Source organism: Jaculus jaculus, chromosome 1 (genome assembly GCF_020740685.1).
Source record: "Jaculus jaculus isolate mJacJac1 chromosome 1, mJacJac1.mat.Y.cur, whole genome shotgun sequence".
Classification (NCBI taxonomy): Eukaryota; Metazoa; Chordata; class Mammalia; order Rodentia; family Dipodidae; genus Jaculus; species Jaculus jaculus.
The window spans coordinates 212,183,160-212,255,248 of NC_059102.1; the positions used below are offsets into that span (position 1 = coordinate 212,183,160).

General features: G+C 40.5%; 1 protein-coding gene across 1 annotated transcript; it reads left to right on the forward strand.

The window, feature by feature from the left end:
* The first annotated feature begins 28,433 nt into the window (after window positions 1-28,433).
* On the forward strand, window positions 28,434-44,967 carry Triml2 (tripartite motif family like 2). Its single transcript, XM_004673270.2, is given in 6 exon segments — window positions 28,434-28,501; window positions 35,256-35,394; window positions 40,899-41,016; window positions 44,418-44,602; window positions 44,604-44,735; window positions 44,737-44,967. Coding segments are annotated over 6 exon segments (873 nt in total).
* The last annotated feature ends 27,122 nt before the right edge of the window (window positions 44,968-72,089 follow it).

Genomic DNA, 72,089 nt, shown 5'->3' on the forward strand with positions numbered 1-72,089 from the left:
AAAATAGACCATATATTAGGATAGAAAGCAAATCTTAACAAATTCAGGAAAATTGAAATAATTCCTTGCATTCTATCTGACCACAATGGAATTAAACTACAAATCAATAGCAAGAAAGGCTATAGGGCATACACAAAATCATGGAAACTAAACAATACACTACTAAATGATGAATGGGTCAATGAAGAAATCAAGAAGTAAATCAGAAAATTTATAGAGACTAATGATAATAAGAATACAACATGCCAAAATCTCTGGGACACTATGAAGGCAGTTCTAAGAGGTAAATTTATAGCCTTAAGTGCCTATATTATGAAACTAGAAAGGTCACAAGTAAACGACCTAATGCTTCACCTTAAAGCCTTGGAAAAAGAAAAAAAGGCAAACCAAAAACCAGTAGGCAGGAAGAAATAATAAAGATTAGGGCAGAAATTAATGAAATAGAAACAAAAAAAAAAAAAACCAAAGAAATATTGAAACAAAGTGTTGGTTCTTTGTAAGGATAAACAAGATTGATAAACCCTTAGCAAATCTGACCAAAAGAAAGAGAGAAGAGACACAAATTAATAAAATCAGAGATGAAAAGGGCAACATCACAACAGATTCCAGAGAAATTCAAAAAATCATAGGGACATACTATAAAAGCATATACTCCACAAAGTTATGAAAATCTGAAAGAAATGGATGATTTACTTGATTTATATGACCTACCTAAATTAAATCAAAATGAGAAAAATCACTTAAATAGACCTATAACAAACATGGAGATCCAAACAGTTATCAATAATCTCCCAACTAAAAAAAGCCCAGGCCCAGATGGATTCACTGTTGAATTTTACCAGACCTTTAAGGAAAAGCTAACACCATTGTTTCTTAAGATTTTCCAGGAAATGGAAAAAGAAGGAATTCTACCAAACTCCTTCTATGAGGCCAGCATCACCTTGATACCAAAACCAGGCAGATAGAACAAAAAAAGAAAATTACAGACCAATCTCCCTCATGAACATAGATGCAAATTTCTCAACAAAATATTGGCCAACAGAATACAAGAGTATATCAAAAAGATCATTCACCCTGACCAAGTAGGCTTTATCCCAGAGATGCAGGGATTGTTCAATATATGCAAATCTATAAATGTAATGCATTATATAAATTGGTTGAAGGACAAAAATCACATGATCATCTCATTGGATGCAGAGAAAGCATTTGACAAAATCCAATATCCCTTCATGATAAAATCCTATAGAGACTGGGAATAGAAGGAACATATCTCAATATAATAAAAGTTATTTATGACAAGCCTACAGCCAACATATTACTAAATAGGGAAAAACTGGAAGCTTTTCCACTACAGTCAGGAACAAGACAAGGGTGTCCACTGTTCCCACTTTTATTTAATATAGTTTTGTGAGTCTTAGCCATAGCCATAAGGCCAGAGACACCCATAAAATGGATACAAATTAGAAAGGAAGAAATCAAGTTATCATTATTTGCAGATGACATAATTCTATACATAAAGGACCCTAAAAACTCTACTAGCAAACTGTTAGAGCTGATTAAAACCTACAGCCATGTAGCAGGATACAAAATAAATACACAGAAATCAGTAGCCTTCATATATGCTAACAACAAACAAACAGAGGATGAAATCAGAGAATCACTCCCATTCACAATTGAATCAAAAAAAATAAAGTACCTTGGAATAAACCTAACCAAGGATGTAAAGAATCTCTACAATGAGAATTTTAAAACACTCAAGCGAGAAATTGCAGAAGACACTAGAAAGTGGAGAAACATCCCTTGTTCCTTCATTGGAAGAGTCAATATTGTGAAAATGGCAATATTACCAAAAGCAATCTACACATTTAATGCAATCTCTATCCAAATTCCCAAAGCATTCTTCATGGAAATAGAAAAAACAATCCAAAAATTCATTTGGAATCACAAAAAACCTTGAATATCTGAAATAATACTGTGCAACAAAAATGAGGCTGGTGGTATCACCATACCTGATTTTAACCTATACTACAAAGCCATAGTAACAAAAACAGCATGATACTGGCACAAAAACAGACATTTAGCTCAGTGAAACAGAATAGAGGAGCCATATGTAAGCCCAAGTAGCTATAGCCAGCTGATATTCGATAAAAATGCCAAAAATACTGATTGGAGAAAAGACAGCCTCTTCAGCAAATGGTGTTTTGAAAACTGGATACATATCTGCAGAAGGATGAAAGTAGATTCTTCTCTCGCGCCATACACAAGAATTAAGTCCAAATGGATTAAAGACCTTTACATCAGACCTGAATCTCTGAAACTGCTAGAGGAAAAAGTAGGGGAAACCCTTCAACATATTGGTCTTGGCAAAGACTTTCTGAATACAACCCCAATTGCTCAGGCAGTAAAACCACAGATTAATCACTGGGACCTCATGAAATTACAAAGATTTTGCACTGCAAAGGACACAGTGAAAAAAGCAAAGATGCAACCTACAGAATGGGAAAAAATCTTCGCCAGCTATATATCTGATAGAGGATTAATATCTAGGATATACAAAGAACTCAAAAAGTTAAATACTAAGGAATCAAACAAGCCAGTACTATATTAAGTAAAAGTGGGGACAGTGGACACCCTTGTCTTGTTCCTGAATTTAGTGGAGAAGTTTCAAGTTTTTCTCCATTTAGTATTATGTTCCTTGTTTGTTTGTTATAAAAAAGCTTTTATTATGTTGAGATATTTTTCTTAATACTTTAAGCATGAAAGGATGTTGGATTTTCTCAAATGCCTTTTCTGCATCTATTGAGGTGATCATGTGATTTTTGTACTTCAGACCATTTATATGATGTATTACATTTATCAATTTGCACTTGCTGTACCATCTCTGCATCCCTGGGATAAAGACAACTTGGTCCAGGTGAATAATCTTTTTGATATATTCTTGTATTCTGTTTGCCAATATTTTGTTCAGAATTTTCGCATCTATGTTCATAAGGGAGATTGGTCTATAATTTTTTTCTTTGTTCTGTCTTTGTCTGGTTCTGGTATGAGGGTGGTGTTGGCTTCACAGAGGGAGTTCAGTAGAATTCTCCTTCGTTTTCTATTTTATGGAAAAGTTTGAGAAGCTGTGGTGTTAGTTTTTCTATGTATTTCTGGTAAAATTCACCAGTGAATCCATCTGGACATATTTTTAGTTTGGAGACTTTGTATAACTGCTTGGATCTCTATACCTGTTATATGTCTATTTAAATGGTTTATCTCACTTTGATTTAATTTTGACAGGTCATATGAATCAAGGAAATCATCCATTTTTTTCAGATTTTCAAACTTAGAGCATATATATTCTTAAAATATATCCTTATAATTTTCTGAATTTCTTTAGTATCTGTTGTAATGGTACCTTTTTCATAACTAATTTTATTAACTTTTGTCTCTTCTCTCTTTATTCTGGTCAAATTTGCTAGGGATTTATTTATCTTGTTTATCCTTTGAAAGAACCAACTCTTTGTTTCATTGACTCTTTGCTGGGCAGTGGCTGTTTTCCCGGGCTGCCCTTTAGGACACCAACTCTCTGGAGCTTTCCTCGTGCAGCAGGAGAACTCATTGATAAGGAAAGTACTGTCAATGTTCTCAAACAAACATATTTTGCAAACAGAAGACACCATGTTCAGAAAGAATCAAGGAAATGCAGAACAGATTAAATACACATCTATTTACAACTTGTATCTATTTTCAAAAGTTAAGTCACAAAACTATAGATAGTTGGAACTCTAGTGACTATGGAAATGACACTGCATATGAAAGTAAAGCATCTTTCAGGACAGGTTGTTGAACCCTTACAGTATATTAACAAGATCATGTTCTGTTGGAGTACAGCAATGGCAAAAGTGGCCCAGAGCCACATGTATATGTGTATGTATTCATGTATGCATATATAAATAGGAGAACTGGCCACTCTACCCTGTGGTCTGCCAGCTAGGACTGTGAAAACTGCACTTGACAATGAGCCATCTCTCCCCCAGATGGCCAACTAATGATGTCAAGTCCTTCCTGCCATTGAGTAGTTTGTGGGCCTTAAGGAGAAGCAGCAGGCTTCTCTGGCTACGGGTCAGCACTGACACCTCCACAGTGAGACTGCTTCATTCTCTCACCGTCATTGCAAAACACAGGTAAATGCTTAGGTTTCATGAAGTTTAGTTTTATAACTACTGCTGCCAAGCCAAACGTATTCTGCATGTCATAGTATGTGATAAGAGTGAATGTAAGGCTGAGATAACTGTAAATCACTTTTGTAAAGGGCTGGTCACATATAAATCTGGTTGATGAATGCATTTGGAATGATTTTACCTGATCACTTTGTCAGACATTTAGATGTTGTGTGCACCACAAGAGCATTTTCTCAGCAAAAATTAATAACTGGTTCTATATTTTTTTAATGTAGAGAAAATAAAGTTGATTTTTTTCAAATACAAAAAAATATAGCATATGTATGTAGGAAAGTTTTGAAAAAAAATAGAAAAAAAGAACAAAGATGTGGTGGGCTCACATCTTTAATACCAGAACTTGGAAAGCTGAGGTATGAGTATCACTGTGAGTTAATTGCCACCTTGGGATTACATAGTGAATTCCAGTTCAGCCTGGGCTAGAATGAGACACTATCTCGAAGAAAGAAAACAAAAAACAAAAAACAAACAAAAACCCTACTGGCCAGAAAATAATGACATATAGATGCACTTCTTATGCTGCTTGAATGGGTTCCAGTATATTTTCATCCCAATGCATAGAACCTGTTTGTGAAAACATTTTCTGTTCACTGTGTCTCATTGATTTGGAGAATGTGGTTAATGACGTCACACAAGTCTTGGTGGGCCATCCTGATAGATCTGAGGCTAAGTGTGGTGTCTCACTATTGTAAACCTAGCACTTGGGAGGTAGAAGCAGGAGGAACAGGAGTGATTTGGCGGGGGAGTCAGAATGAGATAGATGAGGGTCTCAAAACAAACAAACTAAACTAAATAAGCAAAAGGAAAGGAGAAGGGCTAGAGAAATTACTCAGTGGTTAAGGCACTTGTGTGTAAAGCCTAACCACGTAGATTAGATTCCTCAGTACCCACATGTGGTGGTTTGATTCAGGTGTTCCACATAAACTTAGGTGTTTTGATTGCTAGGTTCCCAGCTAATAGAGATTTGGGAATTAACACCTCTTGGAAGCAGTGTATTGCTGGGGATGGGCTCATGGGTATTATAGCCAGTTTCCACTTGCCAGTGTTTGGCACACTCTCCTGTTGCTATTGTCCACGTTATGTTGGCCAGGGGATGATGTCCACCCAATGTTCATGTCATCATTTCCCCCTGCCATCATGGAGTTTCCCCTTGAATCTGTAGGTCAAAATAAACCCTTTTTTTTTCCCAAAAGCTGTTCTTGGTCAGGTTATTTCTGCCAGCAATGTGAACCTGACTGCAACATCATGTAAAGCCACATGCAACAAGCTGTGCGTGTGGCTGGAGTTCCTTTGCAGTGGATAAAGGCCCTGGCATGCCCATTCTTTCTCTTCCCTCTCTCTCCTTGAAAATAAATAAATAAAACTTTTAATGAGAGAGAAAGAGCAAGGAGGTGCCACGCCAACTCAAGTGGAGTCTGCGTGACTTATTCACCAGGCCGAGGCGAAAGCTTCAAGGAAGAAAGCCTCCTGGAAGGACGTGCATTCTCCAGGCTTGTAGTGCCTTTTGCTGCTCTCTAATAGCTGTTTTCTTCATCACTACTGTTCTGTTCCTGACACATGATAGCAGCATGATGTTCTTTCACAACTTAGTAAAAATTAGATATGGAACAAGTTTCCATAAAATTGAGTCACCTGATGGTGTGACGCTTCCTCCAAGGACCCCGCTGTTGTTTCAAGCCATAGTCAGAATTTCGAGGACTAGAACCAAGTGATAAACTTACCTTATACAGGAGTGTATAGGAATGGGGATACGCTAGTAAACAATGGTGACAAGCATGTTTCTTGGTATTCTTTAACTTTTGTGGACAGACTTGCTAGGTCGAAGCCACCTTGGTGCTTGCTTACAAAAGCACAAAGAGAAAACATTAGGAAACAACTGGGATCCAATTATAAGAATGCAGGCTTTAATACACCTACATTTTTATGGCATGGTTCAAGGAAGAAAATATATTAGAGTTACGAAGTTGCCCTGTTAGAACTTTTGTTAAAAATACTTGATGCTTGAAGCAAGCTAAAACCCAAATGTCATTTGCAACCACTGACTGTCTAATACTGATTTTGGTGAGAGATTAACTATTAAATTTGTGATTGTAATCTTTACTCAATGTATTTATGCCTCTCCTGGAACAGGCTATTCATAAAAATTGCACCGCTTAAATAAACAAAGGCTAAGCTTATACAGCCAAAATTGTATATATCCTGATGCTCTACTTCATTAAAATACACTCAGATACATTCACCTTGTGTGTGTGTCTGTTTGTCACTTCACTGACTCCTTGCCCACCTACCAAGGCCCTGTTCTCCCTCAGACTGGTGGTCCCAGCTTTGCCAGTCCATGGCAAGGAGGTAAAAGAGGGAAAAGACAATTCTCCATATCCATAAAAACACAACAAATCCTCCACATTGACAGATTTGATGGTCTTGTCATGAGGGGAACAGAAATTTACCTCTGAACCATATTATTAGGAGGTAACTGTGGGAGAGAAAATAATAAAAAAAAAAAAAAAAAAAAAAAAAAAAAAAGATCCGTGTGTTGGAAAGGTAGCTTAGTGGTTAAATGCACTCATTCACAAAGCCTGCTGGCCCCAGATTCAATTCCCAGTACCCAAACAAAGCTAAACACACAAAGTGATACATGCATCTGGAGTTCATTTTCAGCAGTCAGAGGCCCTGGTATACCCATTCTCTCTCTTTCTCTCTCTCTCCAAATACCTAAAACTGTTTTTAAAGGAGCTGAAAAGATGGCTAAGAAGTTAAGGTGCTTGTCTGTGAAGCCTAAGGACCCAGATTCAATTCCCCAGTGCCCACATAAGCCAGATGCAAAAGGTGCCACATGCATCTGCAGTTTGCAGGGGCTAGAGGACCTGGCATGCTCATTCTATCTCCCTCTCTCTCAGAAAAATAACATTAATTAATCAATAAATAAAATATTTAGAGGACTGGATCAATGGTTCAGTGGTTAAGGCACTTGCCTACAAAGGTTAGATTCCCTACAACCCACATAAACCAGATACATATGGTGGCACATGCATCTAGAGTTTGTTTGAAATGGCAGAAGGCCCTGCCACTTATTCTTTCTCTTCTACACGCTCTAATAAATAAATAATAAAATACATACTTTAAAAACATATTTTTAAAAGAAATATGAATATGTAAATTAGCTTTAAGTGGAAAAAGTACAATATCTCCTTCTCTAATTAGAATTTGCAATTTTCCCAAGTGTCTGTCATGGACACCATTTATTCTCAGTAACCTCAATTCAAACTTGTTATAAACAAGGACAGCATTTTACTAGGTATTTAGGAGCTATTTTACTTTATGGAGTATCAGGGAGATTGCTTGCTAGTTCACTTGTCAATTTTGCCATTAGAACTCTGCAACTTCTCTTCCTTTCTTGCTCCCACAATATACACTGGAATTCTTACCATTAACCATATATCCAGTTCACAAACCTTTAAGACAGAAAACTTCCTCTGAAACTCTACTAGGAGCAAATAAACCTTGATGAGAAATGATGGAATGCTTTGAGTTACATCTCCCCTCTGAAAGTCATGTTGAAATTTAAATGTGATTATGGTAGTTTTAAGAGATCAGAGGGGCTGGAGAGATGACATAGCAATTAAGGCACTTGTTGGCAAAGCCAAAGGACCTAGGCTTAATTCCCCAGTACCCATGTAAAGCCAGAGGCACAAGCTGGTACATGCATCCGAAGTTCATATGCAGTGACTAGAGGCCCTGCTGTACTCATTCCCTCTCTTCTTCTCTCTTCCTCACTCTCTTTCATAAAGTAAATGATCTTTTTATATTTTTTTTGTTTACTTTTATTTATTTGAGAGCAATAGACACAGAGAGGAAGAGACAGAGAGAGAGAGAGAGAGAAAGAGAGAGAGAGTGAATGGGCGTGTCAGGGCCTCCAGCCACTGCAAACAAACTCCAGACAAGTGCATTTCCTTGTGCATTTGGCTAACATGAGTCCTGGGGAATCGAGCCTCAAACCAGGGTCCTTAGGCTTCACAGGCAAAGGCTTAGACTACTAAGCCATCTCTCCAGCCCATAAATAATCTTTTATTTTTTTTTAAAGAGATCAGAACCCGGCATGTTAATTCAGGCCTATAATCCCTGATTCTAGGACAGCTGAGGGCCAGTCTGGGTTACATACTATCAGTCAGCCAAGGCTACATAGCATGACCCTGCTTCAAACTAAAGAAACCGTGAACCATCAGAAAAGCAAAAACAAAAACAAAACAAAAAAAAAAAAAAAAACACGGCCTTTACGAGAAGGTCACATGTTAGGATACCTCCTTCAGCAATGGCTGGGATAGCACAAAATCCCTCCCCAGATGTTCCATGCTTTTGAACTTCATAGCCTCTAGAACTGTCAAATGACTTGCCACTGTTTACTGTCTCTTCAGTCTGAGGCACTCTGTTTTAGCAGCGTTGTATAATGAATTCTTCCATATTCACTCCTGGTGCAGGCAAGGAGCCCATGAAACTTAAAAGGCTGAGGAATCTCAGGAAGTCACAAGAGTCACAGCTCCAACCCCCCCACCCAAAACACATAAGAGACCCTACCCCACTGGGGTCCAACTCTCATGAGGTGCTGCCTATGCTGTGCCTTTAGGAGCCTTGTCAGTAGACTCATTGGTTCACTCAGCTTTGGTCTATTACTGGCACTATATCTGAAGGGAATAGTTGTTTGTTCATATCTCCTTAAGAAATGTCATGCAACAGCAGCAGAAAATTGTAAGGTAAGAAGAAGACTAGGGCTGGAGAGATGGCTTAGCGGTTAAGCGCTTGCCTGTGAAGCCTAAGGACCCCGGTTCAAAGGCTCGGTTCCCCAGGTCCCACGTTAGCCAGATGCACAAGGGGCACACGCATCTGGAGTTCGTTTGCGGAGGTTGGAAGCCCTGGCGCGCCCATTCTCTCTCTCTCCCTCTATCTGTCTTTCTCTCTGTGTCTGTCGCTCTCAAATAAATAAATTAAAAATTAAAAAAAAGAAAAGACTAGCAGAATAGTAGGTAACATGCAAACATGGCCACTGCCTTCATGTAGTTTATAGTTACAATGTTGCAGTTACCTTTGCATTGCTGGTACAAAGCTCCTGACCAAAACCAGTTTTGGGGAGGAAGGGGTTTATGTTGGCTTACAGACTCAAGGGGAATCTTCAGGATGGTAGGGGAAACCAGAAGTAGGATAACCATGAGTTCAAAGCCACCCTGAGACTACATAGTGAATTCCAGGTCAGGCTGAGATAGAGTGAGACCCTACCTTGAAAAACAAACAAACAAAAAAAAAAAAGAGTTGGGGGTGAAGGGATGGAGCTGGAGAGCTGCCTTAGCAGTTAAGGTGCTTGCCTGTGAAGCCTATGGACCCACATGAAGCCAGATGCACAACATGGCACATATGTCTAGAGTTTGTTTGAAGTGGCCCTGGCATGCCCATTCTCTCTTTATCTGCCTCTTTCTCTGTGTATAATAAATAAATAAATAGGGATACATAAAATTAGCAATGTTCATTTAATTTTTTTTCTTTTATTCATTTGAAAACAGAAAGACATACAGACAGACATAGACAGAGAGAAGATTGGGAGTTGAGCTCGCCAGGGCTTGCCACCTACCACTGCACATGAACTCCAGATTCAAGCACCACTTTGTGTATATGGCTTTACTTGGGTGTTGGGGGCATTGAATGGGGCTGGCAGGCTTTGTAAACAAGTGTCTTTCCTGTAACCTCTGCGCTATCTCCCAGTTGTCTTCTTTTAATTTTAATTTTAATTTTTGTTTTTGTTATTTATTTACTTAAGGGAGAAACTCAGATAGAGAAATAATGGGAAAGCCAGGGCCTCCAGCTGCTGCAACGTATGTTTCATCTTGTGCATCTGGTGTGTCCTAGGGAATTTAAACCTGGGTCCTTTGGCTTTGTAGGCAAGCACATTAACTATTAAGCCATCTTTCCAGCCCTAAAATATTTGTATTTATTTATGTGCAAGCAGAGAGAAAAATAGAGAAAGAGAATGGGCATGCCAGGGCCTCTAGCAAACAAATTTTAGATGCATATATCACTTTGTGTATCTGGCTTTACATGGATACTAAGGAATTGAGCCCGGGTTCTTAGGCTTAGCAAGCAATTGCCTTAACCACTGAACAATCTCTTCAGCACACCTCCCCAACATACACAACCCAGTTGTCTTGCAGCAAGTGTAAGCATGCCCTGCTTACCCACTCACTTTAAGTTTGCAACAAGTTTTTCATTCCTTCATATGACCTAGAAATTTACTTCCCTTAATGAAGGGGGGCAGCAGGTAGGTGAGCATGTCTTGGTAAGGTAGCTACATTACTGAAATAGAAAATGGTGGGGTAAATTAAAGATGGATTTCACAGAGCTCTCTGGTCTGTGAGTTTTAGGTTAAATACCACCTTAATAAAATCTAAGAGTGACACAGGCCACCTGGCCCATAGAGTGAGTTCACAGCCACCCTGGGCAACTTAAAAAAGTAAAAAAGAGGGCTGTAATAAAATTCAGTGGTGGAATGCTTACTTAGCACCTGTTTGTGCTTGGGTCCAGTTCCCAGTGTATAATAAATCAATAGATGATAAATAAAGAAAAGTTGAGTATATGCCTCAATTTCAATTGTATGAGTACTGTTGATATATGTACTAATACTGAACAAAAGACATGAAAACAGTATATTGTGCTGTTAATGGTTCCCCATGTCCCAGTACTCTGACTACACCACCTCTATCATACCTCTCCCTGTTGCATCAAGAAATGGTCTGTTTTTATATCTATTTTTTTCCCCAAAGTAGGGTTCACTTTAGCCCAGACTGACCTGGAACTCACTCTGTAGTCCCAGGCTGGCCTAAAATTTACAGCGCTCCTCCAACCTCTGCCTCATGAGTGTAAGGATTAATGGTGTGTGCCATCACACCTTTTGAGTAATGCTCTTGATATTGCCAAAAGAAATTATTGCAGTGAGTACAGGCAGAAAAGGCTACTCTTTTGTTTGTGTATTGTTTTATTTTTTATTGTTTAAACAGTCTCATATGTCACTGGCTGGCCTTTGTAGCTAAGGATGACCTTGAGCTCTAGAATGCTGAAGTTACTGGCATGTGCCACCATACCTGTTTATTCAGAGTTAGGGGTCAAACCCATAGCTTTATGCATGTTAGACAGGCACTCTAACAACTGAGCTACACACCCAGCCCAATTCTTTTATTTGCAGAGAAGTGTGATTTTGCTACATTCTCACTCGCATGTGTGTTGTGCACAACCTCTCATGCTGTGTTCACACACCTGTCGAATATAATAATGCTTGCTTTTGCAGATGATGCTTTGTATGCAGAGGCTTCTGAAAGATCTGGTGATTAAGATGATGCTTTGTGGGGCTGGAGAGATGGCTTAGCGGTTAAGCGCTTGCCTGTGAAGCCTAAGGACCCCGGTTTGAGGCTCGGTTCCCCAGGTCCCACGTTAGCCAGATGCACAAGGGGGCGCACGCGTCTGGAGTTCGTTTGCAGAGGCTGGAAGCCCTGGCGCGCCCATTCTCTCTCTCTCCCTCTATCTGTCTTTCTCTCTGTGTCTGTCACTCTCAAATAAATAAATAAATAAAAATTTACAAAAAAAAAAAAAGATGATGCTTTGTATGTAGACGCTTCTGAAAGGTATGGTGATTAAGGTGTCTAGTTGGAGTGAGAATCCACTAAATCTAACTTCGTCATTTAGACAGGGAGCCTTCTGCAATGTGAAACCTTTAACAAAGCCCCAAACTTCATGAACTCCTTTTAAACTTATTCTAGCCTGGTGTGGTTGCACACACCTTTAGTCCCAGCACTAAGAAGGCTGAGGTAGGATGACTGCTGTAATTTTAAGGTCAACTGGGCCAAGGTGAGTTCCAGGTCAGGATGAACTATGTACCTGTATACAGCAGATGCACATGGTGGTGCATGCATCTGGAATTCGTGTGCAGTGGCTAGAGGCCCTGGTGCACCCATGTTCTCTCTCTCTCTCTCTCTTTCTCTCTCTCTCTCTCTTTCCTTCTGTCTCTAATAATTAAATAAAACAGAAAAAAAAAGGTGGGGGATGGAGAGATTGCTCCGCACTTAAGGCACTTGCCTGCAAAGACTAAAGACCTCAGTTTAATTCCCCAGCACCCAGATTAAGTCAAATGCACAAGGTGGCACATGTGTCTGTAGTTCATTTTCAGTGGCTTATGGTTCAGGCATTCCCATTTTTTTCCTCTGTCCTTGCAATTAAATAAGTATATTTTAAAAAACATAACAGTGTAAGGTTAGAGAGATAGCTTGGTAGTTGGGGCACTTGTTTGCAAATCCTAAGGACCCAGTTTTGATTTTGTAGTATCCATGTAAACCAGATGAATTACGTGGTGCATGTGTCCGGAGTTCATGTGCAGTGGCTAGAGGCCCTGGTCACCCATACTTTCTCTGTATCTTCCTTTCTCTCACTCTCAAATAAATAAAAAAAATAGAAGTCTAGCACACGAGATTACACTGTTTTAGGATTACATGATAATATTTAATCTTCTAAAATTAACAATTTATACTTTACTTCAAAACTAAGCTAGGCTCTAAGAATCTTTAAGTCAGCACCTCTGTTCTATAAAATTTAACTTATATTACTGTATACATGTGTGTGTGTGCGTGTATTGTAAATGAATACCCATCCAGCTTTATAGAAGTGGTGGCTGGGAAATTGAAGCCAGTTCAGTAGGTTTTATGAGCAACCAGCTTTAACTACTGAGTCATCTCTCTAGCAGAGAGTTTTCTTATACCATTCCTGTATTGAGCTGGCTTCAGGGCAGACATCTGTTATAGGGAAGTTGAGGGATATGGGCTCTGTGCACCCCATGAGAAGACAGAAGGGAGAACAAAGGAGCTTGTTACTCTTGTCAACAGCTATGACATCAAAATACCAAGTATAAAGGGAAGATGAGCATTCAGAGGTGAGAGATAAAGGGCTTGGGGCAAGAGGAGGCAGAGGGGCATTTTGGGATCAGGGGAAGAGTAGAAACACAGGAGACTTTAAGTTTGAGAGTGTCTATTGGGGTGGCAGTGTACTTATCCCTGGATGAGATAGGGTAAGTGCTAAGGAAAGAGGGGGACCAAAGAAGAGCTCTGATTCTGGCAAAGGCAAGTGGGAGGAGCTGGGATCAGGGTAGGTGAAGTTAATCAGGAACAGGCAGAGGTTGTCAGTGTCAGACAGGGGAGCCTATTAGTCCAAATTATTGTTATATTGTAGTTATATTTTTCTCATTGGGTGATTAAGACCATGTAAGCTTCCAGAATTAACTGTATATTTTGTAGGTCAATAATGGCCCTGTAAGAAATATTTTTAGGAACCTGTGAGGAGTTCTATGACTCTCAGTATTGTCAGCTGCTAGGATAACTCAAGGCTGTGCTGACCAAGTGGCCTTCTCTCTTTTGGGAAGACTGGAGGACTGATGTTCCTCCAATGTGACTCTCCAGTAGTAGATACACTGACTTGGAATGCATTTCTGGGTCTCCACATCTTTTCTTATCAAGAAGACAGGTAACTTACCAGAGGCTAGAAGATGAAGTGTCCCATCATCTCCTGTGACAGCCTTTTGACCTGGGAGCAGAAACCAAAATATCAGTTATCCTTCTAACTCCAATGTTTCCAGTTGATTTTGGCTTCTACATATGGTTATTACTCATTCAGAGAGACTATACATATCTGATTAGCAAAAGAGATTAGTTAAAAAGGGTGCAGAACATATCTGGTTAGCAAAGTATATCTGGTTAGAGAATGACAGAATAGTTTAAAATCATTCTTATATATTTACGTTTAGGGCTGGAGAGATGGCTTAGCAGCTAAGCACTTGCCTGTGAAGCCTAAAGGCCCCAGTTTGAGGCTCGATTCCCCAGGACCCACATTAGCCCGATGCACAAGACAAGGGGGCGCATGCATCTGAAGTACATTTGCAATGGATGGAGGCCCTAGCATGCCCATTCTCTCCCTCTCCCTCTCTCTCTCTCTCTCTCTCTCTCTCTCTCTCCCTCTGCCTCTTTGTCTGCTCTCATATAAATAAATAAAACAAAAAAATTAAGTTTAGTTGTCAGGTGACAGTGTAAGCTATACTTGCGACATAGAAAGCATACACATTCTATCCTTTAAGTATCTGTCAGTTATAAGTATAGACAGAACATTTTAGTATCCCTAAAAACAATATTTTATCAGTTTTTATATCAATAACCTTAAGAAAATTGATTTAATCTAGAACTTATATACCAGAAAAAAGATAAGACAGTATAAAAACTTAGTATCTGTATTTGAAAACAACTTCGGCTAGTCTGTATACAAATGCAAGTACCAATTACTCCCCAAACTGGAAGCAGAACAGAAATTTAAGATTATTTTTTTAGGGCAGGAAATATGTCTTAAGAATCAATATTTCTATAAGCGATGAACTTACAATGCTAGAAATGAGAATTAATTAAGTGAAACCTTGACTGAGATTGATTATACATAGCTTAAGAATTTAATAGGTTGGTATTGTATATATGTAAGTAGAAGAATAGATTAACGGAGGTGAAAAGGCCCAAAGTGAGGTCAGGGGAAGATATTGAGTAAAAGAAAGGAGGAGGCAGGACTAATCAAAATCTAAGAGGATGCAAATAAATAATATGGAATCCTCCAGTTTCAGACAATAGAACACTCAGGAGCCATAGATCGTTATTAGAAAATTTTCAATGCCAGGGATGGGATACTGCCAGTGAGTTGTTGGCCAGGGAGGTCCCTGATGCCGAGGCCCTTTCCCACCAGGAATAGATGGTAAGACCCTATTGCTGAAGACTCCACATACTTGGGCTGCAAGACCACTGAGAAATCCTGCTGGAACTGAGCTGACAATCTCCTCCATGTAGAAGAGCTGACAGAAAGCTGGAAGAAGCCATTCTACATGTAGTTCAATGGGAAGAGATACCACCAGTGAAGATACTCAACAGTGGACACTGCAAGCCTTATAATTGGCCAGCCAGACCAAATGAGCCAATGGATGCAATAGTGGCATGTCTATCATGGTGGAAACCAACTGTCCTCCAATCGGACTGGAGGCCTGCTCCATGGGGGAAACACATCCCTGATACTGAAAATTTAAAACAGGGGTAGTCATGAGCCCTAGGGATGTAAAATCTGCCTTTGTCTAGAAAAATGCACATATTATGCTTATCACACTGCCCAGTAAACACTTCTCTTAATATTTGTATCCTTATATTAACACTACTTTCACTTTGGGTAGAGAATCTTCTCTTTTCAGATGGCAGTGACTTTGGGATGACTCAGAAGGTATCATAGTGCTGGAAAAAAGTGACTGGAGTACTGAGTAACATCTTGATCACACCTTCCAAGGCTCAGGGTCTAAAGCGGAAGAGTGGCAGAAAGAAAGTAAAAGCCAAAGGAAGGGTAGGAATCCTTCAACATGCTCTCTCCAGACATAAAATGGCCTGGATATCCATGACCTCATAGTGCCTTACACTACCTACACAAGACCATTATAAGAGGAGGAAAAGACCATGACATCAAAATAAAAGACAGTCTGATTGAGATGGGGAGGGGATATGATGGAGAATGGAATTTCAAAGGGAAAAGTGGGAGAGGGAGGGTATTATCATGGAAAAGGTTAATAAAAATCGAGAAAAAAATAAAATTAAAAAAACCTGTCTGTGATCTCAGAAACCATTAAAAAAAAGAATAAAATCATTGTTGAGTTAAGCAAGCCTGATTTTTACATGCATTAGAGGCAATATGACAGACACAAAGAATTTCTAAATATGTACCTTTTACCATTGAACAATTTTAAGACTTAACTAAAGAAATATTTATGACTTTTAAATAAAGCTTAGACAAACTATATTAACATTATTTGTATACAGTGGATTTTTCTAAGACATGGGGAGCTTTTCAGTATTTTTGAGAACAAAATCAAAATAAGTCACTTTTTATAAGACTTATATTATAACCTCAGTGATAATTATCTAGCAAAATCAGCATGAACAAGACAAGAACCATTTTAAAATTATAGAATTTTAACCAGGCAAGGTTATGCATGGACTTTTTATAAACCAAATTACAATATACTGATATCTGGAGAAGTCTGATGTAGAGTTTACATATTTAGGGCACATGAGGCTACAGAGAGTAAACTATTAACAAAATATCTGCTAACAGAATTGAAAATAAATAAGAAATCTATATTACGTAATAACATTTTTGGCTTAAATATGAATACATGAAAGATTTTATAATTTTTTAAGCTTATCAGAATTGAGGTACACACACATTAGATAGATAGATAGATAGATAGATAGATGATAGATAGAAGATGTAGCACTTTTAAAAGCTAAATAAGATGTCCATTCAATCTATGTCAGTTTTTAAAATTAATCTAGCTATATTTGACATACCCAAGAATAGAGGAACTGGATTAAACTGACATACCTAGTGAAAAAAGGAGACAAGTCTCATGAAAAAGAGAGGGAATGAGCATGCCAGGGACACTTGCCACTGCAAACAATTTACTATGTGCATCTGGCTTTGCAAATAAGCACCTTTAACTGCTGAGCCAAAAAGAAATATTTTAAATATTTTAACATATACAAAATTTTATAACACAATCTTTAACTATTTGAACCTTAACCAACTCTATAATTCTGTCTGTAGTACTTTGGTAAACTTATTCAGTAATGACATAAATTAAATCTAAAGTATTAAGACTGATTGTTGGAGGAATTGAGGAATTACATCTTAAATCACAACATAACTTTATTTAGAATTTTATTTATGTCATTTTCTTTTATTGTTCACCATGAGGTAAATAGTTTACAAGTGTGTGACACATAAATACTGTTTAATGTTTCAAATGTGGTCTATTTATCTTATAAAATAGGGGGAAAAAAGAGAAAATAATTCCTCTGTGTGGTTTTTTTTTTTTTTTTTTTTTTTTTTTGAGGCAGGGTTTTAGATATAATAACCTTAGGAGAGAATTGAATATTAATGTGTCAATTTTAACCTTAAGATTTAATTAAAAGGTTGACAAATAGAGGAACCTAGTTAACTTGGTTGGGTATTCTAAATTCAGTCTTTCATCATCATTATTATGATCAGATTAACATCAGTGAGTTATAGTTAAGTTTTTAACCTCAATACCTCAGCAACCTGCTACCTGCCAGGGCCATACTTTGTTAGTCTGATGTAAGCCTTAGGCTAATAGTCATTTTATATCCCAAGACGTCTGTAATCTGATTAAGTACTTTGTATTTAACCTTCTGTTTAAGGTTACTCATATCTTCATCTGCATACTTTTACTTTACAATCTATGTAGCCACTCTGTAATAGTGTTTTTCATTAAACATTTAACATTCAACATTTAAAGTTTCCTTTCCAGTTCCTCCCTCTGCATGCAAATAAATTTTTAAAGCATTTTTATTGAGGGTTTGAACACATAAGTATAATGTAATTGGATCATATTTGCATCCTATTTATTTTTGTTGTTTTGTTGTGGCTTTTTTTTTTCCAAGGTAGGGTCTTGCTCTAGCCTAGTCTGACCTGGAATTCAATCTATAGTTTCAGGGTGACGTAGAACTCACAGTGATCTGCCTCCCACGTACTGAGATTAAAGGTGTGCACCACTATGCCCAGCAGACAGTTTAGAAGTATTTATTGAGCATTTATATGTGAGATTAGACATGGGGTATCTCAAGAGTTTAATTCCTTATGGGTAGAGAATGCCACATAAATAAGCCTGTTCACTTAGATACCAAGAAAATAAAAATCATGGGAAGTATTTCAAGTTGAAGGTGTGAAGAGTTTTTTGTAGAAGCCTCGATGAGCCTAAACAATGGTACCAAACTGCCTGTATTTGATGAAAAGAAAACTAATAAATCAAATTTAAAAAAAAAAAAAATCCAGAGCTTGGAGATAGAACATAGGCCTGGAGTGGTGGCACACTCCTTTCATCCTAGCATTCAAGAGGCTGAAGTAAGAAAATTGTGTAAATTCTAGGCAAGGCTGGAGCTACAGAGTTCCAGTTTAGCCTTGGCTACAGTGAGACCCTACCTTGAAAACTCCGCCCCCCTAAGGAAAAAAAAAACACATAGAGTCCAAAACTGAATGTTGAGAACCGAACCAGTCTGGTAGGATTTAGCTGTGAGATTCTGACCACCCTGCCTGGAGAACAGGTTGGAGGAGGAAGAACAGTAGCCTAAGTTATGTTATCAGCTGGCTGGAACTCAAGGATTGGGTGAATTTCTTTATATTGGCTCTAAAACATGTTCAGCTAGCAAACAAGGGAAACAGCCAGACAGAGAAGACAAAGGAGTGGAAGAATTATTTGCTTGCAATCTGAATGATTTAAAAGGGTCACTTTTCGTTGTTTTATTTTTATTTTTATTTATTTATTTTTTCTGAGACAGGTTCTTATGTAGGGAGGGCCAGCCTAGAACTCTATATGTATGTAGCACAGCCTGACATGGAATGAGCTCCTTTTTTATCTTATTTATTTATTTTTGGTAGTTTTTGAGGTACAGTCTCACTCTAGCCCAGACTGAACTGGAACTCTATAGCTCCAGGCTGGCAATGAATGTACACAATTCTCCTACCCTCAGCATCCTGAGTGCTGGGATTGAAGGTGTCTGCCACCACCACACCCAGCTGAAATTTAAATGAAGCAAAAAAAAAAAAAAAGAAAAGAAAGAAAGAAATAGTTCTTAATCATTAAAGTAAAAGTCATATGCATAGTAAATGTGAGTATTTAAAAGTGTTTCTTACCCAGCCAGTGGGTGATAACACAAAAATCAAAATGGCACATTTCTCATCATATAACTTTTTTTTTTTTTTGGTTTTTTGAGGTAGGGTTTTTGTCCAGCCTAAACTAACCTGGAACTCACTCTGTAGTCCCAAAGTAGCCTCAAACTCACAGCAATCCTCCTAACTCTGCCTCATAAGTGGGATCAAAGGCATATACCTATACCACCACCTCGTGTTACCTTTCTCATACATTGTTTGAAGTGCCATCTTGGTTAACAAAGTACACTAAATTTTTAAATATATTTACAAGCAATCTTATAATCATCAAGGGAATATGTCCTGAAGACCAGCATTCTCAATATTTTGGTTTAAGGGCTCCTTTTCACTGCTTGCATCTTTATGACCAGGTCTCATGTACTCAGGCTGGCTTCAGACATCTTTGACTACACAGAAAAAGGATTGTAGGACCCCCAAAACAGGGACCCCATGCTCTGCCCGGATATGGTGACACCCCAAATCACTCACGAGAAGTGGTCTTGATGCAAACTGCAAGAGGATTTTATTCCAAGCGCGCTGGGGCCCACAGTCATACACCACACAGGGGTAGAGGACTGCAGAGCCCCGAATGCAGGAACGGGACAGTTTTCATAGGATTTCTAACAAAGCCTGTGCATTAGACCAATCATTTTTTAACATCAGGAGCCCGCGGGGTGCGAGCCAGTCAGTTTGTGCCACTCCATAGTTTCTAAGACAATTAGTTTAAATTGCTCAAGCCCCCCGTGGACCAATCAGTTTCCTATGACCATGGTGGTCAGCATTTGCGCGGGTCCTTGGGTGGGGGTAGCAAAGTGTGGTCTAAGGCCGGCTGCTACAGCTTACGGTGCAGGCTACTAAGGCTTACGGTGTGGGCTATTAAGGCTTATGGTGCAGGCTATTTACAGAAACCAAATAAGCAGTTTACTTCATTATTCATTTCCCATCCTTGAGGGCTATCTCACACCCTTTTTACCTAGTTTTATATTAGGAGCAGGCTCTGATATAATGAGAAGAGGGATTCTTTGCTTACTTCCAACAGAGAGTAAAGCCTGGAATTTGAGGTATGCAGGGGCCTGCTTAAGCTCCCTTTGGAGCATGATTGTATTTCTGGGCTTCTGGATTCTTGGGACTTTCATTTCCCACTTCTTCCCTTGTTAATAGTTCTAATCCTAGAACTTGGAAGGAATAAATGTAAGCTTCCTCTTTGATCGGAAGGCCCTTGTATTGTTGTCTAAGTACCATGATCTGGACCGCGCTCACTCGTTCTCTAACAAAAGTAAAAATCTTATTAATGATGCAAGGCCCAACTGAAAGCATCAGGAGCAAAACCATTATGGGTCCCATCAGGGTGGAAAGCAGAGTAGTCATCCAGGGGGACTTGTTGAACCATCCCTCAAACCATCCTTGGTCAGTTTCCCTCTCCCTTCAACATTTTTCTAGTCTTTCCCTGAGTTTGCTCATGGAGTCTCTGATAGCTCCTGAGTGATCTACATAAAAGCAACATTCTTCTTTTAAGGCTGCACATAATCCACCTTCTTTTAGGAACAGTAGGTCTAATCCCCTCCGGTTTTGTAGGACTTCAGATAAGGAGGTCAGGGACTCCTCTAGATTACTAACAGATTTCTCTAAAGCTTGGAGATCCTCAGTTATGACAGCATGTAGTTCACCAAGCCCTCTTTCTAATTGTTGTGGTCCTGTGACCAGGGCTGTGGTTCCCATCCCCACACCGGCGGCTATCCCTAAGCCAAGCATGACTGCTAGGGTAAGGGTCACAGGCTCTCTTTTGGATCGGGTAGGATGATAGTCATATTCATCGATGACTACTTCCTCAGGATGGTAGTAAACCCAGGGGACAAGCTGGACCATTATACAGAAATTTTTGGATGGGTTAAAAACTGAGGTAGAAACACAGGGAGTTAGCCCAGTATCACATGCCCACCACCTGTTATACCCTGGCACCAGATATTGGTTGTCTGAGGTCTGACTATAGGTCAGAGTAACATTACAAAGATGTTGGTGAGATGGGGGCGGGGGGAGCTTTCCTATACATGCTCCCCTTCCTGAGACCTCTGGGATAGTCAACTTGTTTTTAGTTCCCCATGAACACTGGCTATGATGTTCTTTAGTCACATTAAACTCTCCCATAGTTGCCATCCCCTCATAGTAGGGTTGTCCTGAGGATAAACAAAGCCAGCAGGCAGAGGTAGCGTTGGGGTTGGTGGCATTTATGGTGAGGAAGCCCCCTTGGATAAGGTTAAAGAGCCTCTGTCCTGTCCTGTATGGGACTTCCAAGAGTGGGCTAGTCAAAGTGGTTCTAGCGGTCGTTATGCGACGGGTCTTGGCTGCCACTGTGGGTGGGAGCTCGGGCAGTGCCACGTTAGGGGGTCCCTGTTCTACTAGAACTTTATTAGGTCCCACTGTTCTTGGGGTGGGAGGCTCTAGAGTCGTATAGTGAAGTTTAGGCCCTTATCCCATCCTGTCATATAAAACCTGAGTCCCCAAGTTTTTCCTTTTATCCAGTCTCGGGACTCTTTACCTTGGGGAGTGAAAGAGATGCTGAGAGAAACTGATTTTTTCCCATCTAATCCCACCTGCACAGTGAACAGGTCCCAGGAGGAAACTGGGTGCCAGTAGGTATTGCCTGTAGTCTCACAACCCCAGTATTTACAGTAGAACTGTTTTATCCCTCCACAACCTCGTTTAGAAGTTCAGAGGCAGACATAAAATGGAGTATGCTGCATCCTATGTTGGGCTGGCCCAGAGCTGCACCCCGGGTTGTCTGCCATGTGTTGGCCTCAGGAGATGACCCCTTGTGTGAGTGCCCACTTAGCCACATGAGAGTGGACTTCTCTAGGGACCTCCTCGGGGTGAGCTCTGGGATATCCCAAAATTCTACCCCAGCTACCAGTGCACATACGTCTGGGGTCAGGACAGGCCACCAAGTCCAGGGGGGCGCTTCCCTAGTTGCAGTCCATATTATATCCCCCATCTGAGAAAGCACTTGCCAAGTCAACTTTTGGGGGGCATGGGGATTGGAGGCATCACCTAGCTGGAGAAGGAGAAGCCACACAGCGAAGCCTAAGTTTAAGGGGATTGTCTGTCCTCTCAGCTTGCCATTTGGGGCCCAGCAGCGGAGCGGGCTTGATGTGAGTTGCATGGATCCAGGCGGGTATTCCTTCAACTTTCACGGCCATTGGAGTGGTCAGTAGGACGAGGTAGGGGCCCTTCCACCAAGTCTCAAGGTTTCCTGCGTGGTGGCATCTGACATAGACCGAATCTCCCACCTGGAAGCAATGTGGGACCTGCAAATCTCCTTCTCCTGAGTAAGCCTCCCGGAGTCGCTTCCACACTCAAGTAAGCCTCCCGGAGTAAGCTGAGTAAGCCTCCCGGAGTCGCTTCCATGCTGGAGCACCTTGAGCCTAGAGAACAGAGTCTGGGAAAGCGGCACATCAGGACTATATCTAGAGGTTATTTCTACCAGTGGAGGAGGCCCCCCATTTAGCAGTTCATAGGGGGTCAGTCCAAATTGTCTGGGTGTGTTTCTGACCCTAAAGAGCACAAGGGGTAGGAGAGCTATCCAATCATTAGCACCAGTCTCTGCGATCAGTTTGGTGAGGGTCTCTTTAATGGTTCTATTCATCCTCTCTACCTGTCCTGAACTTTGGGGTCTGTATGCACAATGTAATTTCCAAATCAATTCCCAATATTTTGGCCAGTCCTTGACTTACTTGGGCAACAAAGGCTAGACCATTGTCTGATCCTATTACCTTGGGTATCCCAAATCTTGGGAAAATTTCTTCCAGTATTTTCTTAGCCACCATGGTTGAGGTTTCTTTCTTGGTAGGATAAGCCTCTACCCATCCTGAAAAAGTGTCTATGAAAACTAGTAAATACTTATTACCATACTTAGCTGGCTTTACCTCAGTGAAGTCCACTTCCCAATGAGCACCTGGGCTGTCTCCTCTTAGCCTCTTCCCAGGAGGCATTCTTGAGGGATTAGCATTCACCATCTGGCAAGGTACACAATGCTTGACTACTGAGCCAGCTATTTCTGGCAACCTCAGAATATGGTAAGGAGACATCTGCAGTAGCTTTTGTAGATGTTTGGCCCCCAGATGGGTTAGGCGGTGTATTTGTTGAACGTATTCTAGTCCCTTCGCTTGAGGTAGAATCTCTTTGCCCTCTGAGGTAAAACAGGCCCCCTCTGGAGTTTTGGAGAACAGGCCTAAATTCTGACTTCTCGCCAATCATCTGGGATATACCGTTGCTCGCTTTTTTGGTTCTTTGGCTTTTCTATTATGAGCAGAAGGCTGACCCCCTGGGCTTCCTGTTTGGCCATTTGGTCAGCCATCTGGTTCCCTTTAGGAATAAAATCTTTGGCTTTTCAGTGGCCAGGGCAATGTATAATGGCCAATCTTTTGGGTAGATGTAGAGCTTCTAGCAAACTTAGAATTTCTTCTTTGTTTTTAATTTCTTTCCCTGCTGAAGTAAGCAGCCCTCTCTGTTTATAGATGGCCCCATGTACGTGTGCAGTAGCAAAAGCGTATCTGCTGTCCGTGTAGATATTCATAGACTTTCCTTCAGCTAGTCGTAAGGCCTGTGTGAGGGCCATGAGTTCAGCCTTTTGTGCTGAGGTTCCTTCTGGCAGACTGCTGGCTCAGACTGTTCATGTTCCGTCTACTATCACCGCCCCAGCCATCCTCTTCCCTTCTACAATGTAACTGCTCCCATCTGTGAACCAGGTTAATGTTCCTCCGGTCAGTGGGACATCTGTAAGATCCTTTCAGATCTCAGTTTCCTCAACCAGCAGTTGATGACAGTCATGAGTCACTGGATCATCAGTTTCTTCAGGCAGGAGAGTAGCGGGGTTGAGGATGGCAGGTGGGACAAACGTTATCCTGTTGGTGAGGAGCAGGCTCTGGTAGTGACTCATACAGGTGTTAGTCATCCATTGGTCTGGGGGCTGCCGGACAAAGCTCTCCAGGGCATGGGGGGGCAATGACAGTTATCCTCTGCCCTAGAGTTAGCTTATCAGCATCTTTGATCAACGTGGACACCGCTGCTATGGATTTTAGACATACAGGCCATCCACTAGCCACAGGGTCAACTTTCTTTGAAAGGTAGGCAACGGGTCTTCTCCATGGCCCTAAGGATTGGGTTAGGACTCCCCGGGCTATCCCCTTATGCTCATCTACGTAAAGGGTGGATGGTTTAGTCACATCAGGGAGGGCTAGAGCAGGCACACTTAATAGTGCCTTCTTGACAGCATCAAACACCCCCTGGTGTTCAGAGGTCCAAGTGAATTTTCCTTTCTCTTTAGTTAGTGGATAGAGGGGGACTGCTAGGGTTGCAAACCCTGGGATCCATAGTCTGCAGAACCCAGCTGTCCCCAGGAACTCTCTAACTTGTCTGGCCATAGTTGGAACTGGTATTTGTACTACAGTCCTCTTTCGTGCCTCCGTCAGCCATCTTTGTCCATCCCGCAAGGAGTACCCCAAATACGTTACCTCTCTTTTGCATATTTGAGCCTTCTTAGCTGAGGCTCAGTAACCAAGGTCAGTCAGCTCCAGTAGTAACGCTTTTGTACCTTTTAGGCAGTCCTGCTGGGTAGCTCCTGCCAGGAGTAAGTCATCAACATATTGAAGGAGGGTTACCTGGGGGTGTTGAACTCTAAAATTGGCTAGGTCCCTTCATCAAAGATGGTTGGGGAGTTCTTGAATCCCTGGGGCAAACGAGTCCAGGTGAGCTGCCCAGTCCTTCCTGTGTCTGGGTCTCTCCATTCGAAGGCACAAAGAGGTTGGCTGTCCAAATGAAATCTTAGGCAGAAGAAAGCATCTTTTAGATCCAACACTGTATACCAAATCTGCTCAGGTGGGAGGACACTAAGGAGGTTGTAAGGCTGCTATGGCTTATGGTGCAGGCTACTAAGGCTTATGGTGCAGGCTATTTACAGAATCCAATTAAGTGGTTTACTTCATTACTCATTTCCCATCCTTGAGGGCTATCTCATGCCCCTTTTACCTAGTTTCATATTAGGAGCAGGCTCTGATATAATGAGAAGAGGGATTCTATGCTTACTTCCAACAGAGAGTAAAGCCTGGAATTTGAGGTATGCAGGGGCCTGCTTAAGCTCCCTTTGGAGCGTGATAGTATTTCTGGGCTTCTGGATTCTTGGGCCTTTCAGGATGACCTTCAACTATTGCCTCTATTTCCCAAATCTGGATTACAAGGTTGTTTAAAAAATTTTTTATTAAAGTTTATTTTATTTAAGAGAGAAGGGGAGAGAGAATTAGCATGCCAGGGCTTTCAGCCACTGCAAAAGAACTACAGGCACATGACCCACCACATGCATCTGGCTTACATGGGTCCTGGGGAATTAAACCAGCATCCTTTGGCTTTGTAGGCAAGTGTCTTAATTGCTTAAGGCTTTTCTCAAACCCTGGATTACAAGTTTTTTAACACCATCAACCTAACTCCAATAGGCTATTGGTTGTGTTTTAAAATCAATATTAGCTTTTAAATAATTAAAAAGACTTTTTGGAGATTTTCTTTGCAGTAGGGTCTCTAGCCCAGGCTGACCTGGCACTTACTCTGTAGTCCCAGGTTGACCTCGAACTCATGGTGGTTCATCTTCCTCTGTCTCTGGAGTGCACAGATCAAAGGTGTATGCCACCACACCCAGAAAAAAAAAATATCTTTTTCTTTTTCAAGGTAGGGTCTTGCTCTAATCTTTGAAATTACAAAATCTGGCTGGGCATGATGGCACACGTCTTTAATCCCAGCACTTGGGAGGCAGAGGTATGAGAAGCACCATGAGTTCAAGGCCACCCTAAGACTAATGAGTTCCAGATCAACCAGGGCCAGAGTAGACCCTACATCAAAAAAAAAAAAAAAAAAATTATAAAATCTGAAATAAACTGGGTTTTGGCTGGTTGGATGGTTTTAAAGATAGGGTTTCATTATATGCATACTTATATACACATGAACCCACTAACATCCAAACATGCACACACACACACATACAAAAATGCCTGAACTTTCTCCGTGTTAGGATTATAGATATATATAGATAGTGTCTGGAGTTCATTTGCAGTGGCTGTAGGCCCTGGTGTACCCATTCTCTGTGTGTGTGTGTGTCTCCTTCTTTCTCTGTCAAATAAATAAATAAATAAAATATTTAAAACAAATAGTAAACTATTGAGGCTGGCTAATATGGGTCTTGGGGAATCTAACCTGTGTCCTTGGGCTTTGCAGGCAAACACCTTAACAGCTAAGCCATCCCTCCAGCCCTCAATAGTTTATTCTTATGAAAATACCTTCTACCTCAGCCTCTTGAGTTCTGGGATTAAAGGCTTGCATCACCACTCCTAGCTAGAAGTGGATTTCATTGGAAAAGAGTTTCTAAAATTCAAAGGTACTTAAAAAATAGAAATAAATATTATTACTTATTACATAGTTACTGAAGTTAATGGTAACATTTGTTAAGAAAAGTTTGCCGTACTTATGCAGGCAATAGAAGTGTTGATCAAAGGAAATCAGTTGGATAGTGATGAGGAGACGAGACAGAACATAAGTCATTTGTCAGTTTGCAAACCAAAGCAGATTAAGAATGCACAATAGCCGGGCGTGGTGGCGCACGCCTTTAATCCCAGCACTTGGGAGGCAGAGGTAGGAGGATCGCTGTGAGTTCGAGGCCACCCTGAGACTCCATAGTGAATTCCAGGTCAGCCTGGGCTAGAGTGAAACCTTACCTCGAAAAACCAAAAAAAAAAAAAAAAAAAAAAAAAAAAAAATAGAATGCACAATAGAAGCCAGGGGTGTGGCATCACACACCTTTCATCCCAGCCCTCACTTGGGAGACAGAGGTAGGAGGATCACCATGACTTCAAGGGCACCCTGAGACTACATAGTGAATTCCAGGTCAACCTGGGCTAGTGTGAGACCCTACTCACAAAACCAGAAAATAAATAAATAAAAAGAATGCACAATGGCATGTTCATATGTTTGGGGTTTAATCTGTGTGTAAGAGGGAGGGTTCTGTAATGATCATCCCTAGGGTCATGCAAGCTGGGGTGCAACATTTGCACCACCCAAGCTCACGTGATGTGCACCTGCATCAGCCTGAAGCCAGCACCTCCTTAAACTGGGTATTTGGTGCCTCTTTGAGAGGCAAGGAATCCTGTTTTCTGTTTTGTGCTGGGAGAGGAAATGCTGGTGTATGTCTGTCTGTGTGTGCAGTTTGCACCACAAATGCTTCACATGACTTCTATGATGTTCTGGAGTACCTCCCAGGCATATTCACATTTTGCTTTCTACTAAGCCCCCCCCCCTTTTATTTTTCCCGAAAATGACTTAAATGTGCTTTGTTGTTGCTGGTAATTACTATACAGCATTTATCTTAAGTCATTGGAACCCTGAGCCGGCTGATCTAGGAACTCTGACATAACTGCCTCCTTCCTCTGGCACTTTACAGTTTACTTTTGCTGGATTTGAAGAGCCTAGGATGTGCTCACCTGCTCTCTGCTTCACTGTACATCCTGATGTTTCCCTGTGCTTACTCCAGGATTTAAAGGCAACCTTCCCATCCTCCACACCCTCCCACCCCCAGTCCATAGGACAGGCAGGAAGTATTCCACACCAGAAACATGCCATCCAGTCATCCAAATTCACTCACCCACCATGTCCTAAAGGTCCCAGTTACTGCACATCACAGAAGGCACCCACTGTGAGGTGCATCTGGAAACTTTGCAACTGTTCTGTGATGAGGATCAACTCACAGTTGGCAGGAAATGTGTCCAGTCCCTAGAGCAAACACATCACATGGTATATGAGGTACAAGAGGCTGCTGAGAAGTACAGGGTAAGCAACCTGACTAACTCCTGGCTGACTCACTCACTCACTGACCTGAGAGATACACTGGTTGTTCAGAAGCACTTCAAACTGAGGGCTGTAAAGAAGTATCATATTGGGCTAGAGAGGTGACTCAGCACTGAAGAAGACCTTTGAGTGCAATGCTCAATGACCAGAGTTCAATTTCCGAGTACCCACATAAAGCCAGATGCACACATCTAGTATTCCTTTGCGGTGACTGGAGGCCCTGGCATGCCCATTCTCATTTTTTCTCTCTCTTAGCAAATAAATAAATAAATAAACACATAAAATATTTAAAGAAAGAAAGAAGCATTACATTGGATCTTCCAACAGTAAGGCTAAGAACACAGATGAGCACGCCTACGAACCTTCGTATTTCACAAGGATAGAAATCCCACTGTTCTAAAGCCATTAGCTTACCTGGGATTCTGTGATCTTTTTCTCTGTAGAAATTATTCTAGGAGATATTGGACATACTGAAGGAGAAACTTGAAGTGGTGAAAAGCATGCTGGTCTTGCTCAAGACAGATGGTGATGGTTCAGGCAAGTTACTACCTAGATTCTTGGAGAAAATTACCAGTCATGCTAGATAGCAGGTAAGATATTGTAAGAAAATTCAAATAAAAGCAGTAAAAACATTGAAATCCATAAAGGGAAAAAGAATTATATGTTTAGTATGTAAAGAGCTCTTCAAAGTTCATATGAAAAAGAATAAAAAATCAATTTAAAAGTAACTAAAGAGATGAATTTGCAGAAAAGAAAGTACAAGATTTTTGTTTTGTTTTATCCAGGTAAGGTCTCACTCTAGCCCAGGCTGACTGGAATTCACTATATAGTCACATACTTGCCTCAAACTCACAGAAATCCTCCTACATCAGTTTCCCAAGTGCTGGGATTAAAGGCATGCACCTCCATGCCTGGCTATTTTTCTTTTGTTTTAGTTATATTTTCTTTGGTTGGTTTTGCTTCTTTCCCCCATCCCAGGTGAGGTCTCACTCTAGCCCAGGCTGACCTGGAATTCAGTATGTAGTCTCAGACTGGCCTTCAACTCACAGCAATGCTCTTATCTCTGCCTCCTGAGTGCTGTGATTGAAGGTGTGTACCACCACATGCAGAAGTTTTGTTTCTTAGATGTTTGAAATATTAAAATGCTAGGCAAGGCATAGTGGGACACATCTTTTGTCCTAGTACTTGGGTGAATGAAGCAGGATAATCATGAGCTTGAGGCAAGCCTATACTTCATAGTGACGTCCAAGCTAACCTGGTGTTGCAGTCCGGTTCACATTGCTGGTAGAAATCACCCAACCAAGAGCAGCTTCTGGGAAAAAGAGATTTATTTTGGCTTACAGGCTCGAGGGGAAGCTCCACGATGGCAGGGGAAAACGATGGCATGAGCATGGTGGATATCACCTCCTGGCCAACAGAAGGTGGACCACAGCAAGAGGAGGGTGTGCCAAACACTGGCATGGGGAAACTGCCTATAAAGCCCATAAGCCCGCCCCCAAAAATACACTCCCTCCAGGAAGCATTAATTCCCAAATATCTATCAGCTGGGGAGCTAGCATTCACACCACCTAAGTTTATGGGGGACACCTGAATCAAACCACCACACCTGGGATGACTTGCAAGACCCTGTATCAAAAGAAAAACCTGAGCTGGGAATGCAGGGCAATTGATAGAGCGCTTATAGGACACTCCTGAGGCCCTGCATTCAATCCCCAGCACCGCATAAATCTGAAATGATGGTGCACACCTTAATCCCAGCACTGGGGAAATGGAGGCAGAAAAGCCTCCCAAAATCTTCCAAAACAACATTTTAAAACTTCAGAACTTAGTTTATGGGAAGAGAAATACAAATTAAACTGAATTAAATTTTTATTGTGATGACATGTACAATTCATTTTTTTTTTGTTTTGGGGGGATTCAGGTAGGGTCACACTGTAGCCCAGACTGACCTGGAATTCATTATGTAGTCTCAGAGTGGCCATGAACTCATGGCAATCCTCCTACTTCTGCTTCCTGAGAGCTGTGATTAAAGGTACACACAACCAAGTGACCAAGGCGCGTGTGCGTGCCCTCTCTCTCTCTCTCTCTCTCTCTCTCTCTCTTTCTCTGTCTCTCTCTCTCTCTCTTCATATATATATGCTTTATTTTTATTTATTTATTTGGAAGAGAGAAGGAGGCAGATCAAGAAAGAGAGATTGGGCATGCCAGGGTCTCCAGCTGCTGCAAGTGAACTCGAGCATTATCTGTTATTCTTTTTTCTTTATTATTGACAACTTCCATAATTATAGACAATAAGCCATAATAATTGCTCCCCCAACACACTTTCCCCTTCACAACTCCACTCTCCATCATATCCCCTCCCCCTCTCAATCAGTCTCTCTTTTACTTTGATGTTATCATCTTTTCTTCTATTATACTGGTCATGTGTAGGTAATGTCAGACACTGTGAAATCATGGATATTCAGGTCATTTTGTGTCTAGAAGAGTGCATTGTAAGGAGTCTTACCCTTCCTTTGGCTCTTACATTCTTCCTGCGAGCTCTTCCACAATGGATGCTGAGCCTTAGAGGGTGTGATAGGGAAATTTCAGTGCTGAGCATTCCTCGGTCACCTCTCAGCACTGTGGTGCCTTTTGAGTCATCCCAGATGTCACTGCCATCTGAAAAGAGAAGGTTCTCTAACCAAAAGTGAAAGTAGCTTTAATATATGGGTATGAGCATTAAAAGAAGTGCTTACTGGGAAGTTTGACGAGCATAATATATGCATTTAGCCAGACACCAGCAGGCGTTACACCCCTAGCACTCATGAATTCCCCCATCATAGGTTTTTCAGTATTGGGCATGTATTCTCTCCTATTGAGCAGGCCTCTAGTCCAATTACAGAGAAGTTTGTTTCCCCCATAACAGACTTACCACCATTGCACCTGTTGGCTCATTTGGCCCAACTTAAGACTTGCAGTGTACTCTATTGTTTATCTCCACTGTTGACTTACTTCTTTCTATCCCATGGAGCTACATGCAGCATAGCTTTTTCCAGCTTTCTGTCAGCTCATGTACAGGCAGAATGTAATTCTTATTGGCAAAAGAAATTGATAGTTTACACAACTGGAGAGATGGCTTAGCAGTTAAGGTGCTTGGCTTTGAAGAATAAAAGCCCAGGTTCAATCCCTTAGAACCCATGTAAGCCAGATACACATGGTGGCATATGCATCTGGAATTTGTCTGCAATGGCTAAAGGCCCTGGCATGCCCATTCATTCTCTCTCTCTCACTTATATAGATAGATGATAGATGATAGATAGATAGATAGATAGATAGATAGATAGATAGATAGATAGATAGATAGATAGTTGGTTGACAATAATAACATAGACTGAGTGTCACATGGATGGTTGGTGGCTGCATGAGCTGTCAAAGCCTTTAAAGGGCTATTTAGGAACAGTTGTCCAAATCAGGGTTCCCCATCTGTGACATGCATTTCATCATTTCTGATTTCTGATTTCTAGCCATGTCTTTGTATTCAATCCTATTCTGATACATCACAGATCACAGGTTCTGGCATTAGTCTCTCTCTCTCTCTCTCTCTCTCTCTCTCTCTCTCTCTCTCTCTCTCTCTCTCTCTGTTCCAGTTCTTACAAAATACAAATATCTGCTGGAGGGCTGGCACAATGGTACATGCCTGTAATTGCAGTACTCGGGACTAAAGCCAGGGCTAAGTAGTAGAACATTTGCCTACCATGGGCATAAGGCACTGTGTTCAATTGTCTGCATTACTAAAAGCAACATGCTGGACATAGTGGTGCACACCTTTAATCCCAGTACTCGAGAGAGAGATAGGAGGATTGCTGTGAGTTTGAGACTACAGAGGGAGTGCCAGGTCAGTCTGGGCTAGAATGAAACCCTACATCAAAAAAGCAACAAAAATTATAATAACAACATTCTTACCAAATGCCAGCTCTTAGGAGGTAGAGGCAAGAAGACCACAAGCTCAGGATCATTATTATAGTTTGATGAATAGTAAGTTTGAGGACCACCTGCTACATGAGACTCTGTCTCAAATAAAAACAATAAATAGGGAAAGAAAAGGAAAAAATCACTAGACAGTTTTGTACAGAAGAATGACATGATTTAACTTCTATTTTCCTGGAACTAGTCTAGCTGATAAATTGAGAGTAAGTTGCAGGAGGTTAGGGACAGGTATCAGGGACAGGCATGGTGGCACAGGTCTGATAATCCTAGCACTCCTGGAGGCTGAGGTAGGAAAATTGACATGAGTTTGAGGCCAGTCTGGGCTACTGAGTGAGTCAGACTGGGCTAGAGTGGAACCCTACTTCCAAAATGAAATATCCGCTGGATGTGGTGGCTCACACTTTTAATCCCAGCACTTGGGAGGCAGAGGTAGGAGGATTGCCATGAGTTCGAGGCCACCCTGAGACTATATAGTGAATTCCAGGTCAGCTTGGGCTAGAGCAAGAAAGAAAGAAAGAAAAGAAAAAAAATCCTCCCCCTCAAAAAAGCCAGATGGGGAGACCTGAAAAGAAACCACTATAGTAATCAGAGAGAAATCACAGTGAATAGTTGAAAAGGTGGTAAGAGGTAGTCAAGTTCTTTCTTGAAAAATATTTTTATTTGTTTATTTACCAACAGAGAGAAACAAATAGAGCAAGAGACACACAGAGAATGGGTACACTAGGGCCTCTGGCCACTGCAGATGAGCTCCAGGGGCATGCACCACCTTTTGCATCTGGCTTACATTAGTCCTGGGGAATTGAACCTGGGTCTTTTGGGTTTACAGGTAAGCACCTTAACTACTAAGCCATCTCTCCAGCCTATGGTCAAGTTCTTGATACATTTTGATTCCAATGTGGTGAAATACTAGCTATAAAAGGATACTCCAGAATTTATACCACTATCCTAGACTTCCAAGCCTGACCTGTCTATTTTCCTTTTGGCATCTGACAGTATAATTTATCACATACAAAACTGAGTTTCTTGGGCTGGAGAGATGGCTTAGCGGTTAAGCGCTTGCCTGTGAAGCCTAAGGACCCCGGTTCGAGGCTCGGTTCCCCAGGTCCCACGTTAGCCAGATGCACAAGGGGGCGCACGCGTCTGGAGTTCGTTTGCAGAGGCTGGAAGCCCTGGCGCGCCCATTCTCTCTCTCTCCCTCTATCTGTCTTTCTCTCTGTGCCTGTCGCTCTCAAATAAATAAATAAAAAATTTATTAAAAAAAACAAAAAAACAAAACTGAGTTTCTGGGCTGGAGAGATTGCTCAGCTGTTTTGGGTGTCCTACATAAAAATGAAGGCATAGGGGATTAGGAGGAAGGGACCTGAGACCCCCTGAATTCAAATTTTCAGAACCTTCATAAACAACTGGGCACCTCTAATCTAAATCCTGCTCCTCTTCCTTCATCAGATATGATACAATATGATAGATTTCAGGTCAAGTATGACAAACTGACCACAAATATTGCATACTATTTCCATTTCTAGCCACAGGATACACACAAGGAGAAATAAAGTCCAGAATCACCAGAGCTCAAGAAAAAGCAACAAAAAACAACAAATTCTGGGATAAGTAAGATATTCCTGCTCAGAGAAATGACAGAAGAGGCCTGGAGAGATGGTTCAGCACTTAAGGCACCTGCCTGCAAAGCCTAAGAATCCGGGTTCAGTTCCCCAGTATCCACATAAAGGCACAAGGTGGTACATGTGTCTGGAGAGATCAACAACTAAAATATTTAAAAAAGAAAGAAAGAAAGAACTGGCATGGCTGGAGAAATGACTTAGCAGTTAAGGTGCTTGCCTGCAAAGCCTAAAGACCTATGTTTGATCTCTACCCAGATCCCATGTAAGCCAGATGCACAAAGATGAGGCAAGAAAAAGGTTGCATATGTGCACTAGGTGGTACAAGTTCTGGAATTCACTTGCAGTGGCTGAGGCTCTGGCATGCCAATTCTCTCTCTTGCTCTCTCTCTAAAAAAAAAAAAAAAAAAAAAGAACTGGCAAAAGGGAGCAGCTGGCAGCCACTGCACAAAGGATCTCGCTAGGACACATATATGTACATAAATGATGCATATCACACTCACCCAAGAAAGAGAGTGCCTAATATGTTACTCACCTCTGGAATTTAGCCATTTTTTCTCTTTCTTCATTTCTTCCTCTCTGTCGCCTCTCTGTTTTCCTCACTTTTCTTCTTTTCGCTTCTCCCCCTCCCCAACACAAGATATTGCCCTGTAGCCCTGGCTGTCCTGGAGCTTAGAATGTAGACCAGGGGTGTCTCTTGTCTCTGTTCCCCAAAGTGCTGGAATTATAGGAAGATGCCAACATCCATGCCTGGCTCCATAGTTTCTCTTCCTAATGTTTTTGTTTGTTTGTTTGTTTGTTTGTTTGTTTTAATTTGTGGTATAGCATTCCAGAGTCTCTTACTGCTTTAAACAAACACATCTGGCTTTACATGAGTTCTGGGGAATTGAACCCAGGCTGGAAGGCTTTGTAAGTGTCTTTAACCACTGAGATGCCCCTTTCTGTTTTGATAACTCACTTTTTCTAATTGCTTTTTCTCAAAATTTTGATGTCTTCCATCCTTGATTCCATCTTACCACAATCCCTAGCCAAAACACCAGCAGATCTCACAGGTACCACTTTCCAAGTTCCAGGTCTTCCCTTGTCATGTTGGTAATGTTGTTTGAATTGTTTTGTTTTTGTTGTTTGCTTGTTTATGGATTTTTTTTTTTTTTTTTTTTTTTTGAGGCAGGACCTCAGTCTTGCCTAGGTTGACCTATAACTCACTCTAGTCCAGGCTGGGATGTCTGTCTGTCTTTCTTTCTTTCTTTCTTCCTCCCCCCCTCCCTCCCTCCCTCCTTTCTTTCTTTCTTTCTTTCTTGATATGTTCTTTTCTTTTTGGCCTTTTCTTTTTCTTTCTTTTTTTTTTTTTTGAGAAAGGCTCTTTATTATGTAGCCCAGGCTGTCCTCAAACTTCCCATTCCCCTGCCTCAGCCACTCTGAGTACTGATACTAGACTAGCTTAACTTTTTCATCTTCACTAACTCAATAAACACCCCTTCATCTGCTTTCAGGGTTTTAAATTATGTTAACATCTTGGCTAATCTTGACAAAAATTTGTTTTGTCCTTTGGACTTATGTCTTTTATTTCTTCCTTCTGGACTTTATTTCCCCTTGTGTGTATCCTGTGGCTAGAAATGGAAATAGTATGCAATATTTGTAGTCAGTTTGTCAAACTTGACCTGAAATCTATCATATTGTATCATATCTGATGAAGGAAGAGGAGCAGAATTTTAAAGAGGTAGTTGAGTCTGAATACAAATTGAGGTTCTGGTTACTGCAGTTACTGCTGGTTACTGTATGAGTTTAACTCCCTGGGCCTGCAAGGATGTGGATTTATCTTGAACTTGGGAACAGCTAATCATAATCAGCAGATGAGTTTTACTACAAAGCTAGAAGAGAAGTCCAAGGAAACACCACAGGTGAGATGATTTCCTCCTAATATACTGGAAGTCAGAAGAGTTCCGCAGTGTATCAGTTTTGGGAAAAGCTATACATTGACAGCCATAGGTATGTTGAATGTATGTGCATAGTTGCTTAGCATGTCTGTTTCTGTGAACTTATCCTCATGTATAAAGACCTACTAGGGCTGAGGAGATGGTTCAGCAGGTAAAAGTGCTTGAGGTTCAAGCAAGGGACTTGAGTTCTGCTTCTAGCATCCATGTATAAAAGCCAGACATGGCTGCCCATGACTATGACCCCAGCATTGAGTGGGGGCAGAGACAGGAGGATAGCTGCGTTCTTCAAACAGCCATTCTAGCCAAAACATGGCAGCTTCGGGTTCAGTAAGAGATTTTATCTTAGGGAAATAAGGAAGAAGAGTGATAATGGAGGACACTCAATGTCATCTTCTGGCCTCCTCAAGTGTGTGCACTGGATACATTCATTTGTGCACACATGTGTATATACCACATATGCTAAATACACAAAGACACATGGGAAAGGTAAACTCCACCTGCAAATTGATTTGTGTGTATATATTAGATCACTGTTATGCTGAAAATATCATTACATCCATAGACAGATATATTAAGAAGGGAACATAAAGCCAGGCATAGTGGCACATGCCTTTAATCCCAGGAAGATAGCCATGAGTTCGAGGCCACCCTGAGAATGTGGAGTGACTTCCAGGTCAGCCTAGACTAGAGTGAGACCCTACCTCAAAAAAAATAAATAAATAAATAAAAGAAGAAGAAGAAGAAGAAGAAGAAGGAGAAGGAAGGAACATCAGTATTGAGGGTTCAGATAGAACCACAGTTCAACCACAGTTCAGAATGAATCACTGAAGCCTAAATGATGGGCTTCTGGTTTGAGTTCTCTTAGTTACTATGTGGCCTTAGGCTTGTGGTGTTAAATATCTGACCCAGTTTCTTTAGCTGTATGATGGAAATAGCCATGGCCTCTGATGCAACACTGCTGTGAGCTTTGAGATAACCTACAGAAAGCTCCTTATCTAGTGTATGGTACAGTTTAAGCAATCTGGAAATATTAGACATTGTTTTACTCTTGTGATATTTCATGATAGTAAGCAATTAAATACAACCTATTTCCAGGAGTGTGAGGCTCACATAATGATTCGAGTGGTGTATATAACACAGAATGCTGTTGCCATGCAGCAGGGGCAGCATGATACTCTCTGCAAAACTGAAAGTCTCCAAGACAGATAGAAAGTTCCAGACAAGCAATGGAATATAATGTAATTTATTTTCCTAAATGATATAATCATGTGTTGATGTGATGAATTAGAATACATTTGTAAAGATTTTTAAAAAAGGAAACTAACATCAGTGGCTTAAGTAACTAGTTGTTCCTATTGTTATAACTTTCATTCAATTATAATTTTAATTCTAATTTAGTGATGAAACATTCGGTTTATGAATAAAATGTCCTACCAGAAAGAATGTGATGCCTTTGAGGAACATAGTGCTAATCCAAGGAAACAGATTAAATGCCATATGGCTAGTTCACCTTTAACATTAGATGTCAAAGACCTTCCTCTATGTACATTTTTTAAACAGTAGTTCATTATTTAGCCCAGGTTGGTCTTGAATTCATGATCCTGCTCTCTCCACCTCCCAAATGCTGGGATTACAATTATGTACTGTCACTGTGCTCAGTCTCGTTTCTATGGAAAAGAATATCCTGCCTCACACGGAAGATAGCAAAGCCTTACCTGATTATGTCTTTCTGTCAGCAGAATAGGTTTTTAAGGATGTGAAACTGAAGCAGGGCCTCACTTTAGTCTTAGACTTGGAACTTATCAAGTAAGTAGCCCAGACTGTACTTGAGCATGTGATAGCCCTCCTATCATAGCCTTTCGGATGCTAGGATTAAAAGTATGTGACACTAGCTGGGCGTGGTGGCGCACACCTTTAATCCCAGCACTCGGGAGGCAGAGGAAGGAGGATCGCCATGAGTTCAAGGCCACCCTGAGATGACAGAGTTAATTCCAGGTCAGCCTGGACCAGAGTGAGACCCTACCTTGAAAAACAAAAACAAAAACAAAAACAAAAAAAAGAAAAGAAAAAAAAAAAAGTATGGGCCACTGCACCTGGCAGGGAAACAGTTTTTAAACACAAGTTTGAATTAGTAAATAAGAAGAAAGGAGGCCAGGCGTTGTGGCACATGCCTTTAATCCCAGTACTTTGGAAGCAGATATAGGGGGATCACAGTGAGTTCAAGGCCACCCTGAGACTTCATAGTTAATTCGACGTCAGTCTGGGCTAGAGTGCGACCTTACCTCTTAAAAATCAAAAGAAGAAAAAGAAAAAAGAAAGAAAGAAAAAAATGGGCGTGGGAGATATTTCAGTTGGTAAAGTGCTTTCCTCACAAGTATGAGGACCTGAGTTCAATTCTCAAAACTGTGGGGGCATATGCCTGTAATCCCAGAATCAGGGAGATGAAGACAGAAGGACAAGTATGGCTGGTTGGCCAGGCAGTTTAGCCAAATTCGCAAGCTCCGGGCAAATTGGAACACTCCCATCTCAAAGGAGGTGGACAGCATTCCTGAGGATGACTCCTGCAGTTCTCCTGCACTCAATGAGTAGTACATAAACATGTGCTCCCATGTGTGCTAAAAAAGACAGGGTATAAGGTATTGATCAGTAATACGGAGATGCTTCTGCACAGATTCAGCTGGCTGAGTCAAGAGAACAGGATTAAACTGAAGGCAAGTGTGGCCCAGGTTGTTTCTGAACAGATGCATCACCTCTAGTGCATCACCATGGAGCTGGAGAAGAATTGTGGGGAGTCTGCATTAGCGTTACTGCAGGTCATTGTGGAGAAAACCATTCTTAACTATATTTGAGAACTGAAAAGTAGGGCTGTAGAGATTGCTCGGTGGTTAGGCCACTTGCCTGCAAAGCCTAACAATCCGAGTTTCATTCCCCACTACCCATGTAAAAGCCAATGCATAAAGTGGCACATACATCTTGAGTTTGTTTGCAGTGCCTGGAAGCCCTGGCCCATCCATTCTGTCTGTCTCTCTTCTCTCTGCTAGCAAATAAATAAATAAAAATAAGGATCATTAAGAACTGAAAAATAAGCCGGATGTGGTGGTGCATGCCTTTAATACCAGCACTCTGGAGGCGAGGTAGGAGGATCGCACTGAGTTCAATGTCACACTGAGACTCCATGGTGAATTTCAGGTCAACCTGGGCTAGAGTGAGACCCTACCTCAAAAAAAAAAAAAAAAAAAAGATCTGAAAAGTGGATAATTCTCACTAGGGGTCATCACAAGGTCCATTGATCTTAAGCCATACATGAAGGCTAGGCAGCCATTTTCCAATCTCCAGTTGCTAAATATAGCATGTATAGTTTTGGTGGGACTATAAATTAGTACAGATGTTATGGGAAGCCATGTGAAGTTCCTCAAAAACCTAAGCATAGAACTGCTATGTGATCCAGCAATCCCACTACTGCACTACTGAGTGTAATCCAAAGGGTATCAAATTAGTTTTTCAGAAATATATCCACAGTACCATATTACTGTAGCGATATTCACATTAACAAGCATGGAAACTGTACATCAATTGATGAGTAGTTTAATAAAGCCTATCTGTTAGTTAACTAATTTATAGTAGTTTTGTTCAGCTTTTCAATTTTTGGCATTACTTGGAATTGAACCATTATGCAAGTACTTTATCATTTAGCTATTTCCTCAACTCACTTTAAACACAGGGAGAGAGAGAGAGAGGTTTTTGTTTTGTTTTTTTGAGGTAGGATCTTGCTATAACCCAGTCTGATCAGAAATTCACTATGCACTGTTAGGGTGGCCTTAAACTCAAAGCAATCACACTACCTCTGTCTCCTGAGTGCTGGATTGAAGGCAGGTACCATCATACTCAACTAAAAAAATATTTTTAAATGAGTTGAGGACATGGCCAGTGGTTATAGGTACTTTCTTTTTTGTTTGTTTTTGTTTTTTTGTGATTGGGTCTTACTCCAGCTCAGGCTGACCTGGAATTCACTATGTAGTCTCAGGGTGACCTCAAACTCATAGTGATCCTCCTACCTCTACTTCCCAAGTGTTGGGATTAAAGGTGTGAGCCACCACTCCTGGCAAAGGTACTTTCTTGCAAAGGCTGCTGGCATGGGTTCTATACCCCAGTATACATGTAGAGCCATATGCATAAAGTGATGCATGCATCTGGAGTCTGGAATTTGTTTGAAGTGGAAGAGATCATGGCACATCCATTCTCTCTCTCTCACACTCACTTCTTCCTGCAAAAAAATAAATAAAAATACTTTAAAATATTATTTAAATCTTTTAAAATCAAACACTGACAAGTCTCTGTTACTAAGCCTCTAAGATACAGTTTAGTTCTTGAGATAAACCTATTTCCAAACTGAGTGGACAGGTGTGAGCCAATTATGATCAGTTCCTGACCTGGCTTCAACTGTCCTCCTGGCCTAGTGACCCTCCATCTGCTCAAGACTGTCCCTCTGAAACAGGAAGAAGTAAATGGACACCCTTTGAAAAGTTCATGTTTGCATATCATGGCTGAGGAGAGGCAATGTTTCTGGGAATACAGCAAAATCATTTCAAGTGTTTTTCTGGCCTTTCCTTATTCCTTATTAGAATTTGATGTCTCAAAATTCATCCTAAAATGTTAATATAATTATATGGAGGAAATTAAGTTCATATTACAAGAATATGGGCATGGCTTACAAATGTCTTAACTCAAATATCTCGTCATAACCTTGTCTTCTTTTCCTTAGAATGCAAGATATCATTTAGAAAGGTAAGTATTTGTTTTGGAAATGATCTGGTCAACAACAGGGGTAGGGATATTTTTGGTAGGAAGGGATTGGTGGGGGGAGGAATTTGCCTACTGGAAAAAGTTAATGAGATTTATCATTTAGATGAAGAACCCCAGGCCTATGCTAAGAACTGAGATTGGCCTTTTCTTTTTTAATTATTTTTTTTCTTTTTTTTTCAATTTTATTTGTTTATTTATTTATTTGACAAAGAAAGAGGGAGAGAGAGAAAATGGGCGTGCCAGGGCCTCCAGCCACTGCATACAACTCCAGATTTGTGTGTCCCCTTGTGCATCTGGCTGAGGTGGGTCGTGGGGAATTGAACCTGGGTCCTTTGGCTTTGCAGGCAAATGCCTTAACTGCTAAGCTATCCTTCCAGCCCTATTATTATTATTATTATTATTAGTAGTAGTAGTAGTAGTAGTAGTATAGTAGTAGTAGTAGTAAAAGTTATTTATTTATTTATTAGAGACAGAAAAAGGGAGGGATGGAGATAGAGAGGGAAAGAGAAAATGGGTGCAGCAGAGCATCCAGCCACTGCAAACAAACTCCAGACGCATGTGCCACCATGTGCATCTGGCTTACATGGAACCTGGAGAATAGAATCTGGGTCCTTAGGCTTCACAGGCAAGTGCCTTAACTGCTAAGCCACCCCTCCATCCCTGAGGTTGTCCTTTTCAATGGAGGTGAGTTGGTACTGCATCAGTACCTAGAGCCTGCTAGTATCACAAACCTGAGCTCATGCCAAATACGAGAAATGAGCAAAATGCTAATGCTGTGCCAAAGTAAGTGTACCTTGTCTGTGAGAACAGAATCCCTGATTTTATATTTGAGAATCAGTGGGCATCCCACTATAAATAAAAGTGAATTCTAACAATTTGAAGATTAGAAAGCCTAATATATGCATTAGTTACCTTCTTGTTGCTGTGACCAAAAATCTGACAAGAAGCAACCTAAGGAAGAAAGGATGTGTTTCTGCTTAGAGTTCAAGGTTATAGTCCATCTTGGTGGGAAGGTATGGTGGCCAGAGCTTCACTCATATTCAGTCTGCAGTAAGGAAGCAAAGAGAAATTAATGCTGCTACACAACTCTCATTCTTCTTTTCATTCGGTTTGAGTCATCAGCCCATGGAATGGTGTCATGTACATTTAGGATGGCTCTTCTTACCTAAGTTAACCTAACCTAGACAACTGTCATAGAAATGCCTAGAGGTTTGTTTCCATGATGATTCCAAATTCTTTCAAGTTGACAATCAGAGATTAACCATCACAATATGCTGTGCACATTGGATATCAAGAAAATATGTAGACTTCCTATACAAATTCTTTGCCATTTTCTCTGAAACATATTTGCAGGAAAATTCTTCTTTAAAAATTAATTTTTTAATATTTTATTTTTATTTATTTATTTGACAGAGGAAGAGGAAAAGAGAGTGAGAGAATGGGCACACCTGGGTCTCCAGCCACTGCAAACAAACTCCAGATGAATGTGCCCTTTGTGCATCTGTCTAACGTGGGTCCTGGGGAATCGAACCTGGGTCCTTTGGCCTTGCAGGCAAACTCCCTAACCACTAAGCAATCCCTCCAGCCCTAAAAATTATTTTTTTTAAGCCAGTTGTGGTAGCATACATCTTTAGTCTTAGCACTCAGGAAGTTGAGGTTGGAGGATCATCTTTAGTTTGAAGCCAACCTGTTCATAAACTCAATATGTATCAGAGGCTAGCTTTGAACTGCTGATCCTTCTGCCTCCACCTCTCAAGTGCTGAGATTATATGCATGTACTACCATACTGAGCTTCATGTCTGTAATGTATTAGAGCTAGTATTTGTAGACAGCTCAATAAGCAATACACATTCTTTCCTACCCCCTTTTTTGGGGGGTGGTTGTGCTAGACATCAACCCAAGGCTCATGCCTTCCACACACATTTTGTTGCTGAGCTATTCCCTTCCTCCTGATTTTATTTTATGCATGAGTATCCAGTTGTTTCAATATAACTTGTGGGAATAAAATTATCCTTTCTCCATTAAATGTACCTGGCACTTTTGCAGAAAATCAGTTAGCATCTATGACCACATCTATTTGTAGAGTCTAGTAGATCTGTGGTTCACTGTCTTTTTGCCAATTCTACTTTGGCTTGATAGATAAAGATAGGAAGTATTGAAAGCAGCTACCATGAGTTCTCCAAATTTCTTTATTAAAATGGTTTTGGCTACTTTACATCCTTCACTATTCCACATAAATTTAATGTCAGCTTGTTGACATTTTCAAATGAAGAGTTCTGGAAGAATCAACATATTAATAATGTTAAATCTTGTCCAAGAACACTTGTTAAGGTCTTTGTTTTTTCTCAACAGTGTTTTCTAGGTATATTATGAGGCAGATCACAAAGTATTTTGTGGTTTGAGTATTATTATAAGTAGTATTGTATCTGTATATTTGTTTATTTTCTGTACAAGAGATTGAACCTATGGCCTTGCACAGTCTACCACTGAGCTGCATCCTCGTTACTTTTTATGCTGAGCCAGTGTCTCACTAAGCTGGCCAGACTGCTCTTGAACATATTCTGTTGCCTAGACTGGCCTTGAATTTATAATCTACCAGCCTCAACCTCCCAAATAGCTGAGATTACAAGCTTTTATCACCAGACCTAGCATAAGTAACATTTAAAAAATATATATTTTTTAATATTGATTTACCTATTTATTACAGAGATTGTGTGTCCCAGGGCCTCTAGCCACTGCAACAAACTCCAGACATACATGCTACCTTGTGAATCTATCTGGCTTTATGTGGCTACTGGGGAATCGAACCTGGGTCCAGGCTTTGCAGGCAGGTGCCTTAACTGCTAAGCCATCTCTCCAGCCCTTATTTACTGAAATTTAAATGGCATTCCTATGACTATGTTAAGTTCATTTATTAAATTTAATAGATTTGGGGATTTGGATTTAAAGGGTTTTTTTTTTTTTTTTAATCATGGTCTCATATAACCCCAACTCCCCTTAAACTTGCTGTATAACTGAGGCTGGCTTTGACCTCCTACTTGTACCTCCCCAAGTGCTGGAATTATAGCTGGGCAAAAACATGTCCAGCTTATGTGGCACTGGATTCAGACCCAAGTGCTTATAACTAGGCCAGCAGTACACCAGCTGAGCTACATCTCCAGCCTTTTTTTTTTGTTTTGCTGAAATGACATCTACTTAGTAGCCTAGTGTAGCCTTGAACTCAACTATATATCCCAGGCTAACCCTAAACTCACAGAAGTCTTCTGTTTACTATCCAGTGTTGGTGTTACAAGTGTGAGCCACTATGCCCAGCACTCATTTTACTTTGGTTTTGAGATAATCTCTTTGGTTCTTTGCCAAATCTGTTTACAGAGATGGTTTAGTTTCCTAGTATTGGAGAGATTTTTTTTTTTTTTGGTGTTTTTTGAGAGGAGGGGAGAGAATGAAAATAGTAAAAGGAAGAAGTCCCAGCAGTCTTGAAGATAATCACAAAATAAACAAAAAGTCTGAAATACATTTAAGTATAACAAATCACATTGCACTTCTTATTCTCGATTTTATTTTCTGGAAGGGGAAGGCTCTCCTAGGTTTGCCAGCCTCTGCTCATATAGCCTCCTTTCATTTAATTTAACATCAAGTGCCCACTGTCAAAAACTTAATCACACATGAGGATATTTAAGATATGTGGAGTGATTAAGTAAGAGAAAAGCTGTGCAGTTTTAGAAGACACCAGTGCTTCTGGCTAGTTCTGTCCTGTAAAAAGATCTTTTGGACAGATGGCTTTCTACTATATGACAGAGATCCCTCACATAATTTCCCTTACCTTCCAGGGAACATTTAGACAAATAGAGACCTGAATTCAGATTATTTTAGTATGTGTCCCCTCATGTATAGTTGAATCCCAGGCACTACCTGGATAGGACCCATTACTAGCACAATTTTATAGACTTTGAGGTGAGGTACTTTGAAACCTCTCCTTGGCCTCCTTGTCCATTATCATATTGACTCCTCTATTTCCTATGATGTTCATTTCCAGGATGTCTCTTTCTGGATGCACTTAAATCACCTCTGCCGTCTGTGTCTGAGACTTATGTAGCCCATTGGGAAGCCTCTGAATGTTAAAAGTCATGGTTCTGGAGTAGGTTCTGCTGAACCCTAAGGTTAATTAAATTTCTCTCCTTCAGGGCATATAACTTTGGATCCTGGAACAGCTCATCCACGCCTGGTCTTATCCAACAACCTTAGAAGTATGACATTTGGAAATAAGACACAGGATGTCCCAAGCACCCCAGAGACATTTGATTTCAGTGCCACAGTGTTGGGTGCAGAAAGCTTCATCTTGGGGATGCACTATTGGGAGGTAGCTGTGGGGAAAGGCAACAAAGTAACAGTTGGGGATACATGACTGTGCAGACAGACTGAGCAACATGCTTAAAGCTTCTGGAGATGAAATCTTGCTCAGAGGAGCCATGATGGAGATTGATTACACTTCCTGGGTCTTCTCCCCCTCTAAGAAAGACCTGCCTGAGGCAGCAAATGGACAAAACCAGCATCTTCCTAGATTATGATTATGGGCAGATATTATTCTACAATGTGACCGAGAGAACCCTCATTTATAATGTCTCTTATCTTACTTTCCATGTAACAATTAGACCTATATTTTCCCTTTGTATTTCAAATGAACACACAAATTCAGACTCTCATAGAACGTGTCCCCTTTATGTCCCTGCCTAAAATGTTACTGTTAGCCCTTAATCTTTGTGTGGAATCCAAAATCCCATGAGAACCAAAAATTAAGAATAAGACTGGCCTTGAATTCAGTATGTAGCCATAAATAATTCCTGCCTCTACTTCCCAAGTGCTAGGATTCCAGGTATGCAAAAGGTTTGTGTGGTGCTGGGGGGGGGGGGGTGTTAAACTATGCATACTATGCAGACAATCTAAAACAAACTAACATCCTTAGCCCTCCAGAGATATGTCAGAGAGCACTTGCAGGATGAAGTCCCATCAGAGATGGAAGCAGGATGGTTTGAGTGTGTAGGCTAAGGCCATGGAGAGGGGAGTCATCCTGTTACTGAAAGGGCACAAGACTTCCTGATCGCTATTCCACACAGAGAAGAATATGTTTATTTCTCTGGATTTTCTTTTTTTTTTTTTCTGTATTAGCCTGAAGGTGTTACAGAAAATGTGAACATTTTAGATTTGGTTTTTCAGATATTTTCTATGTTAATTTCTGACTGGAAAAACAAAATTCTCAAAAGAAAAAAGAAAGCCTGAAGGTTCAGTTTTTTTGAGGTATAAGTAACATAATGATAGCTTGTCTGTTCTTGACTTGTAGACCCACTGGAAAATGCTTTAGCCACTTAAAAAGCTGAATATCTTCAGGTCAAGATGGTGACCTCCTAGCTGCACTACAGACAACAAGGAAAAAAAAGGATAGTATTCAAGGGAAATTAAAAACTTTTGCAAGACGGAGGGCACAGATTGGGGTAAAAGAGGGAAGCTCACACCCCAGCGACCCAAAAGTCACCCTTATAATAGATGGTGAAAGGAAAACTTTCCATGACAAAACTCAGCTTTACAATTATATGACCACAAAACCAAACCTACAGAAAGTACTCCAGGAAATTCTCCACAGAGAAGAAACAAATAACCAAACACAAATGCCTACAAGAAGCAGATCACAGCAACCAAACCCAGAGTAGATAAAAAAAAAAAAAAAAAATTAAATTCCATGGAAATGCCAACACACCTCTACCACCACATGACAGGGATCAAATCAAATCTCACAGTCATCACCCTAAACATTAATGGCCTTAATTCACCCATCAAGAGACACAGGCTAACAGGGTGGATCAAAAAATTAGACCCCTCAATCTGCTGCCTTCAAGTAACCCACCTTACCACTAAAGACAGAAACCTCCTCAGGGTGAAAGGGTGGAAAACAATATTCCAGGCAAATGGGAATAAGAAACAAGCAGGTGTAGCTATATTAATATCAGATAAAGTTGACATCAAACCAAGAACAATCAAAAAAGACAAAGAAGGCTACTTCATACTTATAAAGGGAACAATCCATCAAGAGGATATTACAATCATAAATCTGTATGCACCAAACACAGGGGCACCACAGTTCATAAAACAAAACCTATTTGACAATAAAACAGAAATAACCACCAACACCATCATAGCTGGGGACTTTAACACACCATTATCAGTAATAGACAGATCATCCAAACAGAAGGTCAACAGCGAAGTAAGAGAGCTCAACAAAACCATAGAGCACTTAGACCTAACAGACACCTACAGAACTTTCCATCCCAAATCCACAGACTACACATTCTTCTCAGCATCGCATGGAACATTCTCTAAAATAGACCATATACTGGGTCACAAAGATAGCCTCCACATATTTAGGAAAATCGACATAATTCCCTGCATAATATCAGATCATAATGCTATATTCCTAGAAATCAACAACAAAAAAACCAACAAGAACCACAACGGCAACTGGAAACTGAATATCACACTCTTAAACAATAAATGGATAGTGGATGAAATAAAAAATGATATTGCAAAATTCCTGGAATTGAATGACAATGAGAACACATCATACCAAAACTTATGGGACACAATGAAGGCAGTCCTCAGGGGAAAATTCATAGCACTCAATGACTTCATAAAAAAGACAGAAAGATCCCAAATCAATAGCCTAACCATCCATCCACCTAAAGGCATTGGAAAAACAAGAAAAATCCAACCCAAAGAGCTCCAGAAGGAAAGAAATAATTAAAATCAGAGCAGAAATTAATGAATTGGAAACCAAGGAAACAATTAAGGCAATTGACAAAACAAAGAGCTGGTTCTTTGAAAAAATAAACAAGATTGACAAACCTCTGGCCAATTTGATCAAGCAAAAAAAGGAGAGACTCCAAATTAACAAAATTCAAAATGGAAAAGGAGAGATCACAACAGACATCAGTGAAATCGGCAAAATCATCAGGACTTATTTCAAAAACCTCTATTCCACAAAACTGGAAAATGTGGAGGAGATGGATAAATTCCTGGATGCATATCATCTACCAAAGCTAAACTCAGAGAAGATCAACCACCTCAATGAACCCATCACACTCATGGAGATTGAAAAAGTAATAAAAAACCTCCCAAAAAAGAAGAGTCCAGGACCAGATGGATTCCCAGCCGAATTTTATCAAACCTTCATGGAAGAACTCAAACCAATCTTCCTAAAACTGTGCCACACAGTTGAAGAACAGGGAAAGCTACCCAACTCCTTCTATGAAGCTAGTATCACCCTAATCCCAAAATCAGGCAGAGATGCCACAAGAAAGGAAAACTATCGGCCTATTTCCCTAATGAACATAGATGCAAAGATCCTCAACAAAATACTCGCAAACCAAATCCAAGAACACATCAAAAACATTATCCACCTTGACCAAGTGGGATTTATCCCAGGAACACAAGGGTGGTTCAACATAGGAAAATCTGTCAATGAAATACACCACAAAAACAAGCTTAAACATAAAAATCATATGATCATTTCGATAGATACAGAAAAGGCCTTTGACAAGATACAACATCACTTCATGATCAAAACATTGGAGAGAATCGGCATGGCTGGTTCACATCTTACCATAATAAAGGCAATATACAAAGCTCCAAAGGCCCAAATAATACTTTATGGAGAGAGACCAGAGGAATTCCAATTGAGATCAGGAACAAGACAGGGATGTCCTCTCTCACCTCTGCTTTTCAATATAGTTCTGGAAGTCCTAGCCCAAGCAATAAGGCAGGAGAAGGAAATAAAAGGGATACAATTTGGAAAGGAAGAAGTTAAGTTAGCTCTGTTAGCTGATGACATGATTGTATATGTAAGAGACCTGAGAGACTCCATCCCAAAACTCCTGAAGGTGATTAACTCCTATAGCAAAGTAGCAGGATACAAAATCAATGCACAAAAATCGGTAGCATTTCTGTATGCAAATGACAAAGACACAGAAAAAGAAATAAAGGACATAGTCCCATTTTCAATACCAACAAAAAAAATAAAGTACCTTAGAATAACGTTAACCAAAGAAGTAAAAGATCTATACAACGAAAATATAAATACTCTCAAAAAAGAAATGGAGGAGGATTTGAAAAGATGGAAAGACCTCCCATGCTCCTGGATAGGCAGAATTAAAATTGTGAAGATGACAATCCTACCAAAGACAATATATAGATTTAACGCAATTCCAATTAAAATCCCTACAGTGTTCTTCACGGAGATAGAAAAAATGATCTCAACTTTCATATGGAAAGGCAGAAGGCCTCACATATCCAAACATATCCTCAGCAAAAGAAATACCTATGGTGGCATCACCATACCCGATATAAAGCTATATTACAAAGCCATAGTAATAAAAACAGCATGGTACTGGCATAAAAACATGAGTATAGACCAATGGAATAGACTGGAGGACCCGGATTTTGTGCCAAGCAACTATAGCTACTTGATATTCGACAAAGGCCCAAACAATATAGACTGGAAAAAAGATCGCATCTTCAACAAATGGTGCTGGACAAACTGGATAACCACATGCAGAAAACTAAAACTTGATCCACACATTTCACCATGCACAACACTCAAATCCAAATGGATCAAAGACCTCAACATAAGACCAGAAACTCTAAAACTAATGGAAGAAAATTTAGGAAGTACTTTCCATGATATAGGAATGGAAAAAGATATCCTGTATAAAACCCCAGTGGCTCAAGTTCTTAAACAGTCACTCAACCATTGGGATCATATGAAGCTGAAGAGTTTCTTTACAGACAAGCATATAATAAGCAAAGCCAATAGAATACCCACAGAAAGGGAGAAAATATTTGCAGGTTATCCAACTGATAGAGGCCTTATCTATAGAATTTACAAAGAACTCAAAAGTCTAAACAGTAAGAAGACAAATACCCCACTCACAAAATGGGGCACAGAGTTACACAGGCAATTCACAGAGGAAGAGATACAAATGGCAAACACACACCTAAGAAAATGTTCGTCATCCCTAATCATCAGAGAAATGCAAATTAAAACAACTATGAGATTCCACCTTACCCCAATAAGGATAGCCAACATCAAAAGGTCAAATGAAAATAAATGCTGGTGAGGATGTGGAGAAGCAGGGACACTCATTCACTGTTGGTCGGAATGCAGGATGGTACAACCACTTTGGAAACCAATATGGAGACTCCTGAAAAAGCTGGCTATAGAAATGCCAACAGACCCAGTTATACCATTACTGGGCTTCTACCCTAAAACCTTCAAACAAAAAGCCAGAGAGATTTGCTCAACCATTATTGTAGCAGCTCAATTTGTAATAGCTAAAAGCTGGAATCAACCCAGATGTCCATCATTAGAAGAATGGATAAGAAAGATGTGGTATATCTACACAATGGACTTCTATACAGCAGTAAGAAAAAATGACATAAAGAAATTTGAGGAAAAATGGTTGAGCCTGTAACAGATCATTCTCAGCAAACTTACCCAATCACAGAAAAAAAATCGACACATAGTCTCACTCATCTGCAACACCTAACCTGAATCTGCCCAAGATGCTTTACATACACAGCAACAACCTCATGGACTAGACAATAAGATGGATGGGAGGGCAGGGAGGGAATCAAATGGTGGAAAACAGTAATCCGGACCCAAACGGCAATGGTACCATAAAATTCTACTTCCTAAAAGACAGACCAAATGGCTGAACCTTCACTAGACCCTTACAGGAAACACCTGAACCACATGACACTGGAAAGGGTAGGATCAAAACTGACCTAAATCTCCTACATCTTCCCTCCGTCCCTCTCCCCTCTCCCCTCTATCTGTCTCCTCTCTTGTATATTAGTTATTTTTTTTCTTCAATTTCTTAGTGGACACTGACCTGTAACCCCCACTTTCAGCTTGGGCCTACCATCCACAATGAGCTTTTGATCAGAGAAACCTACAAGGTTTCCCAAAACAATGACAGACTTCTGTCAGAGTACTTGATGACCCACCAAAGGCCAGTGGTAAGACCCTATTGCTGAAGACTCCATACCCAGCTGACGTGTAAAATGGAATGACATGGCTGGAAGCCAGGAGAGAGTCAGTCCCCAGACAGTCAGCGTGTCTAGTGCCAGAAGGCGCTACATAGGCAACTGGGGGAAGTGACCAAGATCTGTCCAAGCAACACATTGTTTAACCTAATTAGCAACATATAACTGGATGTGATGCCCACACAAGTGCAATAGTGGTACACAGCCATAGGGAGGAATCAATTGCTCTTGATTTGGCTAACTGACCCACTCAGTGGTACTAGACCCAAAGCTGGAGCTGGGAAACAAGTCAGAACCATACCCAAACACAAGCCCACTCTACAATATCAAGCTACCATCAATCACGGGGTATAAGAGGGCCTAAACCTACCATACTGTCTATCAAAAAAGTAAGTGTTATCTCAATTTTCCGGGTGCTAACTTACTCTCCATTGGAGAATCTGCTTCTCTTTTCCAGATAGATGCAGATCCTAAGAAGAGAGCTGCCCCAACATACCTCAAAAGGGGACCAACTGAAACTAAGGACAACTGGCGAAATAAGCAAGGGTGATGTTTTCCTGTGAACCGGATACCAGCACAAAGGTGAAGGAGACCAACGCAGAGAAAAATCAACTCCTACCAAATCAGAGTGCCAGAGCCTCAGAGGCCCCCAACACCTCAGCACTGAAGCAGACCAAAAATGAACCCAACATGGCTCAGGGAAATTTTGTGGAAGTGGGGGTGGAAAGAATGTCAGAGTCACATGTTGGGTCATGATTTGCTGAGACATTTATCATACCAATTACTGGGGGCTAACTCCACAATGCACGACTCATTTTCATTAACAAGGAGGGTCTAATGGGAGGGGGTAGATCACAGGTGAGCCTAAATAATGGTACCAAACTGCCTGTATTTACCTAAAAGAAAACTAATAAATTAAATTTAAAGAAAAAAAAAGCTGAATATCATTGTTGAGAAGGAGTTATATAATAATGGGAAGAGGAATAAGTATTTGTAGAGGAACTTTTACATGAAATGTTTGTTATACTTTATTTCCCTTATCAATCTCATTATGTTCATTGTTCTACTGTGTGCATCTGGCTTTATATGGACATTGGGAATTGAACACCAGCCGTGAAGCTTTACAAAGAACTACCCTAATTGCTAAGCCATTTCTCCAACCCTTCATTATAATTATTATTTTAGTTTTTGAGACACAGTTTCCCATAGCCTAAGCTAGTCTTGAACTCTCTATGTAGCTAAGGATTACCTTGAACTCCTGATCTTTCTGCCTCTAATTACCCACTATTAAGGTAACAAGTATGCCCTACTTTACCCAGCTCTTTCTTTTCTTTTCTTTTCCTTTCTTTTTGCATGTATATGTAGTGTTTGTGCCGATGTGGCACCCTATGCAAGTATGGAGGCCAAAGGAAAACATTAGTGTCCTCCTTCATTGCTCATCCATTCCTTTCCTTAAAACTGAGTCTCTTCACTAATTCTGGAGATTTGCACACTTTGGGGAGCTTCTGCAATTCGCAGGTGTCTGCTCCCAGCAGAACTTGGGCTTATCGGCACACGTGGCCATGCCCAGCTACTTCTATGAGTTCTGAGGAATACAATTCAGCAGTCCCAGGCCCACTCTGGTCCTGCTTGTGCAGGAAGTGCTCTTAACTGCCAGGCTATCCCTCCAGCCCTTCCTTTACTATTTTATTTTCTTTGTTGGGTTGTTTTGGTTTTTGAGGTACAGTCTCACTCAAGCTTAGGATGACCTGGAATTCAATAGATAATCTCAGGCTGGCCTCGAACTCATGGCAGTACTCCTACCTCTGCCTACCAAGTGCTGGAATTAAAAGTGTGTGTATTACACCTAGCTTCCCTTATTATTTTAATAACCTCTAAGTATGTATCAATCCTATTACTTGAATGTGGAAACTGATACTAGGAGATGACTTAATTTTCTAAAGAAAATAAATGGTAAGTAAAAAGAAAAGAGGATGATCTAGATTTGTAGATTATAAAATTTGCCCCTTTTTCTGTTTTGTTGTCATCGTTTTTGTGTTATTGTTTTGTTGTTTGTTTGATTATTTGTTTGTTTGTTTGTTTTTGGTTTTTCGAGGTAAGGTCTCACTCTAGCCCAGGCTGATCTGGAATTCACTATGTATCTTCAAACTCATGGAGACACTCCTACCTCTGCACCCTGAATGCTAGGATTAAAGTCATGCACTGCCATACCCAGCTGCTTCTGAAATTTAATACATTGTTTTTTTAGTGAAAATGTAAGCACAGAAAGTCATTCCACATCCTGATCCCACATCACAAGGATACGTGTAGACGTCAGATGTGATTCATAGCTGCAGTCCCAGCATTAGGAAGCCAAGGCAGAAGGATCACTGCTAGGTCTGAGCCAGCCTGGGCTACAAAGTGAGACCAAGATTCAGAGCATTGTCTCTCAATTCTCTCTCAAAATCCTGCAGAAAAAGACAGTGTTCATTATACAGGGAACCAAGACAGAGGTTAGCAATGGTGAATGTGTAAGATCTGTTTATGCATTTTTTCCATGTCTATTGTAATTGTCAAATAAAAATACTTTGGATCAAGCACTTCCATTGTCATACAATCACAATGATAGTTGTCTATAATGAGCAAAATTATACGCACAGACAGGTGTGTGTGTGTGTGTATAGTCTTTATGTATGTAGGCTAGATCTGATCTGTGGTCCCCACTAAGGGCAGTTTTTCTATCCTACATCCCAGGAACATTTGGCAATGTCGAGAGACATTGTGTACATGCCATACAACTCTGAAAATATTTAAGTGTGGAAACTCACTTAGACCAACAATTTTTTATTTTTTTAAATTTTGTTTATTTATTTATTTTTGGTTTTTTGAGGTAGGGTCTCACTCTGGTCGAGGCTGACCTGGAATTCACTCTGTAATCTCAGGGTAGCACAAACTCACGGTGATCCTCCTACTTCTGCCTCCTAGGTGCAGGAATTAAAGGTGTCCACCTTGTCTGGCTTCCAACACTTTTTTTTTTTTAAAGTACTGTCTTATTTTAGTACAGGGTGATCTGGAATTCACTCTGTAGTCCTGGTTGGCCTTGAATTCATGGCTATCCTCCTACCACAGCATCCCCAAATGCTGACCAACAATTATAAATGGAACTCAACTCACTATAAAGAATGTTATGATGGTCTCACACTTCATATTTTAATATAAAATACTCATACAGCACACTACACCTCTGTCTGCTAGCTGAACACTGCTCCTGACAGGCTCTAGACAACAGAAAAGAAAAAAAAATAAAAACTCTCCCCAGGATTTGAACAGAAAACATAATTCCAAACACTATTGGGAAGTTGCTTTCAGATAGGAAAATGTGTTCCAAACTCTGTTGGAGAAAGCAAGCAAGGAAACAGCACATTTTTCATCACCAAATCGGATCCCACACCTGTTGGAATCAAGTCTGGTGTCCCTTTAGTGTTCCCATTTGAAAGGTCTGGTGGCTGTTCCCTGTGTTGCAGTCTTCTCCCAGCAGACAAGTGTTTCTCCGGAGTCTTCCTTTTGCTGTGAGTTCTGCCTCTTTAGTTAAGAGTTAAATAATAATTAATGTTGCTCTAAAGATGAGTTAAAAACCCAAAGTGCAGGCTGTAATCCTGCTATTATGTTGTCATGGCTCAGGGAGCTGGTTAATGTCTGTCAGTTTGGATGGGCGTGGCAGTGCATACCTTTAGCTCGGGAGGCAGAGGTAGGAGGATCACTGTGAGTTTGAGGCTACCCTGAGACTACAGAGTGAATTCCAGGTCAGCCTGGATCAGAATGAGACCATACCTCAAAAAACTAAAAAATAAAATAAAAAAGAATGCTGTTACAGCATATATTCCTCCTTTCCTCATAGTGCAATAATTCTGCATGAGAACTTTGTAAGTTAATAATTGGTTAGAATATCAAATTCAAGAATAAGGGAAAATCAGTATCCTTGACCTTAACTTTTAAATATAATAATTAATAAATATACTTGTAGATTATTAGTAATAGACTTTAAGTGTGCTTTACATGATTTTTTAAAAATATTTGTAAAAGAGGCAAATACAGGTCATGCCAGGGCCTCTAGCTACTGCAAATGAACTCCAGATACATGTGCCACTTTGTGCATCTGGCTTTATGTGGGTCCTGGGAAATCAAATCAGGGTCTTTTAAAAGCTTTGGTGACAAGCACCTTAACAGCTAAGTCATCTCTTGAGTCCATCTTTATCAATTCTTTGTCAAGGGTAGGACAGAACCCCAAACCTAGGGTTAATGAATTCTGGGGGACTTAGCCTGAACCCCCAAATCCTACATCAGTAGCTTTGAGAAAACACTTAAGTCTTAGATATCTGAGCCAAGTAAAACCTAGGGAATTAGGAGTGATAGACCACCCCTAAACCCAGCACTGAGGCAGAGGGAAATATGAGATTTCCAGCCAGCATAGGATACATAGTGAGTTTCAGGTCTGCCAGAGCTAAGGTATGAAAGCCTGTCTCAAAAAACAAAGATCGAAGCTGGGCATGGTGACAAACACCTTCAATCCCAGTACTTGGGAGGCAGAGGTAGGAAGATCACCATGAGTTCAAGGCCACCCTGAGACTACATAGTGAATTTCAGGTCAGCCTGGGCTAGTAAGACCCTACCTCATAAATAAATAAATAAATATATATATATATATATATAATATTTGTTTTTTAAGTTTAGATTGGAGAGATGGCTTAGCAGTTAAGGCATTTGCCTGCAAAGCCTAAGGACTCAGGTTTGATTCCCCTGGACCAATGTAAAACAGATGCAGAAAGTGGCACCTGTATCTGGAGTTTGTTTGGAGTGGCTGGAGGACCTGGCATGCCCATTCTTTCTCCCTTTCTCTTTCTCTCTCTCTCTCTCTCTCCCTCTCTCTTTCTCTCTCTCCCTCTCTCAAATAAATAAATTGTAAAATATTGTTAAACAAAAAGATTCAGGAAGTCTCAGGTTGTCATCAAAGCCCCCAGTAAATATAGAACACCTGCTATTATCCATAACCCTGTAGCAATATCTGAACATTAAAAACACTTTGCATTTGACAAACGTCTCTTGGACCACATATTTGTTGATTATATAGAAAATCTAGCCTTATTCTATAGCTTGTTAAACACGTTCATCCAATATACAGATAATGCATATCTGGATTAAGAATGAAGAGGTGTGGGCTGGAGAGATGGCTTAGCGGTTAAGCTCTTGCCTGTGAAGCCTAAGGACCCCGGTTCGAGGCTCGGTTCCCCAGGTCCCACGTTAGCCAGATGCACAAGGGGGCGCATGCGTCTGGAGTTCGTTTGCAGAGGCTGGAAGCCCTGGCGCGCCCATTCTCTCTCTCTCCCTCTATCTGTCTTTCTTTCTGTGTCTGTCGCTCTCAAATAAATAAATAAATAATTAAAAAAAAAAAAAAGAATGAAGAGGTGGAGGAGGGTTGTGATAGTTAAGATGTTGTCAACTTGATCTGTTTAGTAATCCACAGAACTCCCTTTCCTGTGAGTCTCCTAGGCTACCTCCAGGAAGGATTAACTGCAGGAGGAAGTCCTTTCCTTGGAGTGAGCCCTTCCCCCAAAGAAGGCAGCCCCTCTCAGAGGGGGACTTTACATAAGAAAGCTCTGGGTTAAAAGAGCCCTTCCTTCCTTCCACTTGTCTTCTGAAGCTGCTTGCTGCCTTCCAGCGTGTATTGAAGATCAGCCCAGACTGAGGACCAACATCAACTGAAGACTGGCATGAATCGAAACCCCAGCTGCTCCTCAGGAAGCCTCCAGGCTTTCCAGAGCCATCTACAGTGCTGGATCAGTACTACTGAGGCATCTTACCACGTGGGCTGAGCAGCTAGCTACCAGGTTCCATGATTCTTGGGCCTGCAATTGCTAATGGACTACCATAAGCTAATCCAATAAATTCCCTTTTTAAAATAATTCGTTCTAGCAGGTCTGTTCCTCTAGAGAACCCTGACTAATACAGGTTTTTACTGTTGTTGTCAAGTTCACATTGCTGGGGGAAATCACCCAACCAAGAGCAGCTTCTAGAAAAAAGAGGTTTATTTTGGCTTACAGGCTCGAGGGAAAGCTCCACGATGGCAGGGGAAAATGATGGCATGAGCAGAGGGTGGACATCACCTCAGACTAATGTACGATAGACAATAGCAACAGGAGAGTGTGCCAAACACTGGCAAGGGGAAACTGGCCATAACATCCATAAGCCCACCCCAAACAATACACTCCTTCCAGGAAGCATTAATTCCCAAATATCCATCAGCTGGAAACCTAGAATTCAGAATACCTAAGTTTATGGGGGACACCAGAATCAAAACACCACATTCCACCCCGGCCCCCATAAACTGATATTCACACATGATGTAAAATACAATGCTTTCAGTCTGACTTTAAAAATCCCCATAGTTTTTTATCAATTCCAATGATGTTCATACATTCCCAAAATCCAAGATCTTTTAACTGAGCCATATACCAAAAAAAAAAAAAAAAAAAAACCCATAATGACACAAAATATACTTTCACATTCCAAAATATGGCATAAGGCATAGCAAAGAAACATTCAGCCAATACAAGATTTAAAACAACCAGGGCAAACATCAAACTCTGTAGCTTCAAGTCCAACAACTCTAGCCAGTGACAAATCTCCAAGTCTAATAATTCTAACCAGCAACAAGTCTCTGGAATTCCAATGCTGCCCCTCCAGCTAGGCTACTCACAGTCCTGGGAAACTTCATCGGGGCCAGCAGCTCCTTGGAAGCAATCACATAGTCCTGGCACCTCCACTGGGTCTCCCCTACAATCCACGGTTCATCCTCATGGCCCCATGGGTCTCTATGCAGGCAACCAGCAAATCTGTTCCACACTGTCCATGCATAAGACCCTTTTGCAAACTCAATGACCCTCTTTTTCCTGCATTTCTTATATTCCACAATAACAGGTAGGGTGCCAACTTGTTGATCCAGTGGGGAATAAAGCAGACTTTGAAGAACAGGACACTCCTTGAGAACTCAGTCCCCTTCAAAAGAGTCTGCATTCTTCCTGTTGCCCCACTGCAGGTTAGCTGGCTCAATCTCAAAGGTTGTAATCTCTCAATTGCAGCTGAATGAGCAGCAGTTCACCCAAAGATGTTTCTTTCTGTGTCATATCCCTCTGTTCACACCAGTTCATTTCTAAACAAAGCAGCCTGTACAACTTTTCAGGACATAGGCAAGCTTTTCACACAAACTGCTAGCCCAGTCCAAGCAATGCTCTTTCCTGCCCTCATAAACTAGGCCTCACAGTCCATAGTTCTTACTGCATTTCAGGTCTTTCAACTCTGATCAGAATAGTCCATCTAGCTGTACTTACAGCACTGCAAGGTATCTCTTAGGCCAAGGCTTCAAATCCTTTCACATTCCTCTTGAAAATGAGTTCCAAAAGGCCAAAGCCACATTCAGGTATCTAGCAGCAACCCCACTTCTTGGTACCACTTTACTGGTGCAGTTGGGTTTGCATTGAGGGTAGAAATCACTCAACCAAGAGCGGCTTGTGGGAAAAAGAGGTTTATTTTGGCTTACAGGCTCAAGGGGAAGCTCCACAATGGCAGGGGAAAATGATGGCATGAGCAGAGGGTAGACATCACCCCTGGCCAACATAAGATGGATAATAGCAACAGGTGAGTGTGCCCAACACTGGCAAGGGGAAACTGGTTATAACACCCATAAGCCCACCCCCAACAATACACTGTCTCCTGGGGATGTTAACTCCCAAATCTCCATCAGCTGGGAACCTAGCATTCAGAACACCTAGGTTTATGAGAACACCTGAATCAGACTACCACAAGGGTCATACACATCTGGATGAGCTCTTTCTATTCTCAGTAGACAAGCTGGCCAGTCTGGTTGATCTAATCTTACCTGGGCCCCAGAGAACCAATAGGAAGTGGCCTCACTACACTTTTTTTCTAGCAAGATTAAAGATAGGTAACAAATTCATGGGAAACAGTAGAAAACTTTGATTTCTTGAATTATCTGATAAAATGTGACTAACATGATCAAGGAGACATGGAAATTAAAAATACGTAGGTGGAAATGATAAAAGTAGAAGAAGGTTGCATTTTAGTAGTGCCTTGACAGATTGGAATATACATAAGAAAATGAGAATTTCAGCTTGGAAAGCATCAACTATGAGATTGAAAGTTTACCCTTACACAAGAAGAAGCAATTCTATATAGCAGTAGATAGATGTGATAAGATAAAATGAAAAGATTTGAATTTAAATATTCTGTCTTCTTAAAAATAATTCCTATCTGCCAGATAAGACCCCAAGTGTTTCTGTTATTACCTCAAGTAACTTCAATTCTAAGAGATAGATTTTTTATTTATTTTTATGGAGACAAAAATAGAGCCAGTATGCTCAAAATCACCAGATATAGTTCAAATTCTTGAAAATCCAGCCTATTTATTTTTTTCTACCCACACAGATTCTATCTCCTTAAAAGTATCCACCATCAGGAGTCTGAGGTTGGCTTAAAAAGGAAAGAGAAGGTGAGGATAAAAAGGGTATGAAAGTTAGTCACATTTCTTTCCTGTGTATTTGTTAAATATTTCTCAAGAGAAGCAGTTGGTGGAAATTTAATTTCAAACCACTTTCTAGAATTTTTTGAATATTTGCGTAATAAAATTTTTAATTGAAATGTAGATTAAAACTTTGGGTGAATACACTTTTCTGCTCCTCACCCAAAATAAACATTTTATTGAGTTGTGCTCCTCCTAAGCAACACTTTAACCAGCTAAAGATTACCTTGATTGTGTTTCTTGTTTCAGATATGAAAACTATGTGGCCATTCCAGATACAGCAACACTCTAGGTTAGACTGAGGGTCCCTGTTGGCCTTAGGCATGCTAGGCAAGTTCTCTGCCCAGCCCACGCCAATGGAATTCCTATGCCTGATGTTGAGATTCTGAACTTCACATAATATCAAATTTTACTCCAAGAAATACACATGTAAATTCTCTCTGAGGTCATCTTTTTTTTTTTTTTTTTCATCCTAGAGGAGTAATTTCTTATTATGTTGGGAAAAGCAGAGATCATATTTTACTACGTCTATAGCACTTTGAGAATGTGGAGAAAAAATGTGACATACCTCAACTTTTTAAAACCTCTTCCCATATACTTATGAAAAAGATACATGAATATCCATGAAAACTGTCATATCAAGCAGGTATGGTGGTACAAGCCTTCAAACTCAGTACTTGGGGGTCTGAGGTAGGAGGATCCCTGTGAATTCGAGGTCAGCTGGGCTACAGTGAAACTCTGCCTTAAAAAAATACAAACAAGCTGGGTATGATGGCACACATCTTAAATCCCAGCACTTGAGAGGCAGAAGTAGGAGGACCGCTGTGAGTTCAAGGCTAGCCTGAGACTACATAGTGCCAGGTCAGCTTGGGCTAGAGTGAGACCCTACCTCAAAAAAAAAAAAAAAAGAAAGAAAAGAAAAAAAATGAAAGACAGAAAAAAAGAAGAAAAAGAAAACTGTCATTTCTATCCATCTTATCTTTTTATTAATTTCTTAGCATAATTTATTTTTATTTGTTTTATTGTTTTGAATGGAGTTGAATTAATATGGAATTTTGGTCAGTGATGAATTGCTTGATAAAAGTGGAAAACTATGTCTTTATACTTGAAAATCCCTACATTAACTTCCCTTTGTGACCCTAATTAGTTATTGTCAAATCTAAGGAGCCTAACCCACCCCCACCTTATCTCCTTTCCCATTAATTCTTTGTTATGTTTCTCTAGAGTTTTTTTGTTTTGTTTCTGAGATAGGGTCTTGCTCTAGCCAGGGCTGACCTGGAATTCACTATGTAGTCTCAGGGTGGCCTTGAACTCACAACAATCCTCCTACCTGGGTCTCCCAAGTGCTTGGATTAAAGGTGTGCACCACCATACTGGGCAGCCCCAAGACTTTTAAGAAGACACATTTTCAGAAATCCCAGCTCTAGGAAGGCCAGGGTGGGAGGATTAGCTGAGGACACTCTAGATAATTTAAGGAATCCATCACTTGGAAGACAGAGGCTGGGGGATCAGAAGGTCAAAATCAATCTTGAGTACATAGCAAGTTCTGGGCTAGCCTGGGCCACATAAGAACATGTCTCAAAACAATAACAACAAAATCAATGTCTCCCTAAAGTCTTAGATGCTGCCACCTACCCTTGCTCTCCTTCCCTGCCCCGTGCCTCCACCCCCCAACCACCCCATCCCTACCTCTTTTTCTTTCCTGGTCCTGAAGAAATGACCATGACTTGCCATGAATTTTCATCAGCCTCTTGAGTAGCAGGGATTACAGACCTACCCGACCAAACAAAGAACTTCTGCTGTTTAATTTATAAAAGTTAAACTCTAGAAAAGCTGTAAAAGAATTCAAATGAACAACTAGAATCTCATGTTTTGCCATGTTTTGTTTATCTCTCTCTTTTCTCAGACTCATATGGACATTAACAAAATAGTTTTTTTTTTTTTTAAATACCTATTTATTTATTTATTTATTTATTTGTGTAGGAGTGGGGGATTCACCAGGATTTCTTGCTACCTTCCACACACAAGCTCTACTTTTTGCATGCTGGCGAATTGAGCTCTGGCCAGCAAGTTTTGTAAACAAGTGCTTTTAACTCCAAGCTCCAGACTCTAGTATTTTGTTGTTGCTTGTTTGTTTTTTTTTTTTTTAATTTTTATTTATTTATTTATTTGAGAGCGACAGACATAGAGAGAAAGACAGATGGAGGAAGAGAGAGAATGGGCGCGCCAGGGCTTCCAGCCTCTGCAAACGAACTCCAGACGCGTGCGCCCCCTTGTGCATCTGGCTAACGTGGGACCTGGGGAACCGAGCCTCGAACTGGGGTCCTTAGGCTTCACAGGCAAGCGCTTAACCGCTAAGCCATCTCTCCAGCCCTGTTGCTTGTTTTTTGAGACAGGGTCTTATGTAGCCCATGTGGGCCTCAAGCTTACTATGAAGCTATGTAACTGAATATTCTTCCCTACACAGAAGGAAGGAGCCAGTATGTTCTTTCTTCTTTCAATCATTACCAGGACAATTAAGTTCCTGCTGAGTCTATCACCCAAGTCCAACTCTAATGTTTTTGATAGCATGTATTTCTTAAAATTCTCTTTCCTCTGTTAAGATTTTAATTTGTGTTACTGAAATTGTCCCATGTACAATTACAAGATACACTTAATGTGTTTAGATGGCTAAATTACACGTCTATGTAGAAATTTTGTTCTAAAACTTGTCATTTGACAAGGCGGGCACAATAGTTATGTAACTATAATAGCTGCAACTCAGGAGGTCGGGACAGGATTCACTGTAAGCTTGAGGCCAGTGTGGGCTACTGACCAAGAAAGACATCGTCTCAAAACAACAACAGCAAATCTTTTGAATACTTAGAACCCCATATCTACTCCTCTATCCAACCCAAGGTTTTCCTCTGATTTCTATACATACATGAATATGCATACACATGTGCACATATGCACACTTACTCACAAGGCAAACTAGGATTGTGATAGTGTTTGATATCCTATTGATTTTCTATTTGTATATGTATGGCATACATAATACATAATATACATAATAATACATACATATTTTTATGTATATTATAAATCTATGTATATTTATACATATATATATTAGTTTTTCAAGACTGGGTCTCATTTAGCCCAGGCTGATCGTGAACTCATGCTATAGCCAAAGCTGGCCTCAAATTCTTTACACTTGTCTTATCTCAGTTACTATATATATATATATTTTTTTTTTGAGAGAGAGAGAGAGAGAGACTTTCACTTTGCAGTCCAGCCTGGTCTTGAACTCATGGCACTCCTCCTCAGTCTAGCCAGTCTTGCCAGCTGGGATTACTAGTGTGTGACACTAGCCAGGCTTCACATTCTTTTTTTTTCCTTCTTCTTCTTTCTTTTCTTTCTTTTTTTTTTTTTTTTGAGACAAGGTTTTGCTATGTAGCCCAGGCTGTCCTAGAATTCATCATAGTCCTCCTTACTTACTCAGTTTCCCCAGTGCTACCTCCATGCCTAGCTCAAAACATTTTTATGGCTGGGGGATTGCTCAATGGTTAAGGCTCTTGCCCACAAAGCCTAAGGACCCAAGTTAGATTTCCCACTACCCATGTAAAGCCAGATGTACAAGGTGGTGTATATATCTAGAGTTTGGAGAGGCTCTGGTGTATCCATTCTTTCTCCCTCTTTCTCTCATATATATAATTTTCAAGCTGACCTGGAATTCACTATGTAGTCTCAGGGTCATAGTGACCCTCCTACCTCTGCCTTCTGAGTGCTGGGATTAAAGGCATGCACCACCATGCCCAACTTAAAAAGTAATTTTTGTTTTAAATATCCAAGATTTATAAATGTTACTAGAAGAGAAAGGGCAGCTGCTTCACTAGATGAGTTGTCTCTACCATACCGGCCAAGGCTCAGGAAACATTGCAGAGGAGGTGGCAGAAAGAACATGAGTGTGGGGCTGGAGAGATGGCTTAGCCCTTAAGGCATTTGCCTGCCAAAGCCAAAGGATCCCAGTTTGACTCTCCAGGACCCACATAAGCCAGCTGCACAAGGGGAAACATGCATCTGGAGTTCGTTTCCAGTGGCTGGAGGCCCTGGCATGGCCATTCTGTATCTGCCTCTTCCTCTCTCTCAAATAAATGAATAAATATATTTTTTTAAAAAAGAATATGAGTGTTGATCTCATTGATAACCGGACAAACTTCTCTATGAGGATGGTGGTACACAGTGAATACACAATGCTCATCAAGGCTAAAACTAAGACACTATTGAGTGCTCAACAATAAATGAGACATCTATCATGCCCTTCAAGGTTTTGGGAACATTGCAGAAGAAGATGTAAAAAGACTTTAAGAGCTATAGAATGGAAGGAATATTTTGGGGCACTGACCTCTGGATAGGAACTGACCAGGACGTTCACAGTGGTTACTGTTACCTCCATAAGTCTGGCACAATTCTGAGCCCATCAACATTTTGACATGGAGACTGGAGGAGGACAAAAAAAAAAAAAAAAAAAAAGAATGAGACATCAAAGCTGAAGGCCTACTTTGCAAAAATGAGAGTGCTCAGTGGAATAGTGGTAGGGAGCAAAGGAGATAATAAGAAGGGAATATAATCAAAGTATTGTATATTCATATATTATAATTCTCAATAAATATTTTAAGGGGCTGGAGAGACGGCTTAGCGGTTAAGCGCTTGCCTGTGAAGCCTAAGGACCCGGGTTGGAGGCTCAGTTCCCCAGGACCTACAGTTAGCCAGATGCACAAGGGGTCGCACGTGTCTGGAGTTCGTTTGCAGTAGCTGGAGACCTGGCGCGCCATTCTCTCTCTCTCTCTACCTGCCTCTTTCTTTCTCTGTCACTCTCAAATAAATAAATGAAAATATACAAAATATTTTAAACAATTATTTTAAGGGGTCTGGAGAGATGGCTCAGCAGTTAAGGTACTTACCTTAAAAGCCCAATGAACCAAGCGTAATTAATTTCTCTTTTGGTTGGCGTTTTGAGGTAGGGTCTCACTGAAGCCCAGGCTGACCTGGAATTTACTATGTAGTCTCAGGGTGACCATTTCTTTGTAAAGACAGGGTCTAATATAGCCCATGTTGTCCTCACTATATAGTTGAAGATGACCTTGAACTAATGATCCTCCTTCATCCATGTCTCAAGTGCTAGGATTACTGGCATAGTACCACCATGTTGAGCTTTCACATTATATTTTGGTATAACCATCCCTCTGTGTCAGTGCAAATCTAAATCTTCTAGTAGCCACATAGCTTATGTACTGGACTGCTCAAACTCTGAGTGTACTCTGCTCTGACCATAATTTAATCATTTCAGTGACACATAGTTCTCTGGATGGAGACTTCATTTCAAATAAAGGGAATAGAGATTAAAAACCTTTGCTGGGGCTGGAGAGATGGCTTAGTGGTTAAGCGTTTGCCTGTGAAGCCTAAGGACCCTGGTTCAAGGCTCGATTCGCCAGGACCCACGTTAGCCAGATGCACAAGAGGGCACATGCATCTGGAGTTCATTTGCAGTGTCTGGAGGCCCTGGCGCACCCTTTCTCTCTCTCTCTCTATATATATATATATATATGCCTCTTTCTCTCTCTGTCGCTCTCAACTAACTAAATAAAAATGAACACACAAAAAAATTTTAAAACCTTTGCTATAGCTTCAAAATGGGGCCTGACTACTTCAAAATAATGCAAGGGTGATGGGGAGGGGAGAGAAGAGTGATTCCATTAGGAAAAAAAAAAAAAAAACATTACCACTCAAAAACTTTAGAAATATTAAGAGAATACATTGAGCTTGAAGAAGTCCACTGTGCAAAGTGGCACAAGAGGTCTAGAGTTGTGTACCTCTGAAATCCAGTGCCATCAGAAGACACAGCAGAGCCTTGTTTATTTAAGGAACTGAATTGGCAAACAAACTAACCATTAACCACATGTGGTAGCTTAATTTTAAAGCAACAGAAAGAAGATAAAATGAAACTCAGCTCTATAGGCAAACTGGCTACATTTCAAGGACCAATAGCAACTTGTGATCAATCCACCAGAAGGTGAAGCTTAGAACATTTCCATCATTTCAGAAAGTGCTGTTTTAGAAATTAAACTGAAATAATTTTGCAAAATGTATTAAGGCCAGGGATTAGATGGGTAGATCCTAGGAGAAATCTGCTTGTGAAGTCCATTTAAAGATGGTTTAAGGAACCAGGCATGGAGGCATATGCCTTTAATCCCAGCACTCAGGAGGTGGAGGTAGAAAGATTGCCGTGAGTCCAAAGCCACCCTGAGATTACATAGTGAATTCCAGGTCATCCTGGGCTAAAGTGAGACCCTACTTCCAAAAAAAAAAAAAAAAGATGGTGTAAGGGCTGGAGACATGGAGAGATTGCTCAGTGGTTAAAGGCATTTGCTTGCAAAGCCTAATAGCCCAGGTTTAATTCTCTGGTACCCATGTAAAGCCAGATGCAAAGTCACATATGCATCTCGAGGTCTTTTACAATGGCAAGATGCCCTGCTATACCCATACTATATGTCTGCCTCTTTCTGTGTGTCTCCCAAAAAATGAATAAAAATATTATAAAATGGGCTGGAGAGAGGGCTAAGCAGTTAAGAAACTTGCATGCAAAGCCTAACAACCCAGGTTCAATTCCCCAGTACCCACATAAAACCAGGTGCACAAAGTGGAGCACACATCTGGAGTTTGTCTACATCAGCTGGAGGCCCTGGCTCATCAGAGTCTTCTTGCAAATGAATAAAGACATAGAAAAAATTAATAAATATGGTGTTAATGAAAAGGGAAATCAGATCAATATGAGATCCTTTTCAAATACTGTGTATAGTAGCAAATGTGATACTTTTAGGCAGGAAGCCTGGGAGAAGAAGATTTTATGAACACACATCAGAAACACTGACTGCAGGAAGAAGGACCGGGGGTATGTTGGGTGGAATGCTTGGCCAGTTCAGAAAAGCAGAGCAATGGATTTGTGAGTAGAATGAATTTTGCAGTAATGAGTAGATTTTTATGATAGCCACTTAAAAAAATTAGTTGTTTCTTATACTTTTGCTGTTTTGTTTTATTTTTTTCATTTTGGTAACTAGATAGACAAGCCTACTAGGAAGCCAATTAGGTAAAATGAGTCTGAATGAAGTGGCCAAATCTTAAGTGTTAACTCTTTATGTGCCAATGAACCTTACACCTAGTTGCAAAATATCGCCCATGTTCCCCAATCATCCTGTAGTCCTAGAAAATACTAACCTCTGAAGAAGTAACCATTATTCTGACTTTCACTAAATAAAAAGTGAAAAAAAATATAGAGAATGTATTTCTTCAGACAAAGCTGCTTTTGCTCTGTTTAGAGGCCTTGAGATTTTCCTGTTACTTCAGCAGGTCTTATATTATTGCTGCCAGGTGTTTAGTATCTCATGGTGTACTTAATGACACTTGGTTCACCTGTTCTTCTGATATTAGTGGGCATTTAGGTTGTTTCCAGGTTTCTTTTCCTTTACCTTTTTTATTTTTTTTTTAAGGTAGTATTTCTCTCTCCTGCCTCCCGAGTGCTGAAATTAAAGGTGTGCACCATCATACCCCACCAGGTTTCATGTCATTAAGAAAACACCAGTAATATTCTGCTCTGGAACTTGTCTTTGATGGACACACACAATTGATGTATGTATTGAGAAGAGTCTGGAAACATACATAAAATAATATATCTAGAAGTTTATCTGTATCCCCTTTGTATTTCACATTTGGTGCATGTGATATTATCATTAACAGTTAAAAATTAGAATACAGGGGCTGGAGAAATGGCTTAGTGCTTAAGGCACTTGCCTGCAAAGCCAAAAATCCCAGGTTTGATTTCCCAGAGCCCACTTAAGTCAGATACATAAGGCAGTATATGCATCTGGAGTTGTCTACAGTGGCTAGAAGCCCTGGGATGCTCATTCTCTCTTTCTTTCTATCTTCCTTTCTCTCTCTAATAAATAAGCATAATAAAAAAAATTAATGAATACAAAAATTATTTCATCTAGTGAATTTCTTTTTCCATGGCAGGGTTTAACTCCAACCCAGGCTGACCTCAAACTCAGTGATTCCCCCTACTTCAGCCTCCTGAGTGCTTGGATTAAAGGTGTGAGCCATGGTCTGGAGAGATGGCTTACTGGTTAAGGCACTTGCCTACAAACCCAAAAGACTCAAGTTCAATTCCCCAGGACCCATATAAACCAGATGCACAAGGCAGTACATGCATCTGGAGTTTGTTTGCAGTGGCTGGATGCCCTGGCATGCCTGTTCCCTCTCTCTCTCTTTCCTTCCCTCCCTCCCTTTCTTTTTCCCTCACATAAATTAAAAAAAAAAAAAATTAAAAAAGGTGTGAGCCACCATGCCTGGCTCAATGAAATGTTTTTAATCTTTTTATTTTATTTTATTTTATTTTATTTATTAGAGAGACAGAGAGGCAGACTGACAGAGAATGGGAGCGTCAGGGCCTTCAGCCACTGCAGGCAAACTCCATATACATGCATCATTTTGCGGCTCCTGGGGGATTGAATCTTGGTCTTTTGGCTTTGCAAGCAAGTGCCTTAATGTCTAAGCCATCTCTCCAGCCCTCAGTGAAATTTTTTTTAAGTTATTTATTTATGTCCCCCTGTAAATACATGTATATGTATGTCCCATAGCTAGTAAACTTTTTGCAGGCTTTTAAAATAATGAAATATATAAGAATAATAAGCAGTGTGAGAAATTTATAGGGAAATTATAAATAAAGCTAACTTGAGAAACCTCAAACATCAGATCCCAAGTAGACAGACCATTTGTTACTAGACAAATGCCACGTCTCACCTAATTTCTAAAGTGATTCAAAATATCCCTCCAAGGTTTTCTCATAATACAATAAATGATTCTAAAGTTGAAATGGAATAATAACTATGTAGAAAGAAAGAACCAAACAGAAACATCTAAAAGTGAAACAATAAGATGGAGATTTGCAACCAGACCAGGACAATTGGCAATGCATTCTGAAATGCACTGCCTATCTTTACCTAACACTAAATTCTAGATATAATAGGAAAGAAGTACAAACAAATTATTCCAACAGCATGAAAAACACTACAGGAAATATGTGCCTTGCTATTTTTAAAGTAGAAAGGCTTTTCTAAGAATGTCATCAACCCTAGATACCACAAAATAAAGGGGGAACTACTTAAAGCTACATACAACAAAGACAAATGGAAAGATAGAAGAAAAATGTTCTGTGGCATATAGAAAAACTATTAATACACTAAATGTAGAGAGTCATAACAAATCAAAGAAGGAATGAGAGTCCATTGTAAATAATATGCATAGATATCTCACTATAATGGAGATAAAACAGACAATAAATGTGCATTCATCTTAACCAAGCAGCCATGGAGAGCAAGCTAAAGCATTTTGGGGCAAATGATGGTTTTTGTTTTCTGTTTTTGTTGTTTGTTTTTGTTTTTTCATGTGTGTGTGTGTAAATGTTTTGTGGCTATTGTGTTGTGATAGAGTCTCACTCTATAGCCCAGGCTGGCCTGGAAATCACAGTGATTCTCCTGTATTAGCCTCCTGAGTACTAGGATTATAGATTATACACATTAGCCACCACAGCCAGTTTCTATCTGCAAATAATTTCAATGTCTCATTATTGGATTATTGGAAGGCAGTCATTCTCAAAATTGAATAGGGAGTGTGGTGGTTTGATTTAGGTGTTCCCCATAAATTTAGGATTTGTGAATGCAAGGGTCGCAGCTGATGGAGATTTGGGAATTAACGCCTCCTGAATGCAGTGTATTGTTAGGGGCAGGCTTATAGGAGTTCTAGCCAGTTTCCCCTTTCAGTGTTTGGCACACTCTCTTGTTGCTATTGTCTGTCTGATGGTGGTGAGGAGGTGATGTCCATCCTTTTCGCATGCCACCGTTTTCCTCTGCCATCATAGAGCTTCTCCTTGAGCCTTTAAGTCAAAATAAACCTATTTTTTCCCATGGCTGCTCTTGGTCAGGTAATTCCTGCCAGCAATGCAAATCTGATTGCAACAGTAAAGTTGGTACAGAGAATGGGGTTGGTGCTAGACATCTGACATGACTTTGGTGTTTTGGAGCTGATTTTAAAGAGGAATGTGGAAGGATTTGATACCTTGACCTTAGAGATGATTTGTAGTGTTGTAAGAATAGCTTGATGGGCTATTCTGATCAGAGGTGAAAGACCTGAATGCAGTAAGAACTATGAGCTGTGAAGTTTGGCTTGTGAGGGTGAAAAGAGCTTTGCCTGGAGCAGGCTAGAAACAGTTTGTGTGAAAGGCTTGCTGTTATTCCTGTGTCCTGAGAACTTGTACAGGGTTGGTTGTATAGAAATGGACTGGTGTGAGCAGAGGGATATGGCACAGAAATGAAATTTTAGGCCAAAACTGCTGCCCATTGAGCTGCAATTGTATGACAGATTATAGCCATTGAGATTGGGCCAACTGACCTGAGTTGGGACAATAGAGAAAATGCAGTCTTTTGAAGGGGACTGAATACTGAAGAAGTGTTCTGTCCCTCAAAGTCTGCTTTATCCTTCCCCCATTAACAAACTGGCACCCCACCTGGTATTATGCACTATAAGAAATTCAGGAAGAGAAGTCATTGAATTTGTAACACTGGAAATAGCCACGAGCAGTGTGAAGCAGATCTGCTGGATGCCTGCATAGAGACCCGATGGAGCCATGAAGATGGACCAGGGGTTGCAGTGGAGACCCAGTGGGGATGCTGGGACCACAAGACAGCTGCTAAGGAGAGTTGCTGGCCCTGGATGAATTTTCAAGGACTGTGAGGAGCCCAGCTGGAGGGGCAGGATTGGAACTCCACAGACTTGTTGCTGGTTAGAATTACCAGAAATGGAGATTTGTTACTAGCTAGAGTTGTTGGACTTGGAGCTTGATACATGGGCCTGTTTAAATCTTGTATTGGTTGAATATTTCTTTGCTATCCCCAGTGCCATTTTTTTGCAGTGTGAATGTGGATTCTGTGCCATTGTTCTTTTGTTTGTTTATTTTTGGCATTATAACTCAGTTAAAAGACTTTGTACTATGGAGATGTTTGAACATCATTGGGATTGGTAAAATCTATGGAGACTTTTAAAGCTGGAAGAATGCATTGCATTTTACATCATGAGTGGTTATCAGTTTATAGGGGCCACAGAAGGAATGTGGTGGTTTGACTCAGGTGTTCCCCCATAAACTTAGGTGTTCTGAATTCTATGTTCCCAGCTAATGGAGATTTGGGAATTAATACCTCCTGGAGGCAGTGTATTCTTGGGGACGGGCTTATGGGTATTATAAACAATTTCCCCTTGTCTTGCCAGTATTTGGCACACTGTCCTGTTGCTGTGGTCTACCTGATGTTGGCTAGGAGGTCATATCCACCCTATGCTCATGCCATTGTATTCTTCTGCCATCATGGAGCTTTCCCTTAAGACTATAAGCCAAAATAAACCTTTTATTTCCCACAAGCTGCTCTTAGTCAGGTGTTTTCTGCCAGCAATGGGAACCTGACTGCAACAGGGAGAGTGTATATGATTATAATTCCGTTGTATGGCAAAATGGGCAGGGGAAGGATTTATTGAAATGCATTGTCTTGGATCCAACAAGATAACTTCAAGGACTTATCTCATGGAAATAAGTAGGCAAGCACACACATTTGTTTTCAGTTTTTGTTTGTTTTTTACTTTTTTAATTATTGACAACTTCCCTAATTATAGACAGTAAACCATGATAATTCCCCCCTCACACAACTTTCCCCTTCGTAACTCCACTCTCCATCATGTTCCCCCCCCCCCCCATCAGTCTTTTATTTTGATCTCATCATCTTTTCCTCCTATTAATGGTCTCATGTAAGTAGTGGCAGGTATTGCAAGGTCATGGATATCCAGGCCATTTTAGGTCTGGAAGAGTGCATTGTAAGGAGTGCTACCCTTCCTTTGCCTCCTAGATTCTTTTTTTTTTTTTTTTTTTTTTGTTTGTTTCCTTTGGTTTTTAGAGGTAGGGTCTCACTCTGCTCTAGGTCCAAGCTGACCTAGAATTAACTATGTAGGCTCAGAGTGGCCTCAGACTCATGGCCATCCTCCTACCTCTGCCTCCTGAGTGTTGGGATTAAAGGTATGCATCACCAAACCTGTCTGCCTCCTGCATTCTTAATGTCAATGGACTCTGAGCCTCAGAAGGTGTGATAGAGATGTTTTAGTGCTGAAAACTCCTCTGTCACTTCTTTTCAGCACAATGTTGCCTTTTGAGTCATCCCAGAGGTCACTGCCATCTGAAAAGAAAAGCTTCTCTAACCAGAAGTGAGAGTAGCATTAATATATGGGTATGAACATTAAGAGAAGTGCTTACCAGGCAGTTTGGTGAGCATAGTATATACTTTTAGCCAGACAGCAGCAGGTGTTACACCCCTAGGGCTCATGAGTTCCCCTTCATAGGTTTTCAGTATCAGGCATGTATTCCTTCCCATGGAGCATGCCTCCAGTCCAATTAGAAAGCTATTAGTTTCCCCCATAACAAACATGTCACTGTTGCATCTGTTGGCTCATTTGGCCTGGCTGGCCAAATTTAAGGCTTGCAGTGTCCACTCTTGTTTATCTCCACTGATGACTTCTCTCTCCCATGGCACTGCATGCAGTGTGGCTTTTTCCAGCTTTCTGTCAGCTGGTCCACACGAAGGAGGTTTGCATCGCAGCTCCAGCAGGATTTCTCAGTGACTTTGCAGCCCACACATGTGGAGTAAGCAGCAATGGAGTCTTACCATCTATTCCTGGTGGGAAATCAGGAGCTTTGGCAATAGCTTATAATTTTGTGGAGGCAACAGAGTCCTCCCTGGCCAACAACTCACTGGAAGATATCCCGTCCTTGGCAATGAAAATTTTCTAGTAACAATCTATGGCTTCTTGGGTGCACTATTGTCCAAAAAAAGTTGATTTCCATATGACTCTTAGATATTTATTAATCCTCCTCCCACCCTTCCTTTACTTAATCTTTTCCTCTGACTTCACTTAGGCCTTTCCACCCCAGTAATCTGTTTTCTTCTACTTACATATATATAATACCATCCCCTTATATCCTTCCCTTTCCTCTCTCCCTTAAAGCTCCTTTATAGCCTACTGGCCTCTGCTACCAAGTTTTATTCCAACTCACATACAAGTC